Source organism: Artemia sp. Qi Xiang Cuo, chromosome 19, assembly GCF_049724085.1.
Source record: "Artemia sp. Qi Xiang Cuo chromosome 19, ASM4972408v1, whole genome shotgun sequence".
In the NCBI taxonomy this organism is placed as follows: domain Eukaryota; kingdom Metazoa; phylum Arthropoda; class Branchiopoda; order Anostraca; family Artemiidae; genus Artemia; species Artemia sp. Qi Xiang Cuo.
This window is the reverse complement of record NC_142812.1, coordinates 22,387,092-22,459,180: the sequence shown is the minus strand read 5'-3', so window position 1 is coordinate 22,459,180 and position 72,089 is coordinate 22,387,092. Positions and strand designations below refer to the sequence as shown.

At 34.3% G+C, this 72,089-nt stretch overlaps 1 pseudogene; it reads right to left on the bottom strand.

Annotated features, from left to right (window-relative positions):
* Nucleotides 1–1,358: 1,358 nt before the first annotated feature.
* Nucleotides 1,359–2,119, bottom strand: LOC148940612 (uncharacterized; annotated as a pseudogene).
* Nucleotides 2,120–72,089: the final 69,970 nt, after the last annotated feature.

Here is a 72,089-nt window from a genome sequence, read left to right as displayed (position 1 = left end):
CGCCTAGTTTATATTGGTGCCTGACAATAGTTGCACTTTTAGGATTTATCCTTTAAATCCATTTAGGGAACTGGGAATTTTTGTAAACCTTCTGTATTTTTTAATTAATGGCAACTTTAAAACGGTTGTCCTTTGATGAAAATTCACAGAAATACAGGGTTGGGAAAGGGCTGAGTCGGTATTGAAATTTTTAGTATATTATACTAATTCACCCCTTGAAATCAAGAACGCGTCCAAAAAAAATCGCTAAAAGTTTTTCCCGTCTGAAGTACCTTTATCAGTTCTTTTTTTAAATTTAATTTAAATAACATGGAATAAACTCCGTATGACGGCCAAGCAAATTTAACATGAACAGAAATTATTTCAACAAGGTAAGTGATACTTAAAATAAAAACATTTTCAAAAAGATTCTTCAATTTTATACATGGGAAGAAAATTCCCAAGGAAAATTGTCCGCAAGGGGGAGCGATTGTCCGTAGTGGAAAATTGGACCAGAAAGTTGGAGACATAAAAGGATTCGTTATGTCATTTTTATACTTAAATTATTCTTCTTTAAAACTATAAAAATAAGAAGATTAGTAATTTTACTTTCCTTTGGATATTTGAGCCGGCTTGAGATTGGATATTTGAGACCCATTGAAGTTTTTAAAATGAAATACAATTATTAAATAGGACAAATAACTTGGGTTCTATCTTGCAGCACTCATTAGGTCAAACTCTTAAACTCTAAAGTTTCTTTGACATTCAAACTTCAGGCACACCCAAGCCAAAACTCCTTCAGTCTCATGCACACACTTTACATACAGTAAATAGATATCGAGCGTTAGGCAAATATTACCTAAGATCCCTACTGAATATTCATCTTCTCGTAGGGTTTATGTAAGCAATTGCAGAAACAAGGCCAACAAAAACTGTAGAAAAATGTTTACACTTTCTTTTTTTTTCTGTGCGTCACTCTCCGGATCTATAAGTAATGTTTTTCTAATATCTGGTGAACAGTAACTGGAACATAACTAAGGTAACAAGCATTTAGTCACAGTGGAATTTTTTTGGGCTGAAGCTCAAATTCAATCTGAGAAATTTTTTTTCCCATATAAGAGACTCGTATGGCTTTTTCCTGCATGGATGATTCCATCCCAGCATAAATCTAAAGAAGTAACAAAGTTATTTTTTCATATAACACGCTTGTTAAGGCTTTTCTCTAGTATGTGTTCTTTGATGTCCAACCAAATGGGAGTATTCTTTGATGCACATTCAAAGCTGTTGTCTGGGAAAAGAATTTAATGCAAATAACACACTTAAGGGATTTTTGAATTTTTGATGCATATTTAATGTTACAGGATGAGAAAAGGTTTATTTCAAATATTATATTTGAAGGGTTTATTCCTAGTGCGCATTCTTTGATGGCTCTTTAAAGTTGCAGCCTGAGAAAAAATTTTATCGCAAATAAGACACTTGAAAGGCTTATCCCCAGTGTGTACGCTTTGATGTCTCTTTAAATTTGCAGCCTGGGAAAATCCTTTATCGCAAATAAGACACTTGAAAGGCTTATCCCCATTGTGTATTCTTTGATGGCTCTTTAAAGTTGCAGCCCGGGAAAATCTTTTACTGCAAATAAGACACTTGAAAGGCTTATCCCCAGTGTGGATTCTTTGATGGCTCTTTAAAGTTGCAGCCTGAGAAAATCTTTTACCGCAAATAAGACACTTGAAAGGCTTATCCCCAGTGTGGATTCTTTGATGGCTCTTTAAAGTTGCAGCCTGGGAAAATCTTTTACTGCAAATAAGACACTTGAAAGGCTTATCCCCATTGTGGATTCTTTGATGTCTCTTTAAAGTTTCAGCCTGGGAAAATCTTTTACTGCAAATAAAACACTTGAAAGGCTTATCCCCATTGTGGATTCTTTGATGGCTCTTTAAATTTGCAGCCTGGGAAAATCTTTTACTGCAAATAAGACACTTGAAAGGCTTAACCCCATTGTGTATTCTTTGATGGCTCTTTAAATATGCAGCATGGGAAATCTTTTACTGCATATAAGACACTTGAAAGGCTTATCCCCATTGTGTATTCTTTGATGCACATTTAGAGTTGCAGCACAGGAAAACCTTTTATTGCACATAACAGTAGAAAGGCCTTATTGACTCCCGTCCGAACCACGTGGTTTATGGTTTCCTCACTGAGAATGAAAAAACAGAATTTTTCTCACTTGAAAAAACAGGAATTTTCTCACATTTATGGTTGTTTCTTGGACGATTATGTGCGTCGGTCAAGTTATTTGATGTTTTTCTTGGATGTCAACATTAATTTATGTCTGTTTTATGGTTTTGTCAGTGAGAATGAAAAAACAGGAACTTTCTCACTTTGATGGATGTTTTCTGGATTTTTTAGTCTAACAACGGGGACCGGAGTCAATGACTTCTTCTTTCAAGATCTTGTGTTGTTGCTGTTGTTATGGTTTTTGTCAGTGAGAATGAAAAAACAGACATAAATTGATGTTGGCATCCGAGAAAAACATCAAATAAAATTTCCAAGAGAATTGTTTCCGGGGCAAAGTTTGTTAATATCTTTGGAGTTCGACCAGAAGAATTGTTTCCGGGGTGAAGTTTTGTTGTTTCTAAGGGGAATTATTGATTCACGAAAGGGTTTCCAATTAATTTCAAATGTGACAGCGCAGGGATGCCAAAAACAAAAGGAACACGCAGAAATTACGTTTAGGGGTTATTTGGGCGAAACCGTTTTAGACATTTTAGGGAATTATTTCGGCGAAACAGTTAGAGACATTTTAAAAGATGATTTTTGAAAAGATTTTAGAAGAGGATTTAAGGGTAAAACTCTGTGGTCGTTATAATACACAAGTTCTATTTGAACAGTGTCGTGAGGTCCCCTACCCCAATCCCAAAGGGTTCCGATCCCCCTACCCCAACCCCGAAGGAAGCCCCCGGTCCCCAAAAGTCCCCCGGGCTCCCAAAGGGCCCCCGGACCCTCAAAGGCCCCTGAGCCCCCATTTTTTAATATTTTTTAATTTGCGCATTGTTGGACACAAAATTTAGAAGAGGATTTGAGGGTGAAACTCTGTGGTCGTTATAATACACAAGTTCCATTTGAACAGTGTCGTGAGGTCCTCTACCCCAACCCCAAAGGGCCATCATACCCCACCCCAACCCCGAAGGAAGCCCCCGGTTCTCAAAGGTCCCCCGGGCTCCCAAAGGGTCCCCCGGCACCCCAAAGGGCCCCCTGAGCCCTCATTTTTTAATACTTTTTTAAGGCTTTATTATATCTTTTCAGAACAAGTTATTTTGTTAATGTCAATCCTAAACCCATTTTACAAGTTGAAGTAGCCATCCTTTTCACAAACAACTTTACTATGCTGCTTTTTTGAATGCTCCAACACCAAGCAATACTTTTCAAAGGGCATTTCAGAACAAATTCTTTTCATAATGTCCCTCCTAAACCCATTTTACAAATTGAAGTACCCATCCTTTTTACACACCACTTTACTTTACAGCTTTTTGAATGATCCAACACCAAGCAATACTTTTCAAAGGGTAATTCACAACAAGTTATTTTCTTAATGTCCTTCCTAAACCCATTTTACAAATTGAAGTACCCATCCCTTACACCCACAACTTTACTTTACAGCTTTTTGAATGATCCAACACCAAGCAATACTTTTCAAAGAGCATTTGAAGTACATATCCTTTTTACACACAGCTTTACTTTACTGCTCCTTGAATGCACCAACACCAAGCAATATTTTTGAAAGGGCATTTCAGAATAAGTTCCTTTCTTATTTTCCATCATAAACCCATTTTACAAATTGAAGTAACCATCCTTTACACCCACAACTTTACTATACAGCTTCTTTGAATGCTCCAAACCCAAGCAATACTTTTCAAAGGGCATTTCAGAACAAGTTCTTTTCTTAATGTCCTTCCTAAGCCCATTTTACAAGTTGAAGTACCCAACCTTTACACCCACAACTTTACAGCCTTTTGAATGCTCCAACACTAAGCAATACTTTTCAAGGGCATTTTAGAACAAGTTCTTTTCAAAATGTCCTACCTAAACCCATTTTACAAGTTGAAGTTCGCATCCTTTTCATCCACAACTTTACTTTACAGCTTTTTGAATGCCCAACACCAAGCAATACTTTTCAAAACGCATTTCAGAACAAGTTATTTTCTTAATGTCCCTCCTAAACCCATTTTACAAATTGAAGTACCCATCCTTTTCACCCACAACTTTACTTTACAGCTTTTTGAAAGCACAACACCAAGAAATACTTTTCAAAGGGCATTTGAAGTAGCCATCCTTTTCACCCACAACTTTACTATACTGCTTTTTTGAATGCTCCAACACCAAGCAATAATTTTCAAAGGACACTTCAGAACCAGTTCTTTTCATAATGTCCATCCTAAACCCATTTTACAAGTTGAAGTACCCATCCTTTACACCCACAACTTTACTTTACAGCTTTTTGAATGCTTCAACACCAAGCAATACTTTGAAAGGGCATTTGAAGTAGCCATCCTTTTCACCCACAACTTTACTATACTGCTTTTTCGAATGCTCCAACACCAAGCAATACTTTTCAAAGGGCATTTCAGAACCAGTTCTTTTCATAATGTCCATCCTAAACCCATTTTACAAATTGAAGTACCCATCCTTTACACCCACAACTTTACTTTACAGCTTTATGAATGATCCAACACCAAGCAATACTTTGCAAAGGGCATTTGAAGTAGCCATCCTTTTCACCCACAACTTTACTATACTGCTTTTTTGAATGCGCCAACACCAAGCAATACTTTTCAAAGGCATTTCAGAACCAGTTCTTTTCATAATGTCCATCCTAAACTCATTTTACAAATTGAAGTATCCATCCTTTACACTCACAACTTTACTTTACAGCTTTATGAATGATCCAACACCAAGCAATACTTTTCAAAGGGCATTTGAATTAGCCATCCTTTTCGCCCAAAACTTTACTATACTGGTTTTTTGAATGCTCCAACACCAAGCAATACTTTTCAAAGGCATTTCAGAACCAGTTGTTTTCTTAATTTCCCCCCTAAACCCATTTTACAAATTGAAGTGCCAATCCTTTTTACACAAAAGTCTACTTTAAATCCTTTTGAATACGCCAAAACCAAGCAAAACTTTTCAAAGGGCATTTGAGAACAACCTCTTTTCTTAATACCCCTCTTAAGCCAATTTTACAAATTTAAGCTCTAATCTTTTACACACAAACATTTACTTTACAGTTTTTTGAATGCTCAAACACCAATCAATACTTTTCAAAAGGCATTTCAGAACAAGATCTTATCTTAATGTCCTTCCTAAACGCATTTTACAAGTTGAAGTACCCATTCTTTACACCCACAACTTTACTATACTGCTTTTTTGAATGCTCCAACACCACGAATTACTTTTCAAAGGACATTTCAGAACCAGTTCTTTTCCTAATGTTCTTCCTAAACCCATTTTACAAGTTGAAGCACCTATCCTTTACACCCAAAACTTTACTTTACAGCTTTTTGAATGCTCCAACACCAAGCTATACTTTTCAAATGGCATTTCAGAACAAGTTCTTTTCATAATGTCCTTCCTAAACCCATTTTTCAAGTTGCAGTTCCCATCCTTTTCATCCACAACTTTACAGCTTTTTGAATGCCCAACACCAAGCAATACTTTTCAAAAGACATTTCAGAACAAGTTATTTTCTTAATGTCCATCCTAAACCCATTTTACAAATTGAAGTACCAATCCTTTTCACCCACAACTTTACTTTACAGCTTTTTTGAATGCACAACACCAAGCAATACTTTTCAAAGGGCATTTCAGAACAAGTTCTTTTCTTAGTGACCGTCCTTAACCCATTTCACAAATTGAAGTACCCATCCTTTTTACCCACAACTTTACTTTACAGCTTTTTGAAAGCACAACACCAAGCAATACTTTTCAAAAGGCATTTCAGAACAATTTCTTTTCTTAATGTCCTTCCTAAACCCATTTTACATATTGAAGTACTTATCCTTTTCACCAACAACTTTACTATACTGCCTTTTTGAATGCTCCAACACCAAGCAATACTTTTCAAAGGGTACTTCACAACAAATACTTTTCTTAATGTCCTTCCTAAACCCATTTTACAAGTTGAAGCATCCATCCTTTTCATCCACAACTTTACTTTACAGCGTCCGGGGAAATATTTGGAACAGAACTTTAAATTTTTTCATCTCTTTGAGAAAGGTCGGAACTGAATTTAAGAAAATTTAGAATTAAAGTGAAACTTTTTATCTTCATAGAAAATAATCACAATCATAGTATAACTTTTCCTATCTTCTAAGGAAAAATTTAGAACTGAACTTTAAATTTTTTATGTCTTGGTGAACTTAAAACTGAAGTGGAAGCTTTTTATTTTCTCTGGAGAAATTAGAATTGAATTGTGTTCGTTGGTAAAATTCAGAAGAGAACTTTTCTATCTTCTATAAAAAAAAAACTTTTCTATCAGAAGAGAACTTCTCTATCTTCTATAAAAAAATTCGAATAGTATTTTAATTTTTTCATCTCTTTGAGAAAAATCTGAACTGAAGTGGAAACTTTTTATATTATTTTGGTAAAATAGAATTGACCAATAACTTATTTCATTTTCATTGAGAAAATTCAGAATCAAAGTTGAACTTTTCTTCTTCTGTGAAAATATTTGGAACAGAACTTTAAATTTTTCATCTCTTTGAGAAAGGTCGGAATTGAATTTAAGAAAAATTTAGAATTAAAGTGAAACTTTATATCTTCATAGAAAATAATCACAATCATAGTATAACTTTTCCTATCTTCTAAAGAAAAATTTAGAACTCAAATTTAAATTTTTTATGTCGTGGTGAACTTAAAAGTGAAGTGCAAGCTTCCTATTTTCTCAGTAGAAATTAGAATTGAATTGTGTTCTTTGATAAAATTCAGAAGAGAACTTGAACTTTTCTATCTTCTATAAAAAATTTGGAACAGTATTTAAAAAATTTTCATCTCTTTGAGAAAAATCTAAAATGAAGTGGAAATTTTTTATATTATTTTGGGAACATAGAATTGATCAATAACTTGTTTCATTTTCATTGAGAAAATTCAGAATTGAAGTTGAACTTTTCTTCTTCCGGGAAAATATTTGGAACAGAACTTTAAATTTTTTCATCTCTTTGAGAAAAGTCGGAATTGAATTTAAGAAAATTTAGAATTAAAGTGAAGCTTTTTATCTTCATAGAAAATAATCACAATCATAGTATAACTTTTACTATCTTCTACGGAAAAATTTAGAAGTGAACTTTAAATTTTTTATGTCTTGGTGAACATAAAACTGAAGTGGAAGCTTTTTATTTTCTCTGGTGAAATTAGAATTGAATTGTGTTCTTTGGTAAAATTCAGAAGAGAACTTGAACTTTTCTATCTTCTAAGAAAAATTTGGAACAACATTTAAATTTTTTCATCTCTGAGAAAAATCTTAATTGAAGCGGAAAATTTTATATTATTTTGGGAAAATAGAATTGATCAATAACTTATTTCATTTTCATTGAAAAAATTCTGAATTGAAGTTGAACGTTTCTTCTTCCGGGGAAATATTTGGAAGATAAATTTAAATTTTTTCATCTCTTTTAGAACGATTTGAACTGAATTTAAGAAAATTTAGAATTAAAGTGAAACTTTTTATCTTCATAGAAAATAATTGCAATCATAGTATAACTTATCTGTTTGAGAAAAATCTGAACTGAAGTGGAAAATTTTTATATTATTTTGGGAAAATAGAAATGATCAATAACTTATTTCATTTTCATTGAGAAAATTCAGAATCGAAGTTGAACTTTTCTTCTTCCGGGAAAATATTTGGAACAGAACTTTAAATTTAACTCTTTGAGAAAGGCCGAAATTGAATTTAAGAAAATTTAGAATTAAAGTGAAACTTTTTATCTTCATAGAAAATAATCACAATCATAGTATAACTTTTCCTATCTTCTACGGAAAAATTTAGAAGTGAACTTTAAAATTTTTATGTCTTGGTGAACTTAAAACTGAAGCGGAAGCTTTTTATTTTCTCTGGTGAAATTAGAAATGAATTGTGTTCTTTGGTAAAATTCAGAAGAGATCTTGAACTTTTCTATCTTCTATAAAAAATTGAGCAGTTTTAGCAGTTAGATAGCAGTTTTTACATATTGACAAGATATGATTAATGACTTTATTGCAGGAGTATGCTTGTCTTCTTCTTGTTCTCTTTAAAATGCTAATACCGGAAAGATGATGATAGGATGTATCAACAGGTAATGTGTTACCAGCAACAGTAGCAAGGAGTTGTCCCTGATAATCGTCAATTATTTTTAAGTTTGCATTCTAATTGAGCACTAATTTCTCTGGTAATGTTACCCTCGCATATCCACCGTTTACACGATTGAAATTCTTGGGTATTCCAAAGAAATCTTACTTCTCGCTGTCATGACAACGCATGCATACATTTCCAATAGTGTTACCACTTGCACTCGTTTCATAGTTCAGGTATTTCTCCTTGTCAGCATTCAACACGACGATGATTTTTTCATGTGCACATACTTTCATCGAATAATTCATGTTCATTTTTTTACAGATATGAATTGTGTGTTTATCCTACCACCGCGTAAAAAATACTGATCTAATGCACGCAATAAACTAGGTAGTGTCGATAACCTGCCATAGAGTACCAGTGGGAAAGCCGCGTAGTGTTTATGAACAAGCACAGAGTACGATTGGTAGAGCCGTAAGCATATTTCATGTCATTTTCAGATACGTAAAAATTTTTTAAAAATACTATGATAAAAAAATTCAAAATTATTTTAAAAAATGGGGGGAAGGGGTCCCGATGGTCTTTGGGGGCTCGAGGGGCATTAGGGGGACCGGGGGCCTTGGGGGTTGGGGTAGGGGACCTCACGACACTGTTCAAATGGAACTTGTATGTGAATATTCTTCAGGAAGATATGGAGCTCTACTTTAATTCTGAGTTTTCTCGAAGAAGTGCAAAATGTACAAGTTCTCTTCTGAATTTTCTTAGAGAAGAGAAAAAAAAAGTTAGCTCAATTCTGAAATTTACCAATGAAAATGAAAAAGCTTTCATTTCAAGGATTTTCTGGCGAGTATGGTTAGGTTAGGTTAGACTAGATTAAGTTAGGTTAGATTAAGTTAGGTTAAGTCAGGTTAGGTAAGTTAGGTTAGGTTAGCTAAGTTAGGTCCGTACGCGCGCGTACGTAGGCTAACCTAACCTAACTTAACCTAACCTAACATAACTTAATCAGGCCTAACCTAACCTAACCTAACTTAAACATGGAAAGATGTTTACTAGCTAACCTAACCTAACCTAACTTAGCTAACCTAACTTACCTAGCCTGAATTAACCTAACTTAATCTAACCTAATTTAATCTAGTCTAACCTAACCTAACCTAACCATACTCGCCGGAAAATCCTTGAAATGAAAGCTTTTTCATTTTCATTAGTAAATTTCAGAATTGAGCTAACTTTTTTTCTCTTCTCTAAGAAAATTCAGAAGAGAACTTGTACATTTTGCACTTCTTCGAGAAAACTCAGAATTAAAGTGAAGCTCCATATCTTCATGAAGAATATTCACACACAAGTTCCATTTGAACAGTGTCGTGAGGTCCCCTACCCCAACCCCAAAGGCCCCCGGTCCCCCTAATGCCCCTCGAGCCCCCAAAGACCATCGGGACCCCTTCCCCCCATTTTTTAAAATAATTTTGATTTTTTTTTAACATAGTATTTTTAAAACTTTTTTACGTATCTTAAAATGACATGAAATATGCTTACGGCTCTACCAATCGTACTCTGTACTTGTTCATAGACACGACGCGGCTTTCCCACTGGTACTCTATGGCAGGTTATCGACACTACCTAGTTTATTGCGAGCATTAGATCAGTATTTTTTACGCAGTGGTAGGATAAACACACAATTCATATCTGTAAAAAAAGTGAAGATGAATTATTCGATGAAAGTATGTGCACATGAAAAAATCATCGTCGTGTTGAATGCTGACAAGGAGAAATACCTGAACCATGAAACGAGTGCAAGTGGTAACACTATTGGAAATGTATGCATGCGTTGTCATGACAGCGAGAAGTTAGATTTCTTTGGAATACCCAAGTATTTCAATCGTGTAAACAGTGGATATGCGAATGTAACATTACCAGAGAAATTAGTGCTCAAAGAGAATGCAAACTTAAAAATAATTGTCGATGATCAGGGACAACTCCTTGCTACTGTTACTGGTAACACATTACCTGTTGATACATCCTATCATCATCTTTCCGGTATTAGCATTTTAAAGAGAACAAGAAGAAGACAAGTATATTCCTGCAATAAAGTCATTAATCATATCTTGTCAATATGTCAAAACTGCTATCTATGTAAAAATAATGTGACAATAGACAGTGAAATCGCAGGCAGAATAAAAAGGACATTAGCAGACAATATCATCAACGAATATAAAGATGAATTGACGGAAAGTGAAGCGCAAGTGTACTAATAATGTATAATAATGTATTTAACGTATTTTTATATTAATATTCTACATGTTGTTATTTCATTAAAAATATCTTATGCATTATTTTGTTAAGTGTTCATTATTTTTAGGGTATGCTAGAACGTCAAACGTTCAGAATATCTATTAAAAAGGTCAGAGATGTAAGAAAAAGAATTTTTAGAGATAAAGATACTACTAGCAGGCTCAATTTTTCATAGAATATAGAAAAGTTCAAGATCTCTTCTGAATTTTACCAAAGAACACAATTCATTTATAATTTCACAAGATAAAATAAAAAGCTTCCACTTCAGTTTTAAGTTCACCAAGACATAAAAAATTTAAAGGTCACTTCTAAATTTTTCCGTAGAAGATAGGAAAAGTTATACTATGATTGTGATTATTTTCTATGAAGATAAAAAGTTTCACTTTAATTCTAAATTTTCTTAAATTCAATTCCGACCTTTCTCAAAGAGTCAAATTTAAAGTTCTGTTCGAAATATTTTCCCTGGAAGAAGAAAATTTCAACTTAGATTCTGAATTTTCTCAATGAAATGAAACAAGTTATTGATCATTTCTATTTTCACAAAATAATATAAAAATTTTCCAATTCATTTCAGATTTTTCTCAAACAGATAAGTTATACTATGATTGTGATTATTTTCTATGAAGATAAAAAGTTTCAATTTAATTCTAAATTTTCTTAAATTCAGTTCCAACCTTTCTCAAAGAGATGAAAAAATTTAAAGTTCTGTTCCAAATATTTACCCGGAAGAAGAAAAGTTCAACTTCAATTCTGAATTTTCTCAATGAAAATGAAATAAGTTATTGATCAATTCTATTTTCTCAAAATAATATAAAATTTTCCACTTCAATTCAGATTTTTCTCAGAGATGAAAAATTTAAAATATTGTTCCAAATTTTTCTTAGAAGATAGAAAAGTTCAAGTTCTCTTCTGAATTTAACCAAAGAACACAATTCAATTCTAATTTCACCAGAGAAAATAAAAAGCTTCCACTTCAGCTTTAAGTTCACCAAGACATAGCAAATTTAAGGTTCACTTCAAAATTTTTCCGTAGAAGATAGGAAAAGTTATACTATGATTGTGATTATTTTCTATGAAGATAAAAAATTTCACTTTAATTCTAAATATTCTTAAATTCAATTCCGACTTTTCTCAAAGAGATTAAAATATTTAAAGTTCTGTTCCAAATATTTTCCCCGGAAGAAGAAAAGTTCAACTTCGATTCTGAATTTTCTCAATGAAAATGAAATAAGTTATTGATCAATTCTATTTTCCCAAAATAATATAAAACGTTTCCACTTCAGTTCAGATTTTTCTCAAAGAGATGAAAAAATTTTAAATACTGTTCCAAACTTTTCATAGAAGATAGAAAAGTTCAAGTTCTCTTCTGAATTTTACCAAAGAACACAATTCAATTCTAATTTCTCCAGAGAAAATAGAAAGCTTCCACTTCAGTTTTAAGTTCACCAAGACATAAAAAATTTAAAGTTCAGTTCTAAATTTTTCCTTAGAAGATAAGAAAAGTTATACTATGATTGTGATTATTTTCTATGAAGATAAAAAGTTTCACTTTAATTTTAAATTTTCTTAAATTCAGTTCCGACCTTTCTCAAAGAGATGAAAAAATTTTAAGTTCTGTTCCAAATATTTTCCCAGAAGAAGAAAAGTTCAACTTTGATTCTGAATTTTCTCAATGAAAATGAAATAAGTTATTGATCAATTCTATTTTACCAAAATAATATAAAAAGTTTCCATTTCAGTTCAGATTTTTCTCAAAGAGAGGAAAAAATTAAAATACTATTCGAATTTTTTTATAGAAGATAGAAAAGTTCGAATTCTCTTGTGAATTTTACCAACGAACACAATTCAATTCTAATTTCTCCAGAGAAAATGAAAAGCTTCCGCTTCAGTCTTAAGTTCACCAAGACATGAAAACTTTTAAGTTCAGTTCTAAATTTTTTCTTAGAAGATAAGAAAAGTTATACTATGATTGTGATTATTTTCTATGAAGATAAAAAGTTTCACTTTAATTTTAAATTTTCTTAAATTCAGTTCCGACCTTTCTCAAAGAGATGAAAAAATTTTAAGTTCTGTTCCAAATATTTCCCCGGAATCTGTAAAGTCACGTCATGGGTAAAAAGGACGGCTTCTTAAACTCTTAAAATGGGTTTAGGAGGGACATTAAGAAAAGTGCTTACCATTAAATGCCCTTTGTAAAGTATAGCTCGGCGCTGTAGCCTTCAAAAAGATAGTATAGTACATTTTTTGGTGAAAAGGATGAGTACTTCAACTTGTGAAATGGGTTTAGGAAGGACATTAAATAAAGAAAATGTTCAGAAATGCCTTTTGAAAAGTATTGCTTGGTGTTGTGCTTTCAAAAAGCTGTAAAGTAAAGTTGTGGGTGAAAAGGATGGGTACTTCAATTTGTAAAATGGGTTAAGGACGGTCACTAAGAAAAGAACTTGTTCTGAAATGCCCTTTGAAAAGTATTGCTTGGTGTTGTGCATTCAAAAAATCTGTAAAGTAAAGTTGTGGGTGAGAAGGATTGGTACTTCAATTTGTAAAATGGGTTTAGGATGGACATTAAGAAAATAACTTGTTCTGAAATGTCTTTTGAAAAGTATTGCTTGGTGTTGGGCATTCAATAAGCTGTAAAGCTGTGGATGAAAAGGATGGGATCTTCAACTTGTAAAATGGGTTTGAGAAGGACATTATGAAAAGAACTTGTTCTGAAATGGCCTTTGAAAAGTATTGCTTGGTGTTGGATCATTCAAAAAGCTGTAAAGTAAAGTTGTGGATGTAAAGGATGGTTACTTAAAATTGTAAAATGGGTTTAGGATGGACATTAAGAAAAGAACTTGTTCTGAAATGCCATTTTAAAAGTATTGCTTGGTGTTGGAGCATTCAAAAAAGCTGTATAGTAAAGTTGTGGGTGTAAAGGATGGGTACTTCAATTTGTAAAATGGGTTTAGAAAGGACATTAAGAAAAGATCTTGTTCTGAAATGCCTTTTGAAAAGTATTGCTTGGTGTTGGAGCATTCAAAAAGCTGTAAAGTAAAGTTGTGGTAGGATGGGTACTTCAATTTGTAAAATGGGTTTAGGAGGGACATTAAGAAAAGAACTTGTTCTGAAATGCCCTTTGAAAAGTATTGCTTGGTGTTGGCGCATTCAAAAAGCTGTAAAGTAAAGTTTTGGGTGTAAAAGATGGGTACTTCAACTTGTAAAATGGGTTTAGGATGGACATTATGAAAAGAACTGGTTCTGAAATGTCCTTTGAAAAATATTGCTTCGTGTTGGATCATTAAAAAAATCAGTATAGTAGAGTTTTGGGTAAAAAGGAGGGCTACTTAAAAAAATGCCCATTTAAAAGTATTGCTTGGGGTTGTGCTTTCAAAAAGCTGTAAAGTAAAGTTGTGGGTGATAAGAATTGACACTTCAGTTTGTAAAATGGACTTGGGACGGTCACTAAGAAAAGAACTTGTTCTGAAATACCTTTTGAAAAATATTGCTTGGTGTTGGAGCATTCAAAAAGACAGTATAGTAAAGTTGTGGGTGAAAAGGATGGGTACTTCAATTTGTAAAATGGGTTTAGGAGGGACATTAAGAAAATAACTTGTTCTGAAATGTCTTTTGAAAAGTACTGCTTGGTGTTGGGCATTCAAAAAGCTGTAAAGTAAAGTTGTGGATGAAAAGGATGGGAACTTCAACTTGTAAAATGGGTTTAGGAAGGACACTATGAAAAAAATTTGGTCTGAAATGCCCTTTGAAAAGTATTGCTTGGTGTTGGAGCATTCAAAAAGCTGTAAAGTAAAGTTGTGGGTGTAAAGGATGGGTACTTTAACTAATAAAATGGACTTAGGATAGGTATTATGAAAAGAACTTGTTCTGAAATACCCTTTGAAAAGTATTGCTTTGTGTCGGAGAATTCAAAAAAGAAGTATAGTAAAGTTGTGGGTGAAAAGGATGGGTACTTCAACTTGTAAAATGGGTTTAGGAAGGACATTAAGAAAAGAACTTGTTCTGAAATGCCCTTCGAAAAGTATTGTTTGGTGTTGGAGCATTCAAAAAGCTGTAAAGTAAATTTGTGGGTGTAAAGGATGGGTACTTTAATTTGTAAAATGGGTTTAGGAGGGACATTAAGAAAAGAACTTGTTCTGAAATGCCCTTTGAAAAGTATTGCTTGGTGTTGGAGCATTCAAAAAGCTGTAAAGTAAAGTTGTGGGTGTAAAGGAACTGGTGAAAAGAACTGGTTCTGAAATGCCCTTTAAAAACCACAACTTTACCATCCTTTACACCCACAACTTTACTTTACAGCTTTTTGAATGCTCCAACACCAAGCAATACTTTTCAAAGGGCATTTGAAGTAGCCATCTTTTTCACCCACAACTTTACTATACTGCTTTTTTGAATGCTCCAACACCAAGCAATTCTTTTCAAAGGGCATTTCAGAACCAGTTCTTTTCATAATGTTTATCCTAAACCCATTTTACAAATTGAAGTACCCATCCTTTACACCCACAACTTTACTTTACAGCTTTTTGAATGATCCAACACCAAGCAATACTTTTCAAAGGGCATTTGAAGTAGCCATCCTTTTCACCCACAACTTTACTATACTGCTTTTTTGAATGCTACAACACCAAGCAAAACTTTTCAAAGGCATTTCTGAACCAGTTCTTTTCTTAATGTCCCACCTAAGCCCATTTTACAAATTGAAGTACCCATCCATTTTACACACAACTCTACTTTACAGCTTTTTGAATGCGCCAACACCAAGCAATACTTTTCAAAGGGCATTTCAGAACCAGTTACTTTCTTAATGTCCTTCCTAAGCCCATTTTCCATTTTATAAGTTGAAGTACCCATCCTTTAGACCCACAACTTTACAGCTTTTTGGATGCTCCAACATCAAGCAATAATTTTCAAAGGGCATTTCAGAGACACTTATTTTCATATTGTCCATCCTAAACCCATTTTACAAGTTGAAGTACCCATCCTTTTCACCCACAATTTTGAATGCTCCAACACCAAGCAATACTTTTCAAAGGGCATTTCAGAACCAGTTCTTTTCATAATGTCCCTCCTAAACCCTTTTTACAAGTTGAAGTACCCATCCTTTTCACCCACAACTTTACTTTACAGCTTTTTGAATGCTCCAACACCAAGCAATACTTTTCAAAAAGCATTTCAGAACAAGTTTTTTTCTTAGAATCACTCTTAAACCCATTTCACAAATTGAAGTTCACATCCTTTTCACCAACCACTTTTATATACTGCCTTTTTGAATGCTCCAACACCGAGAAATACTTTTCAAAATGTAATCAAGAACATGTTCTCTTCTACATTTCAACCAAAAGTCCATTTTACTTGATGGAGTAACGATCTTTTACAACCAAAACTCTACTTTACATATCTTTGAATGATCCAACACCAATAATAAAAGTTCAAAGGGCCTAAAATACCAAGTTTTTTTCATAATGTCCTTCCTAAACCCATTTTACAAATTGAAGTTCCCATCCTTTTCATCCACAACTTTACTTTACAGCTTTTTGAATGCCCAACACCAAGCAGTACTTTTGAAAAGACATTTCAGAACAAGTTATTTTCTTAATGTCCCTCCTAAACCCATTTTACAAATTGAAGTACCCATCCTTTTCACCCACAACTTTACTATACTGTCTTTTTGAATGCTCCAACACCAAGCAATATGTTTCAAAAGGTATTTCAGATCAAGTTATTTTCTAAGTGACCGTCCCAAACCCATTTTAAAAACTGAAGTATCAATTCTTATCACCAACAACATTACCTAACAATTTTTTGAAAGCACAACCCCCCGCAATACTTTTCAATTGGCATTTGAAGTAGCCATCTTTTTCACCCAAAACTCTACTATACTGCTTTTTTTAATGATCCAACACGAAGCAATACTTTTCAAAGGACATTTCAGAACTAGTTCTTTTAATAATGTCCATCCGAAACCCATTTTACAAGTTGAAGTACCCATCTTTTACACCCAAAACTTTACTTTACAGCTTTTTGAATGCGCCAACACCAAGCAATACTTTTCAAAGGTCATTTCAGAACAAGTTCTTTTCTTAATGTCCCTCCTAAACCCATTTTACAAATTGAAGTACCCATCCTACCACAACTTTACTTTACAGTTTTTGAATGCTCCAACACCAAGCAATACTTTTGAAAAGGCATTTCAGAACAAGATCTTTTATTAATGTCCCTTCTAAACCCATTCTACAAATTGAATTACCTATTCTTTACACCCACAACTTTACTATACAGCTTTTTTGAATGCTCCAAAACCAAGCAATACTTTTCAAAGGGCATTTCAGAACAAGTTCTTTTCATAATGTCCATCATAAACCCATTTTAAAAGTTGAAGTACCCATCCTATACAACCACAACTTTACTTTACAGCTTTTTGAATAATCCAACACCAAGCAATACTTTTCAAAGGCCATTTCAGAACAAGTTCTTTTCATAATGTCCTTCTCAAACCCATTTTACAAGTTGAAGATCCCATCCTTTTCATCCACAGCTTTACAGCTTTTTGAATGCCCAACACCAAGCAATACTTTTCAAAAGACATTTCAGAACAAGTTATTTTCTTAATGTCCATCCTAAACCCATTTTACAAATTGAAGTACCAATCCTTCTCACCCACAACTTTACTTTACAGATTTTTTGAATGCACAACACCAAGCAATACTTTTCAAAGGGCATTTCAGAACAAGTTCTTTTCTTAGTGACCGTCCTTAACCCATTTCACAAATTGAAGTACCCATCCTTTTCACCCACAACTTTACTTTACAGCTTTTTGAAAGCACAACACCAAGCAATACTTTTCAAAAGGCATTTCTGAACATTTTCTTTTCTTAATGTCCTTCCTAAACCCATTTTACAAATTGAAGTGCCCATCCTTTTCACCCACAACTTTACTATACTGCCTTTTTGAATGCTCCAACACCAAGCAATACTTTTCAAAGGGCATTTCACGACAAGTTCTTTTCTTAATGTCCTTCCTAAACCCATTTTAAAAGTTTAAGCATCCATCCTTTTCATCCACAACTTTACTTTACACCTTCTGGGAAAACATTTGGAACAGAACTTAAAATTTTTTCATCTCTTTGAGAAAGGTCGGAACTGAATTTAAGAAAATTTAAAATTAAAGTGAAACTTTTTATCTTCATAGAAAATAATCACAATCATAGTATAACTTTTCTTATCTTCTAAGGAAAAATTTAGAACTGAACTTTAAAGTTTTCATGTCTTGGTGAACTTAAGACTGAAGCGGAAGCTTTTCATTTTCTCTGGAGAAATTAGAATTGAATTGTGTTCGTTGGTAAAATTCAGAAGAGAATTCGAACTTTTCTATCTTCTATAAAAAATTTGGAATAATCTTTTAATTTTTTTATCTCTTTGAGAAAAATCTGAACTGAAATGGAAACTTTTTATGTTATTTTGGTAAAATAGAATTGACCAATAACTTATTTCATTTTCATTGAGAAAATTCAGAATCAAAGTTGAACTTTTCTTCTTCTGAGAAAATATTTGGAACAGAACTTTAAATTTTTTCATCTCTTTGAGAAAGGTCAGAACTGAATTTAAGAAAATTTAAAATTAAAGTGAAACTTTTTATCTTCATAGAAAATAATCACAATCATAGTATAACTTTTCCTATCTTCTAAGGAGAAATTTAGAACTCAACTTTAAATTTTGTATGTCTTGGTGAACTTAAAACTGAAGTGCAAGCTTTTTATTTTTTCTGTAGAAATTAGAATTGAATTTTGTTCTTTGGTAAAATTCATAAGAGAACTTGAACTTTTCTATCTTCTATAAAAAATTTGGAACAGTATTTAAAATTTTTTCATCTCTTTGAGAAAAATCTGAACTGAAGTGGAAACGTTTTATATTATTTTGGGAAAATAGAATTGATCAATAACTTATTTCATTTTCATTGAGAAAATTCAGAATCGAAGTTGAACTTTTCTTCTTCCGGGAAAATATTTGGAACAGAACTTTAAATATTTTCATCTCTTTGAGAAAAGTCGGAATTGAATTTAAGAATATTTAGAATTAAAGTGAAATTTTTTATCTTCATAGAAAATAATCACAATCATAGTATAACTTTTCCTATCTTCTACGGAAAAATTTTGAAGTGAACCTTAAATTTGCTATGTCTTGGTGAACTTAAAACTGAAGTGGAAGCTTTTTATTTTCTCTTGTGAAATTAGAATTGAATTGTATTCTTTGGTAAAATTCAGAAGAGAACTTGAACTTTTCTATCTTCTAAGAAAAATTTGGAACAATATTTTAAAAATTTTCATCTCTGAGAAAAATCTGAATTGAAGTGGAAAATTTTATATTATTTTGGGAAAATAGAATTGATCAATAACTTATTTCATTTTCATTGAGAAAATTCAGAATTGAAGTTTAACTTTTCTTCTTCCGGGGAAATATTTGGAACAGAACTTTAAATTTTTTCATCTCTTTGAGAAAGGTTGGAACTGAATTTAAGAAAATTTAGAATTAAAGTGAAACTTTTTATCTTCATAAAAAATAATCACAATCATACTATAACTTAACTGTTTGAGAAAAATCTGAACTGCATTGGAAAATTTTTATATTATTTTTGGAAAATAGAAATGATCAATAACTTGTATCATATTCATTGAGAAAATTCAGACTCGAAGTTGAACTTTTCTTCTTCCGGGAAAATATTTCGAACAGAACTTTAAATTTGACTCTTTCAGAAAGGTCGGAATTGAATTTAAGAAAATTTTGAATTAAAGTGAAACTTTTTATCTTCATAGAAAATAATCAAAATCATAGTATAACTTTTCCTATCTTCTACGGAAAAATTTAGATGTGAACTTTAAGTTTTTTATGTCTTGGTGAACTTAAAACTAAAGTGGAAGCTTTTTATTTTCTCTGGTGAAATTAGAAATGAATTGTGTTCTCTGGTAAAATTCAGAAGAGATCTTGACCTTTTCTATCTCCTATGAAAACTTGAGCCTGCTAGTAGAACCTTTATCTCTAAAAATTCTTTTTCTTACATCTCTGACGATTTTAATAGATATTCTGAACGTTTGACGTTCTAGCATACCCTAAAAATAATGAACACTTAATAAAATAATGCATAAGTTATTTTTAAAGAAATAACGACATGTAGAATAGTAATATTAAAATGCGTTAAATACATTATTATACGTTATTAGTACACTTGCGCTTCACTTTCCGTCAATTCATCTTTATATTCGTTGATGAAATTTTCTGCTAATGTCCTTTTTATTCTGCCTGCGATTTCACTGTCTATTGTCACATTATTTTTACATAGATAGCAGTTTTGACATATTGACAAGATATGATTAATGACTTTATTGCAGGAATATACTTGTCTTCTTCTTGTTCTCTTTAAAATGCTAATACCGGAAAGATGATGATAGGATGTATCAACAGGTAATGTGTTACCAGTAACAGTAGCAAGGAGTTGTCCCTGATCATCGTCAATTATTTTTAAGTTTGCATTCTCTTTGAGCACTAATTTCTCTGGTAATGTTACCCTCGCATATCCACTGTTTACACGATTGAAATACTTGGGTATTCCAAAGAAATCTAACTTCTCGCTGTCATGACAACGCATGCATACATTTCCAATAGTGTTACCACTTGCACTCGTTTCATGGTTCAGGTATTTCTCCTTGTCAGCATTCAACACGACGATGATTTTTTCATGTGCACATACTTTCGTCGAATAATTCATCTTCACTTTTTTACAGATATGAATTGTGTGTTTATCCTACCACTGCGTAAGAAATACTGATTTAATGCACGCAATAAACTAGGTAGTGTCGATAACCTGCCATAGAGTACCAATGGGAAAGCCGCGTCGTGTCTATGAACAAGCAGAGAGTACGATTGGTAGAGCCGTAAGCATATTTCATGTCATTTTAAGATACGTAAAAAAGTTTAAAATACCATGTTAAAAAAATTCAAAATTATTTTAAAAATGGGGGGAAGGGGTCCCGGTGGTCTTTGGGGGCTCGAGGGGCATTAGGGGGACCGGGGGCTTTTGGGGTTTGGGTAGGGGACTTCACGACACTCTTCAAATGGAACTTGTATGTGAATATTCTTCATGAAGATATGGAGCTCCACTTTAATTCTGAGTTTTCTCGAAGAAGTGCAAAATGTACAAGTTCTCTTCTGAATTTTCTTAGAGAAGAGAAAAAAGTTAGCTCAATTCTGAAATTTACTAATGAAAATGAAAAAGCTTTCATTTCAAGGATTTTCCGGCGAGTATGGTTAGGTTAGGTTGGTTAGACTAGATTAAATTAGGTTAGATTAAGTTAGGTTAATTCAGGCTAGGTAAGTTAGGTTAGCTAAGTTAGGTTAGGTTAGGTTAGCTAGTAAACATCTTTCCATGTTTAAGTTAGGTTAGGCCTGATTAAGTTATGTTAGGTTAGGTTAAGTTAGGTTAGGTTAGCCTACGTACGCGCGCGTACGGACCTAACTTAGCTAACCTAACCTAACTTACCTAAGCTGACTTAACCTAACATAATCTAACCTAACTTAATCTAGTCTAACCTAACCTAACCATACTCGCCAGAAAATCCCTGAAATTGAAGCTCTGTCAGTTTCATCGGTAAGTTTTAAAACTGAAGTAACTTTTGTTTCTGTCGCCTATGAAAATTCAATATAGATCTTGTACCTTTCACACTTCTTAGAGCACAATTATAATTAAAGTTATGATCCATTTCTCTATAAAGAATATTCACACGCAAGTTCCATTTGAACAGGGTCGTGAGGTCCCCTACCCCAACCCCAAAGGCCCCCGGTCCCCCTAATGCCCCTCGAGCACCCAAAGACCATCGGGACCCCTTCCCCCCATTTTTTAAAATAATTTTGAATTTTTTTATCATAGTATTTTTAAAAAATTTTTACGTATCTGAAAATGACATGAAATATGCTTACGGCTCTACCAATCGTACTCTGTGCTTGTTCATAAACACTACGCGGCTTTCCCACTGGTACTCTATGGCAGGTTATCGACACTACCTAGTTTATTGCGTGCATTAGATCAGTATTTTTTACGCGGTGGTAGGATAAACACACAATTCATATCTGTAAAAAAATGAACATGAATTATTCGATGAAAGTATGTGCACATGAAAAAATCAGCGTCGTGTTGAATGCTGACAAGGAGAAATACCTGAACTATGAAACGAGTGCAAGTGGTAACACTATTGGAAATGTATGCATGCGTTGTCATGACAGCGAGAAGTAAGATTTCTTTGGAGTACCCAAAAATTTCAATCGTGTAAACGGGGGATATGCGAGGGTAACATTACCAGAGAAATTAGTGCTCAAATAGAATGCAAACTTAAAAATAATTGACGATGATCAGGGACAACTCCTTGCTACTGTTACTGTTAACACATTACCTGTTGATACATCCTATCATCATCTTTCCGGTATTAGCATTTTAAAGAGAACAAGCAGAAGACAAGCATACTCCTGCAATAAAGTCATTAATCATATCTTGTCAATATGTAAAAACTGCTATTTATGTAAAAATAATGTGACAATAGACAGTGAAATCGCAGGCAGAATAAAAAGGACATTAGCAGAAAATGTCATCAACGAATATAAAGATGAATTGACGGAAAGTGAAGCGCAAGTGTGCTAATAATGTATAATAATGTATTTAACGTATTTTAATATTAATATTCTACATGTCGTTATTTCATTAAAAATATCTTATGCATTATTTTGTTAAGTGTTCATTATTTTTAGGGTATACTAGAACGTCAAACGTTCAGAATATCTATTAAAAAGGTCAGAAATGTAAGAAAAGGAATTTTTAGAGATAAAGATACTACTAGCAGGCTCAATTTTTCATAGAAGATAAAAAAGTTCAAGATCTTTTCTGAATTTTACAAAAGAATACAATTCATTTCTAATTTCACCAGAGAAAATAAAAAGCTTCCGCTTCAGTTTTAAGTTCACCAAGACATAAAAAATTTAAAGTTCAGTTCTAAATTTTTCTGTAGAAGATAGGAAAAGTTATACTATGATTTTGATTATTTTCTATGAAGATAAAAAGTTTCACTTTAATTCTAAATTTTCTTAAATTCAATTTCGGCCTTTCTCAAAGAGTCAAATTTAAAGTTCTGTTCCAAATATTTTCCCGGAAGAAGAAAAGTTCAACTTCGATTCTGAATTTTCTCAATGAAAATGAAATAAGTTATTGATCATTTCTATTTTCCCAAAATAATATAAAAATTTTCCAATTCGGTTCAGATATTTCTCAAACAGATAAGTTATACTATGATTGTGATTATTTTCTAAGAAGCTAAAAAGTTTAACTTTAGTTCTCAATTTTCTTTAATTCAGTTCCAACCTTTCTCAAAGAGATGAAAAAATTTAATGTTCTGTTCCAAATATGTCCCCGGAAGAAGAAAAGTTCAACTTCAATTTTGAATTTTCTCAATGAAAATGAAACAAGTTATTGATCAATTCTATGTTCCCAAAATAATATAAAAGTTTCCACTTCATTTCAAATTTTTCTCAAAGAGATGAAAATATTTTAAATACTGTTCCAAATTTTTTATAGAAGATAGAAAAGTTCAAGTTCTCTTCTGAATTTTACCAAAGAACACAATTCAATTCTAATTTCTCCAGAGAAAATAGAAAGCTTGCACTTCACTTTTAAGTTCACCACGACATAAAAAATTTAAATTTGAGTTCTAAATTTCTCCTTAAAAGATAGGAAAAGTTATACTATGATTGTGATTATTTTCTATGAAGATATAAAGTTTCACTTTAATTCTAAATTTTTCTTAAATTCAATTCCGACCTTTCTCAAAGAGATGAAAAAATTTAAAGTTCTGTTCCAAATATTTTCACATAAGAAGAAAAGTTCAACTTTGATTTTGAATTTTCTCAATGAAAATAAAATAAGTTATTGATCAATTCTATTTTCCCAAAATAACATAAAAAGTTTCCACTTCAGTTCAGATTTTTCTCAAAGAGATGAAAAAATTAAAATACTATTCGAATTTTTTTATAGAAGATAGAGAAGTTCTCTTCTGATAGAAAAGTTTTTTTTTTATAGAAGATAGAAAAGTTCTCTTCTGAATTTTACCAACGAACACAATTCAATTCTAATTTCTCCAGAGAAAATAAAAAGCTTCCACTTCAGTTTTAAGTTCACCAAGACTTAAAAAATTTAAAGTTCAGTTCTAAATTTTTCCTTAGAAGATAGGAAAAGTTATACTATGATTGTGATTATTTTCTATGAAGATAAAAAGTTTCACTTTAATTCTAAATTTTCTTAAATTCAGTTCCAACCTTTCTCAAAGAGATACAAAATTTAAAGTTCTGTTCCAAACATTTTCCTGGAAGCTGTAAAGTAAAGTTATGGATGAAAAGGATGGATGCTTCAACTTGTAAAATGGGTTTAGGAAGGACATTAAGAAAAGAACTTGTTGTGAAGTACCCTTTGAATAGTATTGCTTGGTGTTGGAGCATTCAAAAAAGCAGTATAGTAAAGTTGTGGGTGAAAAGGATAAGTACTTCAATATGTAAAATGGGTTTAGGAAGGACATTAAGAAAAGAAATTGTTCTGAAGTGCCTTTTGAAAAGTATTGCTTGGTGTTGTGCTTTCAAAAAGCTTTAAAGTTGTGGGTGAAAAGGACGGGTACTTCAATTTGTAAAATGGGTTTAGGACGGTCATTAAGAAAAGAACTTGTTCTGAAATGCCCTTTGAAAAGTATTGCTTGGTGTTGTGCATTCAAAAAAGCTGTAAAGTTGTGGGTGAGCAGGATTGGTACTTCAATTTGTAAAATGGGTTTTGGATGGAAATTAAGAAAATAACTTTTTATGAAATGTCTTTTGAAAAGTATTGGTTGGTGTTGGGCATTCAAAAAGCTGTACAGTTGTGGATGAAAAGGATGGGAACTGCAACTTGTAAAATGGGTTTAGGAAGGACATTATGAAAAGAACTTGTTCTGAAATGCCATTTGAAAAGTATTGCTTGGTGTTTGAGCATTCAAAAAGTTGTAAAGTAAAGTTGTGTGTGTAAAGGATGGGTGCTTCAAATTGTTAAATGGGTTTAGGATGGACATTAGGAAAAGAACTGGTTCTGAAATGTCCTTTGAAAAGTATTGCTTGGTTTTGGAGCATTCAAAAAAGCAGTATAGTAAAGTTGTGGGTGTAAAGAATGGGTACTTCAATTTGTAAAATGCGTTTAGGAAGGACATTAAGAAAATAACTGGTTCTGACATGTCTTTTGAAAAGTATTTCTTGGTTCTGGAGTATTAAAAAAGGCAGTAAAGTAAAGATCTGGGTGTAAAGGGATTGGTACTTCAATTTGTAAAATGGGTTTAGGAGGGGCATTAAGAAAATAAATTGTTCTCAAATGCTCTTTGAAAACTATAGCTTGGGGTTGGAGCATTCAAATAGCTGTAAAGTAAAGTTGTGTGTAAAAAGGATGGGTACTTCAATTTGTAAAATGGGTTTAGGGGGGACATTAAGAAAAGAACTGGTTCTGAAATGCCTTTGAAAAGTATTGCTTGGTGTCGGAGCATTCAAAAAAGCAGTATAGTAAAGTTGTGGCTGAAAAGGATGGCTACTTCAAATGCCCTTTGCAAAGTATTGATTGGTGTTGGATCATTCAAAAAGCTGTAAAGTAAAGTTGTGAGTGTAAAGGATGGGTACTTCAATTTGTAAAATGGGTTTAGGATGGACATTATGAAAAGAACTGGTTCTGAAATGCCCTTTGAAAAGTATTGCTTGGTGTTGGAGCATTCGAAAAAGCAGTATAGTAAAGTTGTGGGTGAAAAGGATGGCTACTTCAAATGCCCTTTCAAAGTATTGCTTGGTGTTGAAGCATTCAAAAAGCTGTAAAGTAAAGTTGTGGGTGTAAAGGATGGGTACTTCAACTTGTAAAATGGGATTAGGATGGACATTATGAAAAGAACTTGTTCTGAAGTGTCCTTTGAAAAGTATTTCTTGGTGTTGGAGCATTAAAAAAAGCAGTATAGTAAAGTTGTGGGTGAAAAGGATGGCTACTTCAAACGCCCTTTGAAAAGTATTTCTTGGTGTTGTGCTTTCAAAAATCTGTAAAGTAAAGTTGTGGGTGAAAAGGATTGGTACTTCAATTTGTAAAATGGGTTTAGGATGGACATTAAGAAAATAACTTGTTCTGAAATGTCTTTTGAAAAGTATTGCTTGGTGTTGGGCATTCAAAAAGCTGTAAAGTTGTGGATGAAAAGGATGGGAACTTCAACTTGAAAAATGGGTTTAGGAAGACACATTATGAAAAGAACTTGTTCTAAAATGCCCTTTGAAAAGTATTGCTTGGTGTTGGAGCATTCAAAAAGCTGTAAAGTAAAGTGGTGGGTGCAAAGGATGGGAACTTCAAGTTGTAAAATGGTTTTAGGATTGATATTAAGAAATTAACTGGTTCTGAAATGCCTTTTGAAAAGTATTGCTTTGTGTTGGAGCATTCAAAAAAGCAGTATAGTAAAGTTGTGGGTGAAATGGATGGTTCCTTCAATTTGTAAAATGGGTTTAGGAAGGACATTAAGAAAAGAAACTTGCTCTGAAATGCCTTTTGAAAAGTATTGCTTGGTGTTAGTGCATTCAAAAAGCGGTAAAGTAAAGTTGTTTGTAAAAAGGATGGGTAGTTCAAATGCTCTTTGAAAAGTATTGCTTGGTGTTGGATCATTCAAAAAGCTGTGAAGTAAAGTTGTGGGTGTAAGGGATGGGTACTTCAATTTGTAAAATGGGTTTAGGATGGACATTAAGAAAATAACTTGTTGTGAAGTACCCTTTGAAAAGTATTGCTTGGTGTTGGAGCATTCAAAAAGCTGTAAAGTAAAGTGGTGTGTAAAAAGGATGGGTACTTCAATTTGTAAAATGGGTTTAGGAGGGACATTATGAAAAGAATTTGTTCTGAAATCCCTTTGAAAAGTATTGCTTGGTGTTGGAGCATTCAAAAAAGCAGCATAGTAAAGTTGTTTGTGAAAAGGATGGCTACTTCAACTTGTAAAATGGGTTTAGGATTGACATTAAGAAAATAACTTGTTCTGAAAAGATATAATAAAGCCTTAAAAAAGTATTAAAAAATGAGGGCTCAGGGGGCCCTTTGGGGTGCCGGGGGACCCTTTGGGAGCCCGGGGGACCTTTGAGAACCGGGGGCTTCCTTCGGGGTTGGGGTGGGGTATGATGGCCCTTTGGGGTTGGGGTAGAGGACCTCACGACACTGTTCAAATGGAACTTGTGTATTATAACGACCACAGAGTTTCACCCTCAAATCCTCTTCTAAATTTTGTGTCCCAAAATGCGCAAATTAAAAAATATTAAAAAATGGGGGCTCAGGGGCCTTTGGGGGTCCGGGGGCCCTTTGGGAGCCTGGGGGACCTTTGGGGACCGGGGGCTTCCTTCGGGGTTGGGGGATCGGAACCCTTTGGGGTTGGGGTAGGGGACCTCACGACACTGTTCAAATGGAACTTGTGTATTATAACGATCACAGAGTTTCACCCTCAAATCCTCTTCTAAAATCTCTTCAAAAATTATCTTTTAAAATGTCTCTAACTGTTTCGCCGAAAAAATTCCCTAAAATGTCTAAAACAGTTTCGCCCAAATAACCCCTAAATGTAATTTCTGCGTGTTCCTTTTGTTTTTGGCATCCCTGCGCTGTCACATTTGAAATTACTTGGAAACCCTTTCGTGAATCAATAATTCCCCTTAGAAACAACAAAACTTCACCCCGGAAACAATTCTTCTGGTCGAGCAACCATGTCTGAGTATATTACGTGACTAGATTTAGACCCGATGTAATAATAATCGGGCTCTGTACCATAGAACCCAAACCAGTCTATTGAAGTGCCATTTTGTTTGATATTCCTGAACAGTCTTGTACTACCCCAGTGAGTATAAATAAATACATTACTTTCTTATTTATGTCTCTTCATGTTAGTATGTTTCAGAAAAGTAAGTCCTTTGTGTCTCCAATTCGCTCCCTAAGGAATCTGATTATTGCAATCAAATGTACAGGTAATGAGTAGCAACCTAATAACGCGACGACCCTAGATATTATGGCTATGCCTCGGTGTGAGGTTCTTAAACAGTAGAATCGATGATCAGTCAAAAGAGCACTTGTAAGATAAGAACCGTTAGAATTTCCTGCTATTCAATTCATTTAAGAATTCCCGTATAATATATTTAACCCCCCGTTTAACCAACCGCGAAAATACCCCCCCCCCCGTTATGCTCTGCAAATTAAAAGCTGTAAATCCTGTCTTGAAGATGTTTCTTACTCTCATAATAGAGCTTTCTTATGCTTCAATTGTCAAGTGTGTTCAATTGACAAATGTGTTCAATGGGAAAACACTTACCCTGGCATGATTTTGGAAAACCCTAAACGTTAGTTCAGTTAATTGTGAGGCACTATAGTCATGGCTTTAAATTGTTTTGGGAGGAAGAACCTGGTCTACACTTCAATTACTGGAAAAATAAAAGAGTCTGATTTTTGCGAAATCGCTGTGAAGATACCGGTTATTTTGAATATAAACCTACAGACTTTTATTTGGCTGTTACAGAAAGTGATTCTTCATATGAGAATTTTGTATATGGCATTACTTCAAATAAGCAAATTGAAGCACGTGAATTTTATAATATGAATCAGGATAGTATTATTGGTTTTAAAAAGAGATTTAATAAAAATGAAGTTAAAATATATTGTAGGAAATATGACCCTAACTTTGCATGCCACGATGAATACACGTTGTATCCTGACGACCTGTTACCATGTTTCGTTTCTGATGATTAATTTAAAAAATCATTTTCCACAAAATATGCTTTTCAAAGTAAAGAACTCCATTCAACGAAAAGTGAGCAAAAAAAAAGCAAATAATCAACCAAGCGTGACACTACCACAAATGAGCATCGATAAATAAATGAAACCCAAAAACGAACAGATATAACAATAAATAACCGAGTCAAACTCAAAACGAGCAGAAATTAACATAAGTTGGGCTCAAAATCCCTATGCCTTCCCAAGAACAGAACATAATTTGCACTTTACTGAAAAAATATTAACTTTTTTACTTTTATAACTTTAATAAATCAAATAATATTAACATTTTGATTAGTAAATATCAGTATATGTATATTGCTTTTCCTGAGGCGAAAAAAATTTCAATAATTTAAAGAACATGAAAATTGGAACTTGGAATGTTACGACATTAAAAAATGACTATCGAATTGACATTTTGACTGACGAATTAAGGCGATTTAAACAGGACTTGTTAGGAGTTTCAGAAACTCACATCTCAGGGGTGGTAATCGTAACATAAGGAAATATAAAATTTGTTTACTCAGGCTAGAAGAATGGGGTACATAGACAGGGAGTAGGGCTCACGGTGAATAAGGAAGCCGTTAAATCTTGTTTAGGCTAGGAAGGTATTGATAATAGAATACTAATCGATCATTTTATGACTAAAAAGTTCAGGGTATCAGTTATAGTAGTATACGCCCCTGTAGAACCGACTAATGGAGATACTAGTGAGTCAGATGAATTTTACTTACAGTTACAGGAGCAAATAGACATGGTCCCAGGTAGAAATATGATGTTATTACTGGGAGATTTTAACGCCCAGGTTGTTAGAAATAGGGATAGATGGTATCCCAGCCTAGGTAAATTTGGTGTAGGAAAAGAAAACAGTAATGGACACGGACTTCTGCAATTTTGTAGGTATAACAATCTAGTTATAACCAAAACAGTGTTTGGTCACAAAATGGTTCATAAGTTAACATTGCATTCACGTGACGGAAAGACAGCAAACCTTATTGATTATGTTATAGTAAACCGAAGACTGGTAGGATCAATACAAGATACTAGGGTATATAGGGGTGTTGTTATTGATGTTAAAAGTAGAGATCAGCATCTAGTAGAGTAAAGGGTTAATTTAAAGCTGAAATATCGGAAGGGTAATTACCTCCCGGGAAGTTATGATGTTAGTAGACTCCAGGATGAGAATTTGAGAGAAACTTTCCAGGAACAGTTGAATGCTAAACTTGAGAGTTTAAAATTTGATAATGTGGAAGATGGCTGGAATGATTTTAGAAAAATAATTTGTGAAGTTGCTGAAGGTGTATTAGGGAAGAGAGCTAGAACTGCAGCTAAGAATATTAGTGAAAAAGCTTTAGGTTCAATAGAAAGGAGAAAGGACTTGTACAAGAATTATCTGAGTGATAGATCGCATGAAAACAAAAGAAATGTAAAGAAAGTGGAGAAAGCATTGAAATATGAGCTAAGAAGGTGTGAAGTGGAGGCCATGGATAATATTGCCGAGGAGTTAGATGATGCAGCTAGACGGCATAATAGTAAAATATTGTACTGGCACGTTAACAAATTGAGAGGTAGTAGTCAATCCGGACTTGTCCCAGTTAAAGATAGGAATGGGGTGGCAATTGGCGATAAGGAAAAAGCTAAAGGGAGATGGGCCGAACATTTTGAGAACTTGCTTAACCGAGATAGAGTTGCAGGAAAAAAATATAGAGGAAAATGAAAAAGTTTGTGATACATTGGATGTGAAGGAAGATTTGTTTTGTGAGGAGGAATTAACAACAGCACTAAAAGGATTAAAGAATAATAAGGCTCCAGGTGCTGATCGGGGAAGTAAATGAGTTTCTTAAATATGGTGGCTCTGAGGTTAGAAATAAGTTATTGAAGATTATGAATATGATTTTTGAAAAAGGGGAAGTACCTAAAGATTTTAGGAAAACCTTAATTAAGCCACTTTATAAGAAAGGTGATAAAAGTGAGTGTGGTAATTATCGAGACGTTAGTCTGGTCTCTGTAGGTAGCAAATTGCTTAGTAATATGATACTTTTTAGACTGAGAGATGCCGTAGACAAAGTTTTAAGAAAAGAGCAGTGCGGTTTTAGAAAAGGTAGAGGATGTGTTGACCAAATTTTCTCTCTTAGGTTAATAATTGAGAAGTGCCTAAGTTTTCAAACACCTTTGGTCCTCAGTTTTATAGATTATAAGCAAGCGTTCAAATCTGTTGATAGAAGAGCTTTGGTAAAGGTTTTATCCTTGTATGGTATACCAGACAAATACATTAAAGTGATTAGTGCTATGTACGAGAATAAAACTGCTGCGGTTAAAGTAGGAAATGAGGTTAGCTGCTGGTTTTTTATTAAATCAGGAGTTAAGCAGGGTTGTGTTCTATTCCCCTTTTTATGGATTATTTTGATGGACTTTGTTTTAAGGAACACAGGAAAGGCAATGGGAGACAACGGAATCAAATGGGGAGGAAAAAGTCTCCGGGACTTGGATTATGCTGATGATTTCAGCATCCTAGATGAAAGTGTGAGCAAAATGAATGAAGTTTTAGAGGTTTTGCGAGTTCAGAATGCTAGAATAGGTTTGAAAATTAATGTTAAGAAGACTAAGTCACGAAGGCTAGGAATAAGTGAAGATGAAAAGTCGACATTGGGTAATGAAAAGATTGATCTGGTGGGCAGCTTCACTTACCTTGGTTCTATTATTAGTGAAGATGTTGGGAGCAGTGAAGATGTTAAAAGTAGAATAGCCAAGGCTCAGGATGTTTTTTCACAGTTAAAAAAAGTCTGGAAGAATAGGAAGATAAGTCTGCAAACCAAGATTAGAATCTTAGAAGCTACAGTCATAACAGTGGTCAAATATGGCTCTGAAGCAAGGACGGTCCAAAAAGTGGATACAGATTTACTTGATGATTTCCAGGGAAATTGCTTAAGGATTGTTCTTGATACATGGCTGACTGAGCGTATTTCATACAATTGGCTATATGAAAAATTTGGTTCAATACCGCTCTCTAGGTCTATAATGAAAGAAAAGTTGAGGGGGTTGGGGCATGTTATGCGGATGAAGGATGACAGAGTGCCAAAGGTTGTCCTTTTTGGCCAAGAGTTGAGGGCTAAACAGACAGCAGGTCGTCCTCGTCTGGGGTGGAAGACGCCATAAAGACAAATTTAAAGAAAATGGGAACTTCGTTGGCGGGTGTAAAGAGGGAAGCTGTGACTCGATTGGGGTGGAGGAGAAGGGTGCGTAGCTGTGTTGGCCTCAGTTGGCTTGGTGCTGCGATAAGTTGTTAGTAGTAGTAGTAGTAAACTGACAATGCACATTCATTTGTATTTTTTCAGTAAAGTGCAAATTATGATCTGGCCTTGGAAAGGCATAGGGGTTTTGAGCCCAACTTATATTAATTTTTGCTCGTTTTGAGTTTGACTCGGTTATTTATTGTAATTTCTGTTCGTTTTGTGTGTCATTTATTTATCGATGGTGATTTGTGTTAGTTTCACGCTTTGTAGATTATTTAATTTTGTTTTTGGTCATTTTTTGTTTAATGGAGTTCTTTACTTTTCTTTGAAAAACTTATTTTGTGGAAAAAGATTTTTTAATTAATTTCTATTCGTTTTATATTGACATAGTCTTTTCAGGGAAAAAGAAAATAATACTTTATATCTTTTCGTTTTTTAAGAATTTATAGTTTGGCCTGCTATTTGTATGCTGGAAAAAAATTTTCTGCAATTTTTAACAACATACACCCTCTTAAAAATCTGGACACAAAAAGTAGTGTTTAATTTAGTTTCATACCTCCTGTAGTTGACCTGAAATGGAAAACTTTATACCATCCGCAAAAATCTGTTTACTTTCCTTGATAGCTTGCATACACTTATGCTATTTTGATTTGGTTAAATTTTGGTGGCAGAATCAGCCCCGAAAGTTTGAACATAATACCCTCAGTTGTTCTTGGGATACTGCTGAGATGCCTTATTGAAAATTAGCATTAACACAGTGCATTTTGATTTAATCTAATGGCAACATTTAGTTTTTAAACATAAACTCAAATAGGAGGCTGGGCGTGGGAGGGGTATTAGTTTCCCTCCAATCACTTTCGTCTATTAAAAAGGTCATCAGCCCTTTCTATTTTCAATTTTCAATCGCCCTTTTGGAAGTTCCCACGACAACTCCTTCGATACGACGTGCCCTGGTCTAAACAGCAACAACAACAAAAATATTACATTATGCCCATATCGATCTTTACTATAAAAATGTCAAGCCTTCCAATAATTTTCAATTATTAAAAAGGGCACTAGGCCTTTCGATTTCCAATCGAATGAGCCCTTTTTGAGTTTCTACGACAACGCTTCTTACAAACACCTTATATGCCCCAGGGCATAAAATACAACCCTTACCCTAAGGTCTGTGAGGGTGGTCGTCATTCTCTAAGACCTAATTTCCAGAACTTTCAACTACGTTAAACAAAATGGCTATGTCAAAATTTGGATTGGATGTGTCTGGGAAAAGGGTGGGCGTTAGAGGGCGTTAGTCTTTCTTTAATCACTTTAAACTATTAAAAAAGGCACTAGCTCTTTCAATTTTCAATCAAATGAGCACTTTTGAAGTTTATACGACAACGCTTTCAATAGAAACCTTATATACCCCAAGGGGATAACTTACAACCCTCTCCCTGAGGGCTGGGGGTTTGTTATCCTCAAAGACCTAATTTCCAGATATTTCTACTACGTTAAACAAAATGGATATCTAAAAATTTTCATTGGATGTGTTTGGGGGAATGGTGGGAGTGAGAGGGGGGGGGGTTAGTTACCATCTAATCACTTTCAACTATTGAAAAGGGCACTAGCCGTCTCGCTTTCCAATTGAATGACCCCCTTTTGAAGTTTTTACGACAACTCTATCATTAAAAAACCTTCTGCCCCCAGGGCATAACTTACAACCTTTGCGCTGGGGACTCTGGAGGGTTTTTCATCCTTAAATACTGAATTTCCAGAAATTTACAACTACCTTGAACAAAATAACTTTAATTGAATGTGTTTGGGGATATGGTTGGCGTGAGAGGGGGGTATATTACTCTAGACTCACTTTCAACTATTAAAAAGGGCAATTTCGATTTCCAATCAAATGAGCCACTTTTGAAAATTCTACAACAATTTTCAATATAAACCTTATATGCCCCCAGGGCATAACTTACAACCCTTGCACTGAGGGCTCTGATGGGGTTAGCATCCTAAAAGACCTAATTTCCAGAACTTTCGACTACGTTAAAAAAATTGATCTCTAACAATTTTTATTGGATGTGTTTTTGGAAAATGGTGGGCGTGAGAGGGGGTTTAGTTGCCTTTAAATCACTTTCGACTATTAAAATGGCGTTAGCCCTTTCAATTGTCAATTTAATGAGCCCTTTTTGATGTTTCTACAACATAGCTTTCTATAAAAACCTTACATGCTCCCAGGGACTAACTTACAACCCTTGCCCTGAGGGTTGTTGGAGGGATGGGTTGTCATCCCTAAAGATCAAATTTCCAAAACTTTCAACTACGTTGAATAAAATGGCTCTCTAAAAATTTTGATTGGATGTGTTCAGGGAAAAGGTGGGCGTGGGAGGGGGGTTAGTTGCCCTCAAATCACTTTTGACTATTAAAAAGGGCACTAGCCGTTTCAATTTCCAATCCAATGAGGCCTTTTTCAAGTTTCTAAAACAAAGATTTCAATAAAAATCCTACATGCCCCTAGGGCATAACTTATGACCCTTGCCCTGAAGACTGTGGGGGGAGTGTCCTGCTCAAAAGTATAATTCTTCTGAACTTTAAACTGCTTGGAACAAAAATGGCTATCTAAAAATTTCGATTGGATTTGTTTGGGGAAATGATGGGCGTGGAAGGTGTGTTATTCGCCATCAAATCACTTTCGACTATTGAAAAGGGCACTAGCCATTTCAATTTCCAATCGAATGAGCCCTTTTTGAAGCTTCTACGATGACGCGTTCTATATAAACCTTATATGCCCCCAGGGCATAACTTACAACCCTTACCCTGAGGGCTGTGGGGTAGTTTCCTCCTCACAAACATAATTTCTATTTTAGAAATCCACAACAATGAACAAAATGGCTATCTAAAAATTTTGATTGGATTTGTTTGGGGAAAAGGTGGGCGAGAGAGTTGGGCTAGTTGCCCTCAAATCACTTTCGACTATTAAAAAGGGCACTAAAGCCATTTTGTTCAGCGTAGTTGATTTCCAGATATGAATTATGTTTTTGAGAAGGACACTCCCCCACAGCCTTCAGGGCAAGGATTATATGTTATGCCCTGAGGGCATATAAGAACGATGTTGGCACAATGTATCATTTATTATTTTTTTCCTTTAGAGCAGGGCACTTGGTATTGAAGAAGTTGTCGTAGAAACTTCGAAAATGGCTCATTTAATTGGAAATTGGAGTGGCTTGTGCCCGTTTAAACAGTCAAAAATGATTGGAAGGCCACTAACACCTCTTCCAAGCCCATCATCTCCCGAAAGGTATCCAATCATTTTGTTCAGCGTATTTGATTTCCAGATAGAAATTATGTTTTTGAGGAGGACACTCTCCAACAGCCTTCAGGGCAAGAGTTGTAAGTTATGCTCCAGGGCATATAAGGTTTTTATAGAAGGAGTTGTCGTAGAAACTTCAAAAAAGGCTCATTCAATTGGAACTCAAAGGGGTAGTGCCCTTTTTAATAGTCGAAAGTGAAAGGAGGGCAACTAGCCCACCCCCAAGCCCATCATTCTCCAAAATACATCCAATCAAACTTTTGAGATAGAAATTTTTGTCAGCGTAGTTTTAAATCCTGTAAAGTAAGTATTTGAGGATGATAACCCCCTCACAGCCCTCAGGGCAAGGGTTTTAAGTTATGCCCTGGAGGCATATAAAGTTTTTATAGAACGCGTTGTCGTAGAAACTTCAAAAAGGGCTCATTCGATTCGAAATTGTAATGGCTAGTGCCCTTTTTATAGTCAAAAGTAAATAAGTTCTTATTGAAATCATTGTTGCAGAAACTTGAAATTGGGCTAATTCGATTTGAAATTCAAAGGTTTAGTGCCCTTTTTAATAGTCGAAAGTGATTTGAAAGCAACTAGCCTCCTCCTCTCGCCCACCTTTTCCCCAAACACATCCAATCAAAATTTTTAGATAGCCATTTTGTTCAGTGTTGTGGATTTCCAACTAGAAATAATGTTTTTGAGGAGGACACTCCCCCGCAGCCCTCAGGGCAAGGGTTGTAAGTTACATCCAGGGGGCATATAAGGTTTTTATACAACGCGTCGTCGCAGAAACTTCAAAAAGGGCTCATTCGATTGGAAATTGAAATGGCTTGTACCCTTTTTAATAGTCGAAAGTGATTGGAAGTCAACTAACACCCCTTCCACACCCACCTTTTCCCCAAACATATCCAATCAAAATTTTTAGATAACCCTTTTGTTCCACGCAATTTAAAGTTCAGGAAATTATACCTTTGAGCAGGACAGTCCCCCCGAAGTCTTCAGGGCAAGGGTTATAAGTTATGCCGTGGGGGCATATAAGGTTTTTATTGAAGGCTTTGTCGTAGAAACTTGAAAAAGGGCTTATTCAATTGGAAATTCAAAGGGCTAGTGCCCTTTTAATAGTCGACAGTGATTTGAGGACAACTAACCCCCCTCTCATGCCCACCTTTTCCCCAAAAACATCCAATCAAATTTTTGAGATAGCTATTTTTTTCCAACCAGTTAAAGTTCAGGAAATTATACCTTTGAACAGGACACTCCCCCCTGTCTTCAGGGTAAGGGTTATAAGTTATGCCGTGGGGGCATATAAGGTTTTTATTGAAATTTTGTCGTAGAAACTTGAAAAAGGGCTCATTTAATATCATTTACATGTTTTTTCTGAGTGTAAATATATTTATACACATTTTGTTCCCCATGAATATGACGAAGATAATTTCGAAGACCACACTGTCTTTCTTTGACTATAAAATAAAAGATTAAAATATGGATTAAATCCTTTTTAATAGACAGTGTATAGAAACTCACGAAAAATACCAGATATTTCGGTCACACATACAATGACCGTAATCAGTATTAAAACAAAACTAAAACAATCGAGAAAATCAAATATAGGAAAGAAAACCAAACTACATATTTTTTAATTCTCTAACTCTTTGCAAAGCAAAGCAAAGGCGGAAGCTAGCCTCTTTCATCTTCTTGGGTTCGGTCCATTACCTTTCAATGATATAGCATTTGGACAGAGGTCAACTATTTTGGGTGAATTGAACTTTACTCTGTCAGATTTTAATAAATTATCATTGATAGAGTTCAGCAAAACTTATTGCACAACCTTACTAAACATATAATTACAGAAACTTCCGAATCTGTTTTGCCACTAATAAAGTCCAAATTTCTTAACAGCTTTCTTTCTAGAAGAGTTTCGGCTGCTTTAAATCAATGTTTGTTTACATTGATATAATGTCGAAGCTTGAAAGCAAAGAACTTAAAGAAATTTCAATTTTTTTTTCAGTTTTTAACCAAATTTGAAGAATTATTAATGTACAAAATTTGTCCACAGATTAACACTAACCACTTGTTCAAAACACTTGTTGATGACCTTGTACTTGACAAAATTGGTCGTAATGGTAGGTTAGGCTTATGAGTTTTGGGAAGTCTATATAGTTTAGGGCACAGAAAACTGCGTGGCAGGCATTTTTAATAGAGTTGAGGTGTAATTTTTCCTTCATCCTTTAAACACTTTAATTCGTTCTGAAACGTATTGATAAAAGAGTCTGTTGGATTATACGATAGCCTCTTGTATGTTTTTTAATCATTTAGTAGACTTCTTAATTTTTACTCGTAGTCCTCAGTAGTCATGACAACTAAATTGTTACTCTTATCTGATTTTGTAATGGTAATGGAACCATCCTTTTTCAAGTTTCTTAGACTTCTTTTGTCTTTGATGGTCCTAGTAGGAATTTCCGGTTTCGATACAAAATTAGAAAGGGTTTTCACGGTAGAAGCTCTTAATAAGCTAACATCTTTTATTAGAATAGCGTTTTAATGCAAATATGTTTCTGTTGAAGAGATAAGGTCTTCAACGGGGACTTTTTCAGGTTTAAAACAAAATTTCGGACCCTTTTCAAGCACTGATTGTTCTTGTATCGTTGAAGTTCTTGATGAAAAATTAACCATACCTAGTCCAAGAATTGACGAAAATACTACCGCATCATTTGTTGATATTTTCGAAAACTTTTTTTAGTAATCTTCCTCTGGCGAAAGTCATGAATGAAGTGATTTTTCCTGTTTTCTGAATAAAACAAAATTCACTTACACTAACCGTTTTTATATAAGATTTTCCAGGGAAAGTTTATATCTCACTATTAAAGCTCTTTTTTTACTTTTATCTTTAATAATATGATTCAAAGTAAGCTTCGTTCAAACTTTTCTTCCTTGAAAGTGCCATAATGTAAATTGAATTTTAGTGAAGGTTGAACAATTCTTATCTTCTTACATTGTAGAAGAAAACCCTACTGGTTATAACATTTGCATGTTTTTTCTGAGTGTTTATATATTTATGCACATTTTCGGTCAACTCATCCCCATAAATTGAATTGAACTGAATTAAATTTAATTTATTTATAACCCGTTGAAATACTATGACGAACTGAGTATAAAAAAGAGAAGAAGAAAAGAAAAAAACAAAAGCAAAAGAAAAAGACAGATAATGACAAATAAAACGAAATTAAAACTCATAGATCAATCGTACAAGCATAGTAATAAACCAGAAAATGACAGATTAAGCCAATGTAACAGGCACATAGACAAACACGAACAAAACAAAGATAGAACTTATGGAACGAGGACACAAACATAACAGTAAACCGATTGGGAGGCCAAGATAATTCTTTTCCAATTTAGGAGGAACCAATACTCCATCAGGATCAACATAAAATCTTTCGAGAAAGGGGTCACAGTTGAATAGTGTCACTTCTGACTTTTCAGCGTTATATATAAGATTTATTTTTGAATACTTTTGACTTAAAATAGAAAACTTTTTCTCAAACTCCAGTACCGTTTGGCTGTGGGTGAGGACAGCGTCTGCATAAGCAATAAGAGACACATCTATCCCTTCTAGAATACAAGAAGAAACTGCTTGAGATTGTTTGTTGAAAATACAGTTGTTAAACGCAATTATATTAAAAAAACTTTCCTAAAAAATAATTTTTACAACTAAAATTAATGGCAATTTTTAACTTATGCTCAGAAAAAACAAATACATCCTGAAACTAAAACTCAAAACGACCTGATATTATTATTAAAGATTAAATGAAACCCAAAACGAACAGATTTGATAAACAATCATAGCAAAACCATACAACAAGTAATGATATAAATGAATAAATAGATCTTATTGCGAGTAATGCTTAGATTGAATATGAACATCAAGCTTAAGACGAAAAAAATATTTTCTTATTGAAGTACAAATGAAACTTAAAATGAACAGAAATTAAGTAACCAATCAATGCAAACAAACATACAATAGATATTAATGTAAATTAATAAATAAATCTTAATACGAGTGAAACTTAAATTGAATATGCAAATTAAGTTTGAAACAATCAAAAATCACCAAAAACAAAAGTTTGGGTATGACCTCCTTCTCTCACTGTAAAAGAATGAAACCTACTGCGTCATTGGCACTTTACTGAAAACCAATTTTGTGACAAATGTTTTCTTTTGTACTTATCTCTGAAAATAAACATTAAAATGATAGTAAAATTTTGAACTGATGAACTTTCGGCAATTAATATCATTATACATCAAATATTCAGTTTAATTTATTAGCTCTTTTTAAAGTTGGTAAAGATGAATATAGTTTCTCTATAAATAAAGGTTTGGATACTGCCACCTTTCCTAACTGTAAATAAAAACCAAAAGCCTACTGCGTCATTGGCGCTTAACTGAAAATGGATTATATTACAAATACTTTCTTTTCCAGTTCTTACAGCATTGAAAATAAAAATACAATTACAGCGAAATAAATTCTTAAACTGATGAATCTTTCAACAATTATTATTATTATACATCAAATATTAAATTTAATCTTGTTTATACTTTCCAAGACCGTTCAAGACGCATATAGTTTTCAGTAAAGCGCCAATGACGCAGTATTTTTTAGACTATTACAGTGAGAGAAGGAGGTCATACCCAAACTCTTGTTTGGGGTGGTTTTTGATTGTTTCAAGCTTAATTTGCATATTCAATTTAAGTTTCACTCGTCTTAAGATTGATTTATTAATTTACATTGATATCTATTGTATGTTTGTTTGCATTTATTGTTTATTTAATTTCTGTTCGTTTTAAGTTTCATTTGGACTTCAATAGGAAAATATTTTTTCGTCTTAAGCTTGATTTTCATATTCAATCCAAGCATTACTCGCTTTAAGATCTATTTATTCATTTATATTATTACTTGTTGTATGTTTTGCAATGATTGTTTATTTAATTTCTGTTCGTTTTGGGTTTCATTTATTCTTTAATAGTAATTACTGGTCGTTTTGAGTTTGAATTTTAAGAGGTATTTGTATTTGCTGGGCTTAAGTTTAAAATGGCCATTACTTTTCTTTGAAAATTGATTTTTTCAGAAAGTTTTTTTTTAATTATATTTTGTTCGTTTTGATTGCAAAAAATTTCAAGTTTTTAAAAACTCACTGTTTGAAAATCAAACTATTAAAAAAAAATCAAATATTCATCAAAGTATCAAAACTGATATCAAAGTAACAATATCAAAGTGAAAAAATGGGTTTGTGTCAGCCTAAGAGTTTTTATTATCTGATGTTTGAACTATTTTTAACAAAATTGCTATCTCAAAATTTTTATTGGATGGGTTTGGGGAAAAAGGGCGGGGGGGACTAGATTAAGCTTCAGTCTCTTTTGCCTCTTTAAAAGCGAACTAGAACTTTCTATTTTCAATCATTTGAGCCCTCTCTGAAGTTTATACGAGCACCCCTTCTATAGACACCATATAAATCCCCAGAGTATATTTTACAACGCCTGTCCCTCGGCCCTGGGAGGTTGTGTCAACCCTCAAGTTTCAGTATCTGATGGTTGAACTATTTTTAACAAAATGGTCACCTGAGATTTTTATCGGATGGGTTTATCCATCCGATACGCCCAAAGGCGGGGAGGGCGGGAGGGGCTAGTTGCCCTCCGATCTTTTTCACTCTGAGAAAATGAACTACAACTTTTAATTTCCATTCAAATGAACCCTCTCTGAAGTTTATACGAGTATAACTTCCATAAGAACCATATATGCCCCCAGAGCAATGCTTACAACGCCTGCCCCAGCCCTGGGAGGGGGGGGGTTGTGTTGACACAGGAGTTTTTCTTATCTGATTTTTGAATTGTTTTTAACGAAATGACCATACGTAAAGGAGTTTTGTCATATGATCTTTGAACTATTTTTAACAAAATGGCTACCTCAAATTTTTTTATCAGATGTATTTGGGGGGAAAGGGCTTGGGGGGCCATTCCCTCTAATCACTTTTGACTCTTTTGGGTTTCAATATCCAATCAAATGAGCCCTCTCTGAAGTTTATACGAGCATCCCTTTCAAACGAACAATATATGCCCCAGGGCATAAATTACAATGCTTGCCCCCGGGCCCTGGGGGGTTGTGACGACACCTGAGTTTTAGTTATCTGACTTTTGAGAAATTTGCATATCTCAAAATTTTTATTGGATGCATTTGGGGAAAAGGGGCGTGGGGGGCTAGTTGCCCTCCAATATCTTTTGACTCGAAAAATCTTAACTAGAACTTTCAATTTCCAATCAAATGAGCCATCTCTAAGTTTTTTACGAGCATCCCTTCAATAAGAACCATATATTCCCCCGGGGCATAACTTACAACACCTGCCCTCGGGCCCTGGGGGGCTGTGTTGACCTTTGAGTTTTCATTATATGGTATTTGAACTATTTCAAAAAAGAATATCTCAAAGTTCTTATCGGTTTGGTTTGAGAAAAAAGGGTGTAGGGGGGGGGGGATAGGTGCCCTAAATCTCTTTTGACTCTTAAAAAGTGAACTACAACTTTCAATTTCAAGTCAAATGATACCTCTTTAAAGTTAATACGAGCATCCCTTCCATAAGACCCATATATGCCCCCAGGGCATAACTTATAACACCTGCCCCCGATCCTTGGTGGGTTGTGTCAACAATGAAATTTTTGTTATATAGTCTTTGAACTATTTTTAACAAAATAGCTATCTTAAAATTTTTATTGGATGCATTTGGGAAAATAGGGTTTAGGGGGGGAAGCTGGTTAGCCTCCAATATCCTTTGACGCTTAAAAAGTGAACTAGAACTTTCAATTTACAATCAAATGAGCCCTCTCTGAAGTTTATACGACAATGTTGTCGATAAAAAAACCTTATATGTCCCCAGGGCATAACTTATAATCCTTACCCTGAGGGCTGTGGGGGAGTTGTTATCCTCAAAGACCTAATTTCCAGAACTTAAAACTACATTTAATAAAATGGCTGTCTCAAAATTTTGATTGGATGTGTTTGGGGAAAAGGTGGGTGAGAGAGGGAGGTTAGTTGCCCTCAAATCACTTTCGACTATTAAAAAGGGACTAGCCCTTTGAATTTCCAATTGAATGAGCCTATTTGGAAATTTCTACGACACCGCCTTCCTATAAAAACCTTATATGCCCCCAAGGTATAACTTAAAACCCCTGCCTTGAGGGTTGCGGGGGAGTGTCCTCCTCAAAAACATATTTTCTATCTGGAAATCAACTACGCTGAACAAAATGGTTATCTAAAAATTTTGATTGGATGTGTTTGGGGGAATGTTGGACGGGGGGGCTAGTTGCCCTCCAATCACTTTCGACTATTAAAAAGGGCACTAGCCCTTTGAATTTCTAATTGAATGAGCCTTTTTTGAAGTTTCTATAACAACGCCTTCTATAAAAAGCTTATATTCCCCCAGGGCATAACTTAAAACTCTTGCCCTGAGGGTTGTAGGGGAGTTCCCTCCTCAAAAAAAATTTTTCTATCTGGAAATCAACTACTCTGAACAAAATGGCTATTTGAAAATTTTGATTGGATGTATTTCGGAAAATGATGGGGTTAGGGGCTAGTTGCCCTCCAATCACTTTCGACTATTAAAAAGGGCACTAGCCATTTGAATTTCGAATGAGCCTGTTTTGAAGTTTCTACGACAACGCCTTCTATAAAAACCTTACATGTCCCCAGGGTATAACTCAAAACTCATGCCCTGAGGGTTGTGGGGGAGTGTCCTCCTAAAAAATATATTTTCTATCTGGAAATCAACTACGCTCAACAAATGGCTATCTCAAAATTTTAATTGGATGTGTTTGGGGGAATGTTGGGCGTGGGGGGGGGGCTAGTTGCCCTCCAATAATTTTCGACTATTAAAAAGGGCACTAGAACTCTCGATTTTCAATCGAATGGGCTCCTTTTAACTTTCTACGACAACCCCTTCCGTATGAAGTGCCTCTGGGGAAAAAATAAATAAAGAATAATAAAACATTGGAGCCGTATGGCCTTTAATATAGGCAACGCTATAGCGTTGTCTCTGATTGGGGATGTACGGGCACCTTGCCTTACTCCGCAACGAGCAGGTATGGTTATCTGTGCAATTGTTCCATCAGGCAGATGAAAAATTACAGTTAAATTTTTATGCATATCATACTAAGCTCGTATAATACAGACACTGACCCCGTGTTTATACAATTCAGTGAGGATATGCGCGTGAATTATCAAATCAAAAGCACGACTGACTCCCAGAACATGGCTCCCTAGAACAAGCGTTTCTCCAGAATTATCAGCATTAATCAAAACTGACTGCAGTGCCGTCAGTGCATGAGCGCGCCCTATTCCTTTCTAGAACCCAAATTTGTGTGGGGGCATATAACATTTATAAGCCAGCTCAGGCATTATCAACTTCTAAGACATTTATAACACTGCCTGTCCATGACGATAAAATAAAAGTTCAAAATAGGGGTAAAATCCTTTTTAATAGACAGTACATAGAAATTCACAACAATACCAGCCATTAGTAGAAAGGCCTCATGAGGTCCTATTGCCCACCCCTGCTGCCACCTACAACTTTTTTTAACACCAAATATGTGCATAGCCTCCCTAGGGAGAACACGTGGTTAATGGGGTCAATGACCTAAATTTCCAAAGGTGTTGTTGATGTAAGTGCACACTCTCAGCGAATGTCAAGGTCGATGTTGTTGTTGTTGTTGTTGTAAGTGTACGCCCTCAGCGAATGTCAAGGTCAATGTTTTGTGCAAGTGCACGCTCTCAGCGAATGTCATGGTGTCCAGAAATAGAAAACAGCATTTGATGTTGTTGTTGTTGTTTTGCTCTCAACGAATGTTATGAGTTTCCAGGAAACAGTTAGATCACGTGTTTCCTTCTCAGCCAATCAGCGAGTCGGATACATATCCTTTCTCAGCCAATCAGAGGGCTTGTTACATATTAGCGGTGCAGAGAATATGAGGAAAGGATTTTTGCTATAGTTTTTATTAGTCTGTGAATAGAATTCAAAGGAGTGAGAACAGTTTTGACTTTACTCATCTGGATATATATTTGTGATGACGAGTGGAATGTTTACCCTCTTAGAAGTTGATAGTGGAGTTGACGGTAATAATACAAGAGCACCTAACATTACGGTGGAAATCACGAAAGGATCATGACTTTGTCTGGAATGGGATGCAGTATATGCAAGATATGTGAAATCCTTGAGCAAATTTAAAATGGAGGATCAATTATGTTTCGCTGCAAAAGTTGATATAGCACATGTGAATAGACTTCAATGTGCTTTAAGTGCATTAGTGAAGCATATCGAAGACAATAAACTCTATCGCTAATTGTACATGCTCTGTATTATTAATGTTGTTGTAATTATTCAATAAAATTGTTTCGGAATCGAAAATGTTCTCTTTCTTTTCTGGTTAGGTTAGGTCAGGGCTAACGAATCAGGGTCAGTCTAGAGTCAGCAGTCGGAGTGAAAGGATTGAAAAATGAATAAATTTGAGAAAGAGAGAATTAGATCAAATCTAGTGTTTATGGAAAAACATTTGATTTTGGATGATGATTTTCTCGAGTTATCTCTTAAACGCAGAATATTCTCTCGTCAGGGAACACTTGACAATATAATGAGGACTGATTCTCCCCCATTGGACTATTGTATGAAACTTTTAAAATGTGATTCAAATGCTTATACTCATTTTATTGATATATTAATTGGAACAAAGCAGAATAATATCGTGGATACACTTTTGAAAACATTGCCAATGGATTCAATGTAGATGGCTCCTCCGTCATTCGAAAGAGGTAACGTTACAGAGCTACTCCTCTCCCCACATTTCCTCTCACTGAATTTATGGAGCGAGGATGATCAGTTTCGTTTTAGCTGTGAGAGAGTTGACATCGGAAACCGAAAAATGTTCTATATATGTCAATTGTGCTTGTACACTCTTGGCAGTTGGACTCAGTGTGAGAATTGTACAATTATTGATGACTATAGTGAAAAGTGTAAATTATGTAATCCTTGTAAATTACATAGAGGCTATGCAGTACAAATTAAAGGATGTAATTCATGTCTTGAAGAGGTGTGTGACTCTCATCCTAGAAGACACCTGTGCTCCAATTGTCACAATGATAAATGTGATCAGTGAGAGAATACTTACCCCGCTATGATCGGAAAGAATCCTAAACGTGATTTTAGTTTATTTCTACGAGATTGGTATCGTCGCGGATTTAAATTATTCTGGGAAGAAGAATCTGGTCTACGATTCAACTGTTGGGGTAACAAGACAATTTGGTTTCTACGTCATCATTGTGACTACACTGGCTACTATGACTATAAACCAAGTGATTTTTATTTGGCAGTTACCGAATGTGATTCAACATTTGAAAACCCTGTATGTGATATTGCTTCAAATAGACAGATTGAAACTCGTGAATTTCATAATATGAATGCAAATAGTATCATTTACTATACAAAGAGATATGACAAGAGTGAAGTTACATTGTACTGTAGAAAATGTGACCCTGACTTTGCAGTCAATCAAGATCAGTATATAGTGAATCCAAATGATTTACCGGCATTAGTGATTCACGACAGTTGCCTATACATCGAAGAAGAAGAAATCTAAAAGTAAAGATTTAAAAACATTGTTGTATATATATTTATTTTATTAATAAACAAATTCACAAACATTTTTTAAGCACTTTACTCTTAGGGCACTGAAATCAATACTGTATAGGTCTGAGAGGATATTTTCCACTAGAAAGTCGTTCAGACGGGGATTGTCACTATAAATGTGGAGAAACTGCTTGTAAGTATAGCCGCGACATCTGAACACAATATATAGTAGTGCATGGAAGCCACAGCTTTTAGTTGTTAGATCCTGCACACTCTTCCGATTTTGAATAATAGTTTTCACACTGCTATCAATATAGTTGCTGATGTGAGGCGTGTAGAATGTATAGGGTAGACCAAGAGGATCAAAAAATTCAATCGTCTTCATTGTTTGAAAGATGCACAGCCAATGACCCGTCAGCACAGTCGACGGACTGCTATTAATAATAATCAAGGTATTGTTGACACTTTGAATTTTTCCAAGAAAGTCCGAGGGCAGACAATAGGATTTGTACTGGGACATGTACTGGGACATGTGTGTTGATTATATTGAGCTTAAAGCCAAGAACATCCTTTAGACTATCATTGAGAATAACCTTTTCACTGGCAATAGGTGAACTAATGTAGATCTTATCCTCCTCCTTTGAATAGTTGAAATGAAAAGCTCCCTTTTTACGAGCGGAAATTCTTTTATTAATAGAACGACATAAATCGTTCATACAGGTGAGTTCCTCGTAGGGTAATTCAATATATGGATAATCCAACCAATTGATTTTTTTAATTTGTTCTTAATCACCTGAAGGTGGTGGCGGCCAATCATATGGTCTAATTTCTATTTAATATTTACGATCTTTTCTCAGGATGTCGTAGGTATTTTTGAGAATATAGTCGACAAGAGCCACTTCATACTTTCCGTCGTTGAATTTGATGGTGGGGGAGAGTTTCGTCCAAAAATCACTTGTTCTATTCAAGTCATTGTAGAGAGGATCAGAAACATTGCACATGAAAGTCACATAGAAATCATTGGGCATTGTCAATACCTTCAGCACTGACCCAAGAATCAAATTCAGAGTTTTATCCTAGCCAGCGAACAAGCAATTGTCTCTTGCCATGGCGTGTACGACTCTTTAATATCTTTTCAATTTGATACATTTTGCTAGTGTTTCTAACTTTTTGCAGTTCATATTCATAAAAACCGCCGAGAATCTCATCATCTTTGGTGTCTCGCAGTCGATATGTCGAGGGTTTGGTGTCCAGGATTTTGCACACTTTAAAAAGTTCTGTACTCTATAAATATTTCCCTTTTTCAAAAATATCTGAGTTTCTACTTATTCTAACAGTATCACCCACATTGAATTTCTTCTTCACATTTTTTTTCCTTTTCACTGGAAAATTGCTTTAGAAAAGCATCAAATGTATTTTCACTGTAATGAACTTCCCGAGGGCTTGAGTTGGACAGAGATCGATGAGGTCGATGGTTGTATATCTGCAAGATTTTATCTAAATCATGAATAAAAGCCGATGTATTTTTCAGGGTACAATATCTTGAAATTAATAGACGAATCGTTCTTATTAATCGTTCTGCCAATGCAGCCTTTATCGGGCTGTGACTATGATAAATTGTTGTATTATATTTCAATAGAACCTTTTGCACATGGGGATTAACAAATTCACTGCCACGATCCGATTGAATTTTTCTATATGAATCCTGTTCAAGAATACTTTCAATGGCCCGAGCAACTTCAACACCTCTCTTTGATCGCAGTGGAATGGCATATGCATAGCGACTAAAGACACTGATTGCCACCAGAATATATTTGTAGGGTGCATTGTGACGCCGTTGAAGTGCGTCTAAAGTTAAAAGATCCATTTGCATTATATGCAGAGGGAAAAAGGCTTTAGTTTGTCTATATTGTTTGCTGCGAAGCCTGTGATTCCGAAGCACTGTGTAACTCGGTTCATTCTCTAGATACTCTTTTGCTTTTTTCAATGTGGTGGTGCCGGAGACAGCTTTAGAAAGCGTTTTGGGAGAACTTAAACTTCCCGCTTCACCAATATTTTCATAGACATCTTTCAGAACTTCATCCATTTTGAACGCAAGCACGTAGTGTAATGTTCACTCCCCTTTTGCATACTGGAGGGTGAATCAATTCGTCTTCGCTTTTGACTAGCAGCCACAGGTGTTGTAAAATCATTACTGCTGCTGCTACTGATAGTATTTTCAAGTATTGAATCTTCTTCTTCTTTTTTAAATGGCGTTGGTGTTGTTGGAGGATTATATTCTCTTAGTTTCTTTAGAATTTGCTTATTGCCAATAAGACTTTTGGGAAAGTTTCATACACTTAGAAAGGTGCATAGATTATTGTCAAAGGATAAAAGTCCTTTACGATTCGTTACCATATCACAAATTAAATCAACTAGATTATAACTTTTTCCCTGAATTATAATTCGTTTCCCTGTGCTATCGACTTGAACTTGTTCACCAGCAGTTTCCAACATGAGATATGATAATACTCTTTTACTCTGTTCTCAATAGGTGAGTGGCAATAGGTTTCCAATTTTCGTTACAATTGAATTCAATTCCTTCTCCTTTGATTGCAGTGCTGCTGCAGAATCTTGAGGAGATGTTTCCTGTTTAGAGGGATCGACGGGGGGTCTCTCACGATAAGGTTTATGTTTGTCCACACGTCGCAATGTATCTTGAAGTAAAAGCAGTTTTTTGTCATCGGCAATATTCTCATCATTAATGAATTTGCTTAGATTGTCTTCAAAATGTTCGACGGGTGAGAGGACAAGTTCAAATGGTGTCAATTTATAGGGTTTAGCCATTCTCTCTCTAGAGAAAACTGTTTACAAGTCCTGCAATTATTGGCAGTAAAAGTGTGAAAAAGCTACCGCCCAATTTTGAATCCAGGATTATTGTTGGGGAAGGGGTTAGCGCTTTTATTAGTGACAAAATAGAAATTTTTATAGACAAACGGCTGGGAGCCGCCATGACACCGCGGGAAGCGCCGGTGGGCCCGAGAAGCGCTGCAGGGATGCGCCGCGGGCCCGAGAAGCGCCGCGGGGACCCCCCCCCCCCCGGGCCGCGGAGCCGAAGGCCGGCCGCGGGCGGGACCACCCACCCCCGGGGAATCGGCCGCGGGAAGGGCCCCCACACCCCCCGGGAACCACGGTGGAAAAAACAGTACAATAGTTGTCCGGTCACTGCTGCTACAGGTTAGTTGAGTTGGGTTAGTTAGATTAGTTAATTTATGAACGGGTTGGTGGTGGTAGTGGTTAGTTGGTTAGTGGTTGGGTTAGTCAGATTAGGTTAATTTATCCAGACCAAGTTGATTGCGATAGTCTATGCATTCCACTCGGTCTGAAATACGGTAGTGGCCATGGGGTAGGACACTCAAACCATTCTCGAGCACATAGACTTTGTCGGATATACACGACATTGCATTCTTTTCCACTCTCACAGTATAATTTCCATACTGTAGAGAGTGAATTGCAAGCACTTGTGCTCTCGGCACTAGGCTACTTTCTACACAGTCTCTGTACACGCTCATGTTGAAATTGCTCTTTACAAAATGTGTATGCATCCCTTTACACGCCTTCTTTTCATCCCCACTATGAGTTTCAACGCAATAAACTTTGGGGCCCGGGAACACCTCCCTGGATATCAAATCACTCCCCGTCTCTGATTTTAACATTAATAGTTGGTTGGGGGCTTGTCGGATATACACGACATTGCATTCTTTTCCACTCTCACAGTATAATTTCTATTCTGTAGAGAGCAAATTGCAATCACTTGTGCTCTTTGCACTATACTACTTTCTAGACAGTCTCTGTACCCACTCATGTTTAAATTTTTCTTTACTAAATGTGTAGGGCCTCCTTTACACGCCGTCTTTTTCTCCCCACTATCTGTTTTAACAAACTAAATCTTTTGAACCAGGAACACCCCCCTGGATATCAAATCACTCCCCGTCTCTCATTTTAACAGTAATAGTTGGTTGGAGGCTTGACGTCTCACCAACTCGGGATAGAGTGATGGATTCCAGTTGGTGAAATCCATCCGCGAGCTGATGTGTTCCCCCTTTTCTAAATCACCCAATAAATCTTCGGTCCCATTTACCTTTAACAGCAGAGAATCTGTATCCCCGTAGTAAACTTGAACCTCCCCCTCCCGTGGCCATTGCACCTTGCAGACATTGTAAAAAACGACAACATGAGCTTTTTTGAAATTTCCAGTACTGAACTGCCGCCTGCTATATTCTTGTTCAGTACCACATTTCGCTTTCGCCTGTGTAGAAGAACCATGCCAGTCTCTATGCTCGTGAACGATGTAAAATTGGGATCGGCAATAATTCCTGCACACTCTAGAGGGTCAGTCATGACGTCACAGCGGGATCTATTACGTACACTTTCACGTATTTTGCCAAACGCTGAATTTAGAATGAGCTTGTACATTTCCTTCTCCACCTTTGAGTTTGCCCTAGAGCGTTTATCGACAAAAGTATCGATAAACGTTTTCAAGTATGGTCGCTGATTGAACTGCAGGACCCTGTGTATTTTAGTGATTTTGAAACCATTGCTCACCATCCAGTGCAAAAGCACATGGTGAACAAAGATATTCTCCTTAGAGTCCAAATCAGCAATCAGTTTCTGTTTAAAGGAAGTCCAGTGCATCCCCATATCCTCAGCAAACGATCAATTGTAGGGGCTCAGCGAGTCCCTGCTCGACGGCCCATTGATGCAGGGACAAACAAAATCTTTGACTGAGTCGTGAAGCGCCGGTGGACTGTGACCGTCAACTTCAAAGAACCATCCTTGTGGCCCATTGTCCTCGACGGTGGTAATGTCGGGGAACTCACAAGGATTCTCACGCTATTGATAGTTCCCAAACGGCAAAGAGTTGTGAGACATTGCCGAGGGGTACAATGAGTTCATGTCTAAGAACACTGCATTTGACTTTGCAACGGTGTTTTGTCTGCTCGGATCGATCAACAAGACGCGGTCCCCATGAAAAACATACCCTCCCTTCATTGAACGCTCTACAAAAAGATGCTGATCTACGTCGGTGATTAGGCTTATTTCCTCCCTACTAATTTTTAAAATCAAATCCATCACCAAATGTGGTGTGGAAAAATAGTAGCCTATGTCTAACCCAAACTCTGAATAGATTTGGTCTGTGTTCTTACAGACTATATCCAACAGAGTTAGAACGTCACTGGCCAAGAACAGTCTACAATAATCCCACCCATTTTAACAATCCTCCTTAGACCACACCTTCTTGGCAGACTCATACTCCTCGGCTGTGCATTCACTGCTGGTCAGTGAATTGTAAAAAGTTTCAATTGGAGGTAGTTTCACTTCGCTTTAGCGTGCGCCAGAGCAGTAATAAGCATATGCATATATAACTTTGCGGGTCGACAGGTCATACATTTTACTGTCTGGAAAGTGCTGTTTAAGCAATGGAAAGCTATCAAAATTGTCTCTTTTCTGCGCTTGACTCAATTGACTCAATTCCTTGGGAAAAAAACTAAACAGGAATCTAAACATCTGATTGTATTCAAGCACATATGTCCATTATCCGCCACCTTCCATTTCAGTTCGAGAAACTACAACTTCTCAGCCAATTTTGGGATAGTGCTATAGGTAAATAAACTATTTACTCATGAAATGCCTCCTCCTCCTCCCGCTTTGTGCATACCGGCCAGTGCCGGTAACATAAATTTTAAGTCATAATTAGAGTTGTGGATAAAAACAGGAATAAAAAACTGTTGGCTAACATTTAAATTACACGATTGATGCGCAACCCTTCTAAAATTAATACCGCCGAGGATATTTCCTGCCACAAGTGATTATGATCTCTGAATTTCACCCTCCCCCCTCTTTTTCCGTTAGTCCCCTTATCCCCCTCGACACACTCCCCCTTACCAACCCAACATATTTTTTTATCTTTAATCGCGAGAAGATCCTCTGCAGACAACACCATAGGGTAGTGTGTATTTCTCAAATGAGAAATAGAGCCATTAGCTGTGCCAATCAGTTTAGTCAATGCCTTGACCATGCACTCGTCCTCATCCAATGTTTCTACTATTTTTAACAACGGTATGGTGTTAGAACTGTCTTTTGGCATGTGTGCATACGAAACTGCAATGGACTGGTGTTCTTTGATTTGGTTTAGATATTGGGGGTCGTTCACCTCCATCAGCTTAGCTTCACAGTCTAAAGATATATTTTTGCACTGGAAGAGGGTATTCTCAAAATTTTTGAAACGTAGAGTAGCCCAAGCATGTGAAACCGTTTTAATTGTCTGATAGCTATGCTGTCTACAGAATTTATCATGATGTCGAAGATTTAAGTCAGTTAGAAATCGGGAGAGGCGTTTCGTGGAGTAGAAACGTTTACCCTTCTCCTTTTACGCCCTTGGATATTATCCGAAGGTCGGTGCTATGGTTGATATGATATCTTTCATAGGCAGTGTCACAGGGGGGAGTGCATAGCATCCAAACCCAGTGTTTAACCAAATCAACTGACGGATCCCTTACTGGGAAGACCACCCCCTTCTTTTTAGAACGAACCCCATCTTCAAATTCAGTTTCATACTGAACCACAGTAACGCCAATATTTAAGTGGGCATTGGCCCTTTCAAAAATATCAATAGATCTTAGCGTTACTGGGATTTCCCCTCGAAACACCAGAAATCTACGATGGGAAAATCGGACCCTTCCTTCCCATGTATAGCCCAATTGTCTAAATTCGTCTTGGTAGCGTCACGTGCTAGAGGCTCGAATGCTGATATGAGGAAAGCATACCTGAAACATTTTTGACCTGTTTCAAAACAGATCTTCTGGACACCACGACAACCTTCTAGATCTGGATTATATTTTAAAATAGTATCCCTTTCAGACCTAGCCCCCCCCTCTTAAAATAAAATCTTTCTTAAATTTACATATATTTATGCTTAAATTTTCAACAAAAAGAACTAGAGACCCACTACCGTTTTCGTTAAAGTTCTCAAGATGCGTTATAATTTGACCTACCCACTCCATGAAAGCACCCTCAAAATTTTCTAAATTCGGATAAACCAAACGCATCTCGGAATGTATATAATGATGATAAACTTCGCTTTTCCCCTCATTTAAATAGAATACGTTTAAAACAATAGAAACCTTAATTGAATTCCTCCCTCACAATTGAATTGAGTAGTGCACGAATTTTATCTACATAGGCATGCACAATTTCTACAGGGTCAAAAACAAAATTTCCCCCTATTAGTGAATTAAAAGGATCACCAAACGTTGCAGTGTAAACAACTATTGCATTTGAAATTGTATTGGATAATTGAAAGTCTGGAAAAGTTGTACCCCCCTCCCCCTCGTGTATATTTCCCCCTCCCCCAAGTTGTTCAACAATATTTGGGGTATGTTCCACTTCAGTTGTTTGAAGTGGAGTCGTTAAGGTATTGGAGGCTGGAGGAGGAGGAAAAGAAGGGTTCCCAGTTAATTCGTTTGTAAAATCGTCTAAAATTTGCAATGTATTTTGGCTCAAGTCCCCCTGCCCAACTGTGCTATTATCTACATTAAAAAGAAAATCATTTATAAACTCATCAATATTTAACGGTATTTCCAGTGAATTACCGCTCCATGGTGAATTGCTATGTAAGTCCACCGATGCGTCCTCTCCTCCAACTGATGATGATGGTGACATTGAGTATGGGAGCAATGCTCCAACCTATAAATGAAAAATAGCTTATTTTCAAAGTGTTCAAATCACCCCTACTGTTTTTAAAATTTGGATTATTATTTAAAGTCAACGCTTAGTAGTAGTAGTAGTAGTATGCACATAGTAGCATTTGGTTAATTCAACTGAAAGCAGTCAATTTCCAACTTAATATAAGATATTTACAATCTAAAACATCGCTTTACATAGAAGGCGGCAATTTGATTCTATTCAAAAATAGCTTATTTTCAAAGTGTTCAAATCAGCATTTTTTTTTTTTTTTTTTTTTTTTTGTTGGGGCTTTTTGCGGGGCCCGCAGCGCATCCTGCCGCGCTTCTCGGGCCTGCGGCGCATCCCGCGGCACACCCCCTCGGTGTTTCTCGGCGCCCGCGGCGCTTCCTCGCAGTGCTTCTTGGGCCCGCAGCGCTTCCCGCGGTGCTTCCCACAGCGCTTCCCGACCTGCATTTACATAATGCCCGTCAAAAGTTGAAATATTCGCTTAGACTGCATAAGTCGCTATTTCTCTCTAATTCCCTACTGTTTCGGTGAACTCATGAGCTTAATTATTGTAACCTGTCGCGCGCGAGTGTTCTGATTTCCAAAGATTGAACTTCAGACGAGGAAAATGTCGGGAACCGTTAACTTGGTTTCCCCTCGCTAGAATCTTGGCAAGATTGAAAGCTATTTAAAAATATTCAGTGTAAATTAGAACGCCGATATGTGACAGATGGATAAAATGGAATAATCTTTCTCTTAAAACTATGTGAAGAATAGCATTCACAGAGTTTCAAAGGTACCTAAAAATATTCGCTTATGAGATATCGAAGCAATAGCAACAGAGAAAATAGCAAATATTAGAAAAAAGAGGAGCGGTTTCTTTTGCAAAAAAATTACATTATATTTAGCTATCTCCGAGGGAGGGGGAGCAGAGCAAACAATGGTTGGGGGGTGAGGGGCTAATATCTCAGAGATACACTTTTACAGAGCTTTAAAAGATAGTGAAAAGAAAAAAAAACATTGGAAGAAATAGACATTTATATTTCTATAAGATAGTTTGATGAAAAAATACTTACATTTCCAAATCATGGCTGCACTTGGGTGCCGAATGGTCCAGGTAGTGTATGCTGGATTGTAGACGGGGTGGCGGCGATATATTCTTGTGCAGATTGGACTGCAATGTTACGGGATTGCATAGATGAGCCAGCAGGGTTCACCGTTCTTATTACCCAGTCTAGTTTTGGTTTAGACCCAGACTGTATGGTGGTTGGCACTGATGGGGCTGCCTCACTCTCTCTTGCTCTCTTGGATGGAGGGGGCACTCATTCTTCATAATTGGCCTTAAAGAAGAGAAAAAAGTTAGTATCAAAATAATTCCCCCCTTTTTACAGAAAGAAAGTTAGTATCCTCATCCATATAATTTTGTCTAGAAAAGCACTTATCACTAAGAAGCCCCCTCCTCCACCCTTTTTTCAGCAAAGCAAAAAGTAAAAATGCATATCGGTTTACCCTCTCATTGAGTTAATCTTTTTTTTTTTTTTTTTTTTTTTTTTTTTTTTTTTTTTTGCAAGCGCAATGTAGATCAATAAAGAATATATCTTACTGACTTTTATTCAAATGTTATAGCTAAAATCACTAAAATATCAAAGAGAAATGGTTTGACACTGAAATAGAAAATAATTATGATAAAAACAATTATCTTTTCATTTCTATTTTGTCACCATTAAAAGCGTTAACCCATTCCCCAACAAAAATCCTGGATTCAAATTGACTCTCTCCCCCTAAATTTAGGAAAATTAACCTACCCTCTCATTGAGTTAATCTTGCGATTTATTCAAGCGAAAGGCATATCAATAAAGAATATATCTTACTGCCTTTTTATTCAAATGTTATAGCTAAAATCGCTAAATTTCGAAGAGAAATGGTTAGACACTGAAGTAAGAAACAATTATCTTTTCATTTCTATTTTGTCACTTTTAAAAGTGCTAACACCCTCCCCAACAAAAATCACGGATTTACGCCCCCTCCCCTAAATTTAGGAAAATTGTTATAGCTAAAATCGCTAACTGTCGAAGAGAAATGGTTAGACACTGAAGTAAGAAACAATTATCTTTTCATTTTCTATTTTGTCACTAATAAAAGCGCTAACCCCCTCCCCAACAAAAATCACAGGTTCATGCCCCCTCCCCTAAATTTAAGAAAATTGACCCACCCAAGGTCTATCGCTAATTTGCAGACAAAATTAGCTGACCGCTATTTTCAGACAAACACTGAATTACGTAAAAGCACTGAAAACCTCGATTGCCTAAAACCAGCTAATGTATACAAACAGGAAAAGGGGTGACAGCTAATTATAGGCCTCGTGCTGGAGCATTATGTCAAAACAGAACGGTTAATAACAACAGTGACGGAAGTCTCAGTTAGAGAAAAGATTACAATATGGAAAAGCTAAAGTTTTCGAAAGGATAATTATTTCTTTTTTGCGAGAATTTGGCTGTAAAAACAATGATGGCGGGGGTTAGGTTTTGAGGGTAGAGGAACACCTTTTATGTTTTCCATCGAGTCTAAAGATTGTATAGTGATGTTTGTATTGTATGGGGGGGGGATTTACCTGAATATACTGGTGGGTGACCACGTAAAATAATTTTATTTTGAAAATAAAAACGGAACTTAAATGGTAAATTGAGGTTGTCAATTTTTCTAATTCATCACATTTATCCATTTTTGTTTGAACTATGTGAAAATACTTTCTGATAATTTAATCACATTACATATCCGTTATATACGAAATCTCAAGAGTGAATTGTTATGTAACGGGGAAATCATATGGATCCAGCCCTCTGATTGGCTGAGAAGGGATATGTATCCGACTCGCTGATTGGCTGAGAAGGAAACACGTGATGTAACTGTTTTCTGGAAACTCCTAACATTCGTTGAGAGTAAAACAACAACAAAAACATCAAATGCTGTTTTCTATTTCTGGACACCATGACATTCGCTGAGAGCGTGCACTTGCCCAAAACATTGACCTTGACATTCGCTGAGAGCGTACACTTACAACAACAACAACAACAACATCGACCTTGACATTCGCTGAGAGCGTGCACTTACATCAACAACACCTTTGGAAATTTAGGTCATTGACCCATTAACCACGTGTTCTCCCTAGGGCGGCTATGCACATATTTGGTGTTAAAAAAAGTTGTAGGTGGCAGCAGGGGTGGGTAATGGGACCTCATGAGGCCTTTCTACTGCTATTTCGGTCACACATACAGTGACCGTAATCAGTAGTAAAACTAAACTAAAACAATTTAAAACAAAAGTTTATATACGAAATCAAATAAAACTACCTATTGTTAAATATTCTAATTCGTTTCAAGCAAAGGCAGAAGCTAGCCTCTTTGACATTCTCGGATTCGATTCATTAGCGTTCAATGATAAAAGATTTGGACAGACGTCAACTACATTGGGCGAATTGATTTTTACTCTATCAGACTTTAATAAACTATTATAGAAAGAGTTCAGCCCAAATTCACCCGTGTCTCGATTCAAAGCAATATTCTTGAATAAGATTTTCTTTACTTCATGAATTTCACGAAAATTTTGCTTTAGACCCCAATCCCTAGAAATCAAAAAGACAATCTCGAAAAAAATAAGAGGGTCTGGAAAATTGAGAATGTGTTCTGAAAGGGCTGAAGTAAAATCTTCAGACTTAGAATCTTGCTTTAAATCCGAAGAAATTGAATCTTTAATTCTAGTTATTACGTCCCGTATATGAGCTTCTGCAAGTACATGGGATCTGATAAATCCCACTTTGTTGCCCCAATGAAGTTAGATCTTTCCGAGAATTCATAAAACTACCCAAAGTATTATTACTCTTTAAATCTACCCTTAGACCATTACTTTGTAAAATTCTTTTAAGTTTTTCACTTATTCCGGGTACATATGATTAGGAACAAAAATACCCTTCTTTTGAGTTGTCTCCATGACTTCCTTAGAAATCTCTAAAGACCTTTTTCTTCTTTTTGAAAAATTCTGGTTAATTAATCACTCTGCATACCTGTTGCTTATTAGTATTTTTCTTAGAAAAAACAACTCCTCCTCAACAAATTTTGGAGAGCAAAAACTAAATATCCGGTCAGTTAAAGAAATTATCAAACCAATTTTTACTTGGCGAGCTTGACTGGAACTTTAACATTTCTAAGTTTTATTATTTTTTTAATTCAGAGAGGCAGTGTGGTCTCCAAAATTATCTACGTCATAAAAGGACACAGTGTTTTTTATACACACAAACTTTATCAATAAACAAATTTACATACATTTTTAAAGCACTTGACTCTTAGAGCACCGAAATTGATATTCTAGAGGTAGGAAAGAGTATTTTTTAACTAGAAAGTCGTTCAATAGAGGATTGTCAACATAAATTTTGAGGAATTGACTGTAAGTATGTCCGCAACATTGGAAAATAAAATATAAAACGGGATGGAAACCACAGATTTATGTTAAGAAATCCTGTAACTGTTTCCCATATTGAATAATTGATTTTCCACTCTGCTCAAGAAAATTTTAATATGAGGTGTGTAGAATGTATACGGTAGGCCAAAAAAAATTAAAAATTTCTATATTCTTTCTTGTTTGAAAGATGCATAAATAATGACCTGTCTTTAAACTCGATGGGGTGCTATTAACAATAGTAATGGTATTGTTAACATGTTGAATATGCCTCATTAATCTCGACAATATACAATAGGATTTATATTTGACAATTAGGGATATGTATCCATACTGATTACATTGATTATTTGATTCGTGATTATGGCGCTATGTCTAATAAAAAAAAGCTATCGGGGGTAATATCCAAATATGTTTCAAATTGATTTAGCTACATTAATGCATTACTTTCTTCAAATGGCTCAGCAAAGGTACACTCTAAACGCACATTACCCTCTAGACAATACTGATATCTTGAGTACCGAACAAAATTCAATACAATGATACCATGAGTTTTCGCAAACATTTCCTCTGTTATAACATTTTCGAATAATTGAGAATTTCGATCTAGGGATTGCACTGTAAATTCCTTTAAAGCCCTGTAGGATTTATCATAGGATAAATATTAGAGCGGAATTCAATAGTATCTATAGCGTCTCTCAGATTGTCATTGAGATGAATCATTTCATTCTCAATGGGAGAACTAAGATAAATTCTCCTCTGTTCCATTAAATAGTTGAATGTGAATGCACCATATCTACGAGCAAAGATTTTTCTATTGATGGCACGACACAAATCAGTCACAATACCATATTCCTTGAATTTTAAGGTGAGATGCGGGTAAATATCAGAGTTAAGTAATTGTATCTATTCCTCTTCCTAGCCATACACTGGAAAATCGTTTGGTCTTACATTTATATCATACGTACAATCCTTTCTCAGGATATCATAAGTATTTTAAGAATACAATCAATAAGAACAACTTCATACTTTCCCCAAAATTTGATGGCTGAAAAGAGTTTTTCTCGAAAATCACTTGCTTTGCTTAAATCGACTTAGAGGGTGTAAGAAACATTGGACATGAATGTCACATAAAAATCATTAGATAATGTGAACGTCTTCAGTGGTAATCCAAGTATCAAAATCAAAGTTGTATCCTAGACAGAGAACGAGCAAATGTCTTTTGCCCTTGCAAGTTCGAGTCTTTAATACTTTTTTAATTTTATGCATTGCATTATTTCAAACTTTTTACAATTCATAATCATAAAAACCGCCAAGAATATCGTCATCTTTCATTTCACATAGAGGATACGTTACAGGTCTAGGCTCCTTTTGAAAACTATTACTTATTTGATCGATTTGAGCTGCATCACCAACATTAATTTTTTTCACAGGCTTTTCACTGGAATATTGTTCAAGAAAAATGTCAAGTGTATTGTTACCGTGATGAATTTCAAGAGGACTATGATTGGACAGAGATTAATGAGAACGTTAATTATAAATTAACATGATTTTATCTAAATCTTGAATAAAAGCAACTGTATTGTTCAGTATACAATATCTTTAATTTAAAAGTCGAGTGGTTATTATCCATCGATCAGCCAACGCGCCCCTTATTGGGCTATAATTGTGATAGAGTATTGTTTTATTTTTCAATTAAATCTCCTTTATATGTGTATTAACAATATAACTTCCCAATACGTTGAAATTTTTCTATAAGAATCTTGTTCGAAGATAGATTCAAGGGCTCTAGCAACTTCATCGCCTGTCTTTGAACGCAAGGGAACGGCATATGCATTGTGACTAAACACACATATTGCAAGTAAAATATACATGCGCAGTGTATTATGACGTGTTTGAATCTCGTCTAGAGTCAAAATATCTACTTCTAATATATGCAATGGGAGAAAGGCTTTGTTTTTTCAATAATGATTACAGTGAATTCTAGGATTTCGATGGAGAGTGTAACTAGGCTCCTTTTGTAAATACTCTTTTGCTAGCTTCTTTTCAATTCCAGAAACTTTAGAATGTGAGATGGGGGAACTTAAACTTCTCACTTCACCAATATTCTCATAAACTCGTTTCAAAACTTGATCCTTCTAGAATGTAAACGCGGTGTGAAGCGTCTGCTACCCTTTTGCTTATTAAATGCGGTGGAAAAACACTTTCGTTTAACATCCTTTAAATCCTACCAGCTTGGTGTGCTATCCAAACCGATGTCTCTTTTGTATTCATCCAAATTCCCCTAATTGTTTTTAAACATATTTTTCCCCAATAAGACTTTTTGGAAATTTTGATGACTTTAAAAATTTATGCAAATTACTATCGAATGATTCAAGTCTTGTAAAATTTGCAATGAAATCCGATACCAAATCAGTTAAATTGTTGGGCTTGCCCTGGATTAAAACTTCAATCTTTTTCTCGTCAATTTGTACATGTTAATTTTCAGTGAGATAAGTCAAGAGCATTTTACTTTGCTCACGATACGAATGAGGCATTACCTCTGCAACACTTGATGGAACTGTCGATGAATCTTCTTCTTGTTTGGCGTTTTCAAAGTTTCAGGATTTTTGGAAGTTTGAGCTTGATTAATGACATTTACTTTGAGCGGTTTTTGCGGTAGATTTTATGCTTGTCCTCTCGTCGAAGGGCATTTTGAAGCAAAATTAATTTTTATAGTCAGCAATTGTTTCTGTTAATAAATAAATAGGGATTATCTTCAGAGTGCTCTTTTGATGAAAGAGCAAGTTCAATTGGCTTCAATTTGTAAGGTTTAGCTATTTCTAGATTATCGGCAGTAACAATGAAAAAAAACTACCACCCGCTTGAAAAAACCGTTTTCTTCCAAATTCTTTGCTTTCTTTTTGCAAGCTAGGAAACGTGCATGTGGATGATGCTGCTTTTTCTGTTGCCTAAAACCTTCTGACAGTTGAACATTGTATTCAGTTAAATTAAAACAAAGCCCAGATAGGAGATGAATTAATTCAATTTTAATGCCATGTTTGAGTATAGGTTTCCTAAGCTACGATTTTGAATTACCTAGGACGGAAAACAAAAGTCTGTTTTCATGTAGTTTCTCTAGGGTCATGATTGTAATTAATGACCTTTTTTACTTTTCACGGGCATATATACGGTAATTCCATTATCAAAAATATCTGTGACTTCGCATAACTTTTCGGGCGTCTTTTGATTGAGATACAATAAGATGTATCCATCAGGTTTATTAGTAGCTTGATTTTTATGCCGAGAGTAAAAATTTCGGTTCGCTGGGATGTATTTGGTTGTTTAAAGTTATAAGAGAACTTGAATCACGAAAAACCGTATAAATTATATGGTAAGTATAATTCAAAGCAAGTGTTCTCATGCATTTGCTCTGATAAAAGAGATTATGGAGAACATCAGTTACAGAAATTTACTTGTGATGAGATCAGACCGTGAATGACTGTAACATCTCTTGAAACCATTCTTCAATGGATTTGGTTAAATCATCAATAATGAACCACAAATTTGCTTCAGTAATATAAAACACGTAAAGTCCCAGTATGGATTTTATGTCTGGTGCTATAGTCATTATTTTATCATAGGACTCTTGCCACACACTATAGCAATTATAGATATTTTTGGATTTCCTAAAAAATTTGATTACGATTTTGAATTATTTTTGTTAAAAATCTCGTTTTGCCAGACATTGATGGCCTGCAAAGAAATGATCTGAATGTAGTTTTAATTTGATATATGTTACTCCTCTCGTTCTCAAAATACAATTGTTGAATCTAACCTCAATCTGTAGAATAAATACTAAAAAATAGAATACATTGTTTCTGTAATACATGAAAAAATAAGCAAGTATTTTTTAAAAACAACATAAAATAATCACTTGAACGTTCATTTATGCTTAAAAACACTTGAACATTTATTTAAACTTAAAACACTTGAAACGAATTTACGCTTAAAAACCCTAACAAAAAAGTACTCCCACTTGAGGGCTGGACATCACTGGACTCCTCCAGAAGTCACAGCGGCTAGAACAGTGGCTGAAAAATGCCGCGGTGGGCCGGAGAACGGGCTGGTGCAATTCTATTGATGGTAAATTCATAGTATGATATGAAGCACTTTTAAAACGAGTCCGCCTTGTGCAAACAAAATTTTTTGACTCGAACTGTGTAGTTTTTATATTTTAAAGAGCGAATGACCAGGACCTTCGCTCTTGGAACTAAATCAATTTCTACAGAGTTCCTATAAAAACTCATATTGAAATTTTCCTTCAGATAATGTGAAGGTACCTCCTTGCCAACTTGTTTGATATCCTCATTGTAAGATTGCACACTGTACATCTTCGAATCTGTAAGCACACCGTTGGATATTATGTCGCTCCCCGTCTCGGATTTCAAAAATAGAAACTTATTTGGGGCCTTGTGCTTCACTAGTCCCGGGTAAATGGACTCGTCCCAGTTGCTGTAGTCCATTCAAGAGCTAATATTCGTGCTATTTTCAAAATCAACCAACAGATTATCGGTCTTATCTTTTAATTCATAAAAAAAAACTTTCCGAAAAATAAGTTTTTCAAAGAAAAGAAAAGGCCATTTTAAACTTAAGCTCAGTAGATATAGACACATGTTAAAATTCAAATTAAAAACGACCAGATATTACTATTAAAGAATAAATGAAACCCAAAACGAACATAAATTAAATAAACAATCATAGCTAAAAATATACAACAAGTAATAATATAAATGAATAAATAGATGTTAAAGCTAGTAGTGCTTAGATTGAATATGAAAATAAAGCTTAAAACGAAAAAAAATATTTTGCTATTGAAGTATAAAGGAAACTTAAAACGAACAGAAATTAAATAAACAATCAATGCGAACAAAAATACAATATATATATTAATGTAAATGAATGAATAAATCTTAAAACGAGGGAAACTTAAATTGAATATGCAAATCAAGTTTGAATCGAATAAATATAGCTACAAACAAGAGTTTGAGTATCGTATCACTGCAGAAGCCTAAAACCTACTGCGTCATTGGTACTTTACTGAAAACAATTCTTTGAAATTTTTTCACTTTTGTAACTTTAAGAAATAAGAAATTATTTAAGATTTTAGGGAATAAATATTAGCATATTTATATTAAATTGACAATGCACATTTTTTTTCAGTAAACTCATTTGAATTTTTTTTCAGTAAAGTAAAAATTATATTCTGGCTTTAGAAAGGATAGGGGTTTTGAACCCAACTCACATTAATTTATGTTCGTTTTGAGTTTGACTCTAATACTTATTTTAATTTTTGTTCGTTTTGGGTTTCATTTATTTATTGATACTGATTTGAGCTAGTTGTATGCTCGGTAGATTATATGATAGTCCGGACATCAGGTGTTGAAAAGGTGAACCATACCACGACGGAATGGGGCTGCTACGAGAATTAGCCTACCCTCCAATAGTATCTATATACACATTCCGAATTACACAAGGAATTACACAATCCTGAGGAATGAATATACAGTTCAGTTTGACGTGCACATTGTAAAAAGCGACCAAACCCTTTATATTATATATCTATAAAGTGATCAAACACATTTTGAGAGTATAATTTTGACTATATAACGCAACCAGACTGGTTTTTGAGACACTTTCAACATAACATGTTTTCTTTTTTTTCACCAGAAACTAGAAATTATCAAATTGCGTATTTAGGAACGATTTTGTAGGAAAAGCTGTCTATCACCCATGCATTATCCAGTGTTCCATTTCTTTGAAGTATGTGCTATCAGACTGGTTTCTGATATTTTGGACAATTGCCTTTAGTCAAGACTAGTTTGTTAGGAATTTGTCGCTAGATAGCATTTGCAAATTGGATCGTATGGACGTGGAGAAAAAAACGGGTATAGCAGTTGCGAATTGGACTATGCGAACGATATTAATTGAATAATAGGGAAAACACAGAGCTATATAGCATTTGCGAATTGGATCGTATGAAGGTGGAGAAAAAAAGGGTATAGCATTTGTGAATTGGACTATACGAACGATATCAATTGCATAATAGGGAAAAAACAGAGCTAGATAGCATTTGCGAATTGGACTCTATGAACGATATTAATTAATGTTTGAATAATAGGAGCGTAAATGATTCTAATTAGTGATTGGGTCGTAAGAAGATGGAGAATAAGGGTTAAACTGACTGGCAGTTAAGGTAACGCCGAAGAGCATGTTAACTCATAGCTTATTTATTATAAATTTGGAACAATATCAATCTATGGAAATGGTTAACGATGATAAAATGGTCTTATTACTTGACCTAGCTTTACTTCTTCGATGTGTTCTGTATAATACACAAGTGGCGTTTGAACAGTGTTGTTAAATTAAAATAAAGTTTAACGTTATAGTATACTATAAAGTTGATACTAAGAGAGATGTAGATGGCAAGACAAGAATTTTAATAATGGATAGCTTTACTTCTTCGAGGTGTTCTGTATAATACACAAGTGGCGTTTGAACAGTGTTGTCAGTTTAAAATAGAGTCTAAAGTTATAGTATATTAAACAGTTGATACTAAGAGAGATGTAGATGGCAAAAAAGAATTTTAATAATGAAATTCAGAACAAACCTTAGAAATCCTTGCAAATCAAGCAGTAAGGTGTATGTGAGTACGAACCATCAAGGATCATAAGCACCAGCGACCTTAACCACCAGAGACCTCAACCCCCAAAGGTCCCCTATCCCCCAACGTGAAGGGCCCCCCCACCCCTCAAACATTTTGGCCCCCTCTCCCCATTTTTTTTTTGAATTTTTGTTCTTGAATTTTTTTTAACTTTTTTTATTATTTTTTTTAACATGATATATTTTTTCAACTTTTTTTTACATGTCTTCGAATGAGATGAAACATACTTAAAACAAAAAAAAATCATATTTAATATTTTCCAAACTCAAAATGAGAATTGTATAGACATGATAGTCATGACCTTTACTATTAGAAAAATAATGTTTGTAGTAGCACTTTTTTTTATTGGACTAAAAGTTTTTTTGGACTTTTTTTTTACGTATCTTAAAATGACATAAAATATGCTTACGGCTCTATCAATTGTACTCTATGCTTGCTCAGAGACACGATGCGGCTCTTCCACTGGTACTTTATGGCGAGTTATCGACACTATCTAGTTCATTGCATGTTTTAAATCATTATTTTTCTACGTGGCGGAACGATAAACACATAAGTCATATCTTTAAAAAAAAGTGAAGATGGAGCATTTTAATAAAGTGTGTTCACATGACAATGTTATTTTAGCAATGAATGCCGACAAGGTGATGTATTTAAACTATGAGACAAGTACAAGTGGTAACACTATTAGAAATGTATGCATGCATTGTCATGACAGTAAAGAATTAAATTTCTTTGGAGTACCGAAAAAATTCGACTCTTATGTTGGTAGTTATGCAAGATTGAGATCTCCAGAGATGATTGCACTTAAAGAGAGTGCCAACATAAAAATAATCGTTGATGATAGATGACAACTCCTTGCTACTGTTGCAGGTAACACATTACCTACTGATACATCCCATCGTCAGCTATCGGGTATTAGCATTCGACGGAAGATCAAAAAAGGAAGGCCTACTTTTCTACTAATATCATAAACCATATCTTGTCTACGTACCGAAACTGTTACATGTGTAAAAATATTGTGATAATAGACAGTGAAATTGCCAGAAAAATAAAAAGGGCAATAGTAGAAAATATCACTATGGAATATAAAGATGATTCGATGAAAAACAAAGTACCAGCAAACGTTACTGCCATTGATTAAACAGTCAATGAACCAAATAATACCAAAGACAAAAAGCATATTGAGCCTTTCGATGGCACACCAGTAAAAATTGTGTATGACTCAAAATGGAATAATGATTATTCTACTGATTACGAACTAAGAGAAGACAATAACTACAATATCAAGAGAGAACATGGTGAACTATTTTATGGAACGGATTCAAAATGTCCAAAACTGATCATTGATATTAATAATGTATCATAATATATTTTTGTGTTAATATTCTACATAGCATTATTTCATTAAAAATATATTATGCATTACATTATTATGTGTTCATTATTATTAGAGTAAGCTAGTATATCAAACGTTTAGAATGTCAATTAAAACATCGGAGATGTAGGAAAAGGAATTTGCATACATCTATTGTCAGACACATGGGATAACATTGACAAAATCTATGTATCAGAATGAATAAATTCTTTATTAATATCAGTTGTTGGATATGTCATTATGAAAAAATTGTAAGTAAGTAAGTAACAAACTCTTTCTTGAATAAACCTCTTGGATACACAATACAGAAATTTAATTTAGGAAATTATGAAAAAAAATGAACAAATTCTTTGTTAACATTCTTTATCGATTGAATTCTTTTCCGTCAACATCCTTTGTCAGATAAATCGAAAAAAATTGACAAAATGTAAATATCAGAGTGAATAAATACTTTATCAACATCCTTTATCGGATATGCCGGATAAAATTGACAAAATCTAAGTATTAGAGTGATAAAATTCTATATCAGCATCCCTTTCATGGATACATGGGATAAAATTTACTAAATCTAAGTATCAGAGTGAATAAATGCTTTATCATCATCTTTTGTCGGGTATCTCGGATAATATTGACAAAATCTAAGTATCAGATTGGTTAAATTCTATATCAACGTCCATTTCTCGAATACATGAGATAAAATTGACAAAAGCTAAGCGTCAGATGAATAATTTTTTTCTTATTAACATCTTTTGTCAGATACAACGAATATAGTTGACAAAATCTAAGTATCAGAGTGAATAAATGCTATATCAGCATCCTTTGTCAGATATGTTGGATAAAATTGACAAAATCTAAGTGTCAGAGTGAATAGTTTTTTTCTTATCAACATCTTTTGTCAGATACATCAATTATAATCGACAAAATCTAAGTATCAGAGTTAATAAATGCATTATCAATATCATTTATCAGGTATATTGGATAAAATTTACAAAATCTAAGTATCAGAGTGATTAAATTCTATATCAAAATCCCTTTCTCGAATACATGGGATAAAATTGACAAAATCTAAGTGTCATATTCAATAAATTTTTTTTATCAACATCCTTTGTCAGATACAATGAATATAATTGACAAAATCTAAGTATCAGAGTGAATAAATGCTATATCAGCATCCTTTGTCGGATAAGGTGAATAAAATTGACAAAATCTAAGTGTCAGAGTGAATAAATTTTTTATATCAACATCTTTTGTCAAATACATCAAATATAATGAACAAAATCTAAGTATCAGAGTGATTAAATGCTTTATCAGCAACATTTGTCGGATATCTCGGATTATTTCTAAGTATCAGATTGATTAAATTCTATATCAAAATCCCTTTCTCAGATACAAGGGATAAAAATGACAAAATCTAAGTATCAGAGTGAATTATTTTTTGTATCAACATCTTTTGTCAGATACAACGAATATAATTGACAAAATCTAAATATCAGATTGATTAAATTCTATATCAGCATCCTTTGTCAGATATGCTGGATAAAATTGACAAAAGCTATGTGTCAGAGCGAATAATTTGTTTTTATCAACATCCTTTGTCAGATACAATGAATATTATTGACAAAATCTAAGTATCAGAGTGAATAAATGCTATATCAGCATCCTTTGTCGGGTATGCTCGGATTAAATAGACAAAATCTAAGTGTCAGACTGAATAAATTTTTTATATCAACATCTTTTGTCAAATACATCAAATATAATGGACAAAATCTAAGTATCAGAGTGATTAAAAGCTTTATCAGCAACATTTGTCGGATATCTCGGATAAAATCTATGTATCAGATTGATTAAATTCTATATCAACATCCCTTTCTCGAGTACATGGGATAGGATTGCCAAAAGTTGTTTGTCAAAGTGAATAATTTGTTTTTTATCAACATCTTTTTTCAGATAAAACGAATATAATTGAAAAAATTTAAGCATCAGAGTGAATAAATGCTATATCAGCATCATTTGTCGGATATGCTGGATGAAATTGACAAAATCTAAGTGTCAGACTGAATAAATTTTGATATCAACATCTTTTGTCAAATACATCAAATATAATGGAAAAAATCTAAGTATCAGAGTGATTAAATGCTTTATCAGCAATATTTGTCGGATATCTCGGATAAAATCTAAGTATCAGATTGATTAAATTCAATATCAACATCCTTTTCTCAGATACATGGGATAAATTTTTAGTACTTATACTTATATTTTGTCAATTTTATCCCATGTATTCGAGAAATGGGTTGTTGATATAGAATTTAATTAATCTGATACTTAGATTTTGTCGATTTTATCCGATATAGCCGACAAATGATGTTGATAATGCATTTACAAGGATGTTGATAAAGCATTTATTCACTCTGATACTTAGATTTTATCAATTTTATCTCATGTATCCGAGAAAGGGATGTTTATATAGAATTTAATCAATTTGATACTTAGATTTTGTTAATTTTATCCGTCATCTCTGACAAATGATGTTGATAGAGCATTTATTCAATCTGATGTTTAGATTTTGTCAATTTTATCCGATGTATATGAGAGAAGATGTTGATAAAAAAATTCACTCTAACACCTAGATTTTGTCAATTTTATCCGACATAACCGACAAAGGATTTTGATTATGAATTTATTCACTCTGATAGTTAGATTTGTCAATTTTATCTGACGCAACAGACAAAGGATGATGATTAGGAACTTATTCATTCTGATACACAGATTTTGTAAAAGTTATCTAATGTATCATACGAAGGAATGTTGATGAAGGATTTATCCACTCTAATACATAAATTTTGACAATATTATCAAACGTATCCGAGAAAGGATGTTGACAAAGAATTTATTCAATCTTATGCTTAGATTTTGTCAATTATGTTCGTTGTATCTGACAAAAGATGGTGATAAAAAAATATATTTACTCTGACACTTAGCTTTTGTCAATTTTATCCCATGGATTCGAGAAATGGATGTTGATATAGAATTTAATCAATCGGATACTTAAATTTTGTCAATTTTATCCGATATAGCCGACAAATGATGTTGATAAGGCATTTATTCACTCTGATACTTAGATTTTGTCAATTTTATTCCATGTATCCGAGAAAGGGATGTTGATATGGAATTTCATCACTCCGATACTTAGATTTTAATCACTGTGATACTTAGATTTTGTCAATTTTATATTGTTGTAACTGATAAAAGATGTTGATAAAAAGAAATTATTCACTCTTATACTTCGATTTTGTCCATTTTATCCCATGTATCCGAGAAAGGGATGTTGATATAGAATTTAATCACTCTGATACTTAGATTTTATCCGAGATATCTGACAAAGGATGTTGATAAAGTATTTAATCACTCTTATACTTAGATTTTGTCAATTATATTTGATGTATTTGACAAAAGATGTTGATAAAAAAATTTATTCACTCTGACACTTAGATTTGTCAATTTTATCCAGCATATCCGAATAAGGATGCTGACATAGAATTTAATCAATCTGATATTTAGATTTTGTCAATTATATTCGTTGTAACTGATAAAAGATGTTGATAAAAAAAAAATTATTCACTCTGATACTTAGATTTTGTCAATTTTATTCCATGTATCCGAGAAAGGGATGTTGATATAGAATTTAATCACTCTGATACTTACATTTTATCCGAGATATCCGACAAAGGATAATGATAAAGCATTTAATCACTCTGATACTTAGATTTTGTCAATTATATTTGATGTATTAGACAAAAAATGTTGATAAAAAATTTATTCACTCTAACACTTAGCTTTTGTCAATTTTATCCAGCATATCCGACAAAATATGCTATTATAGAATTTAATCAATTTATATTTAGATTCTGTCAATTATATTCGTTGTTTCTGACAATAGACGTTGATAAAAAAATTATTCACTCTGATACTTAGATTTTGTCAATTTTATCCCATGTATCCAAGAAAGGGATGTTGATATAGAATTTAATCAATCTGATACTTAGATTTTATCCGAGATATCCGACAAAGAATGCTGATAAAGAATTTAATCACTTCTTATACTTAGATTTTGTCAATTATATTTGATGTATTTGACAAAAGATGTTGATAAAAAAATTATTCACTCTGACACTTAGACTTTGTCAATTTTATCCAGCATATGCGACAAAGGATGCTGATATAGCATTTATTCCCTCTGATACTTAGATTTTGTCAATTATATTCGTTGCATCTGACAAAAGATATTGATAAAAAACAAATTATTTACTCTGACACATAGCTTTTGTCAATTTTATCCGACATAACCGACAAAGGATTTTGATTATGAATTTATTCACTCTGATAGTTAGATTTGTCAATTTTATCTGACGTAACAGACAAAGGATGATGATAAGGAATTTATTCATTCTAATACACAGATTTTGTGAATATTATCTGATGCATCAGACAAATGGAAGTTGATAAAGAATTTATCCACTCTAATACATAGATTTTGACAATGTTACCCAAAGTATTCGAGAAAGGATGTTGATAAAGAATTTATTCAATCTGATACTTAGATTTAGTCAAATTTGACCCAATGTGTCTGACAAAAGATGTTGATAGAAAAATTTAGTCACTCTGATACTTAGATTTTGTCAATTATGTTTGTTGTATCTGACAAAAGATGGTGATAAAAAAAATTATTTACTCTGACACTTAGCTTTTGTCAATTTTATCCCATGTATTCGAGAAATGGATGTTGATATAGAATTTAATCAATCGGATACTTAGATTTTGTCAATTTTAGCCGAAATAGCCGACAAATGATGTTGATAAGGCATTTATTCACTCTGATACTTAGATTTTGTCAATTTTATCCCATGTATTCAAGAAAGGGATGTTGATATGGAATTTTATCACTCCGATACTTAGATTTTAATCACTGTGATACTTAGATTTTGTCAATTTTATTTGTTGTAACTGATAAAAGATGTTGATAAAAAGAAATTATTCAATCTGATACTTCGATTTTGTCAATTTTATCCCATGTATCCGAGAAAGGGATGTTGTCAAATACATCAAATATAATTGACAAAATCTAAGTATCAGAATGATTAAATGCTTTATCAGCATCCTTTGTCCAATATCTCGGATAAAATCTAAGTATCAGATTGATTAAATTCTATATCAACATCCCTTTCTCGGATACATGGGATAAAATTAACAAAATCTAAGTATCAGAGTGAATAACTTTTTTTTATCAACATCTTTTGTCAGATAAAACGAATATAATTGACAAAGGCTAAGTGTCAGATTGACTAAATTCTATATCAAGATTTATTTCTCGAATACATGGGATAAAATTGACAAAAGCTATGTGTCAAAGTGAAAAATTTTTTTTTTATCAACATCCTTTTTCAGATACAATGAATATAATTGACAAAATCTAAGTATCAGAGTGAATAAATGCTATATCAGCATCATTTGTCGGATATGCTGGATGAAATTGACAAAATCTAAGTGTCAGACTGAATAAATTTTTTATATCAACATCTTTTGTCAAATACATCAAATATAATGGACAAAATCTAAGTATCAGAGTGATTAAATGCTTTATCCTCAACATTTGTTGGATATCTCGGATAAAATCTAAGTATCAGATTGATTAAATTCTAGATCAACATCCCTTTCTCAGATACATGGGATAAAACTGACAAAATCTAAGTATCAGAGTGAATAAAATTTTTTATCAACATCTTCTGACAGATACAACGAATATAATTAACAAAATCTAAATATCAGATTGATTAAATTCTATATCAGCATCCTTTGTCGGATATGCTGGATAAAATTGACAAAAGCTATGTGTCAGAGCGAATAATTTTTTTTATCAACATCCTTTGTCAGATACAATGAATATTATTGACAAAATGTAAGTATCAGAGTGAATAAATGCTATATCAGTATCCTTTGTCGGATATGCTGGATTAAATAGACAAAATCTAAGTGTCAGAGTGAATAAATTTTTTATATCAACATCTTTTGTCAAATACATCAAATATAATGGACGAAATCTAAGTATCAGAGTGATTAAATGCTTTATCAGCAACATTTGTCGGATATCTCGGATAAAATCTAAGTATCAGATTGATTAAATTCTATATCAACATCCCTTTCTCGGGTACATGGGATAAAACTGACAAAATCTAAGTATC